The sequence below is a fragment of the Chanodichthys erythropterus genome, chromosome 3 (assembly GCF_024489055.1).
Source record: "Chanodichthys erythropterus isolate Z2021 chromosome 3, ASM2448905v1, whole genome shotgun sequence".
NCBI classification, from domain to species: domain Eukaryota; kingdom Metazoa; phylum Chordata; class Actinopteri; order Cypriniformes; family Xenocyprididae; genus Chanodichthys; species Chanodichthys erythropterus.
In genome coordinates this window covers 58,167,325-58,239,413 of record NC_090223.1, presented here as the reverse complement: position 1 = coordinate 58,239,413, position 72,089 = coordinate 58,167,325, and the positions used below count along the sequence as shown (strand labels likewise).

Sequence of the window (72,089 nt, the reverse complement as noted above, 5' to 3'; positions counted from 1 at the left end):
CCAGATGAAATCTCTAAATTATCCAATCTGACAGAGTGTGTTAAAGAAGTAAAACATTGGATGACTAGTAATTTTCTTCTATTAAATTCAGATAAGACTTAAGTATTACTTATTGGGCCAAAAACCTGTACACAGAATCTCTCAGACTACAATCTCTATTTAGAAGGATAAACTGTTACTCCATCCTCGACAGTTAAAGACCTAGGTGTTATATTAGACAGCAACTTGTCCTTTGAAAATCATATTTCATATGTTACAAAAACAGCCTTTTTCCACCTTAGAAACATTGCTAAGCTACGTAATATGCTATCAGTTTCTGATGCAGAAAAGTTAGTTCATGCATTCATGACCTCGAGACTGGATTACTGTAATGCTTTATTAGCTGGTTGTCCTGCATCCTCAATAAACAAGCTACAATTAGTACAAAATGCAGCTGCTAGAGTTCTTACCAGGTCAAGAAAATATGATCATATAACACCAATTTTATCATCTCTACACGGGTTACCCATTAAGTTTCGTATAGATTATAAAGTATTGCTAATGACCTATAAGGCTCTAAATGGTTTAGCTCCTGTGTACTTAACCGATCTTCTATCGCCCTACAATCCTTCACGCTCCTTAAGATCACAAAACTCTGGACTTCTGGTTGTACCTAGGATATCTAAGTCCACTAAAGGAGGGAGAGCGTTTTCACATTTGGCTCCGAAACTCTGGAATAACCTTCCTGATAATGTTCAGGGCTCAGACTCGCTCACCCAGTTTAAATCTAGATTAAAGACGCATCTCTTTAGCCAAGCGTTCACATAATGCATTTCATGTCAGATCAATTGCACGTATCTCTGCTTAATGCTATGAACAGCAGCTACGCTAATTATTCTATATTTGCTTCTCTGTTTTACCTCGGGACACCCGTGACTAGAGAGGACATCAGCTTCAGTTTGGATCCAGCCTCTTAAGAAGACCTCAGATGACCAACACCTATGAAGAGACGGCGCCAACTCCTGCGAAGACCTCAGAAGATGCACCATGCAAATTCCCAAATTTCTATATATCCTAATTATTGTTGATGTATTTCATTTTTCCAGGAGCTCATTGCTTCTACCTTAAAATTAAATGCTAACAGTATTTGTAAATTAATTGCCTAAATTATTACATTATTTGCTAACTGCATTCTTCTAATATTGTAATGTTGACATGCATTCTCTGTAAAGCTGCTTTGAAACGATATGTATTGTGAAAAGCGCTATACAAATAAATGTGAATTGAATTGAATTGAATACTTGGAGTAAACAGTTGGCAGCTTTGGAACTATTCATGAAATATCAACATTTCATTAACTGATCTTTGCTCTGCGATAGGGCAGTAATGCAGTGTTATTAATGTGTAAAAGTTAAAATAACTTAACCCAAGGCCACACAGTTTGGACACCTGAGTAATTTTATTTTCACACAATAGCTGTTTGTCTTTATTGCATTGTATTTAATTATTCTATATTTAATTAACATACAACAGTTCACAATTATTTGAACTCAACATGCAATTAGTATTAATGTTTCTCTATATTACATCTGTCATAAACTGTGTTCAAAATCACCCCTTTTACCCTCATTCACTATTCCCTACATTACTCCACTAATATAGTCCACTTGAAGGAGTGAATGAAACGACACTTGAGGGTGTAGGAACTGGGCTGCTGATTTTGCATAGCTTGTGCTTGCTGTTTAAAATGAAATGTATCAAACTGGCAGCTCCAGTAGTGATGAAAATATATGTTGAACTCTGTCATAGAAACTAGCATGTACAAACCTTAACAATTTAATGATCAATCAAAAAGGAATTTATACCAGTATTGATATTATGTGATTTCCACCACAGCCCAAATCTCTCTCTGTCACAGATCAGCCAGGCTCCCTCACCAACCAATCACAGCGCACACCCTCACCAGAGTACTGATCACACGCACCTGCCACTCATCAACACTCATCACACTGGCTTTATAAACACTAGTGATGGGAAGTCCAGCTCTTTTCAAAGATTTCACTCTTTTGACTCAGGCCTGGGGTCTGGTACAAATATGACATATAAAAATACATAGGCTACAGATAGTGATGGGTAGATCGAGGCTTCATGAAACACTGAAGCAGCTGAATCAAATGTGCCGTAATGATTCGAGGCTTCGAAACAATCTGACACCCGTCTCCACTGTGACCCCTAGTGGTCAGAGCAGTGCAAATGCAACAAAACTCAGGCCAAACATGCATTAAAAATACAAATTTTAACAAATGTTAACAAATGTATTGCAAAAGTTTTATTTAAAGTAAAATCAATTAAATGGAATTAACTAATCATCTAATAAGATTAAATATAGAGTGTCTGTATAATTTGTGTTGTTTTATCAATTTTAAAGGCTTGTTTCTCTGTTCCATGGCTCAAGCTAAACAGGCCAACTACCATTATTCATTTTAATTATTCTAATGTATAATTAAAACATGTACAACTGTATAAAACTGATCGGAGATCAGGTAAAACCATAGGGTAAAGCCCTAGACACTTGTTCAATAGTTCTCAGTGAATCTGCATGATTCATGGGCTCACTTTATCATCGCTCTCTGTTGGTGAACCATTGAAATTTCGAACTGTTTCGAAAAAATGATGACGTGATGAAGCCTCGTTTACTAAATCACGTGACTTTGGCAGTTTGATACACGCTCCGAATCACGGATTCGAAACAAAAAGATTCATGAAGCTTCGGAGCTTCATGAAGCAGTGTTTCGAAATCGGCCATCACTAGCTACAGATCCAAATGTATGCACATGGCTCAAAATGGCTTTGATGAATGCCAGATCTGTGGTAAACAAGATTTATATCATTAAGGATTTTTTCTCTTCTCGTGACTTGGATTTTTTATTTATAACTGAAACGTGGCTTTCTGCTGGGGATTTAAGTCCATTTTCTGAACTGCTACCATCAAACTGTTTGTTTTTCAATAGCCCTCATTTGACTGGTCGAGGTGGAGGATTGGCTTCCATTTACAAAGACGTGTTTTCTTGCCGGTCTGTTGAGTCAAATGAGTATAGCAGTTTTTAATTACAGCTGTTTACTTTGGAACTACATGAGCCTATTTTGATTTCAGTGATATATCGTCCTCCTAAACACAACAAGGATTTTTTAACGGAGTTTGGAGACTTCCTGGGAGAATACATACCGAATTATGACAAACTTTTGATATTAGGAGATTTTAGTGTTCATTTGTTGCGCTGCTGACCTGTTAGCTAAGCTACTAAATGCCTTTTGATTTGGTTCTTCACGTCAATGTTCCCACTCATCAACATGGACATACTCTAGATCTAGTACTATCTAGAACTATTATGGTTTTTCCCTCTGTAATCTTGAGGTGTGTGAAAACGGTTTTTAAGTCATAAGTCCATTATGTTTTCTGTTCCTTCTGCATTTAATGCTTCTAAAAGGTGCCCTAGAATTTATCTTTGCATAGTTAAATAACAGTTCAAGTACATGGAAATGGCATACAGTGAGTCTCAAACAGCATTGTTTCCTCCTTTATGTAAATCTCATTTGTTTAAAAGACCTTTGAAGAACAGGCGAATCTCAACATAACACTGACTATTACGTAACAGTCGGGATCATTAATATGTACGCCCCCAATATTTGCATATGCCAGCTCATGTTCAAGCATTACACAAGGGCAGCCAATATTAACTTCTGGATGTGCACAGCCGAATCATCAGACTAGGTAAGCAAGCAATAACAACAGCGAAAAATGGCAGATGGAGCAATAATAACTGAAATAATCCATGATATCATGATATTTTTAGAGATATTTGTAAATTGTCTTTCTAGATGTTTCGTTAGCATGTTGCTAATGTACTGTTAAATGTGGTTAAAGTTACCATCGTTTCTTACTGTATTCACGGAGACAAGAACCGTTGTTATTTTCATTTTTTTAAACACTTGCAGTCTGTATAATTCCTAATTCTCCTTTTTTTTTTTACATAAACAGGATGGAATCCAAGGCTCTTTTAAGCCTAAAAGATCCTCTATCAAACAGAAACAGCGGGCTGACATGAATAATCACTATGGGCCCAGCCCATAAGAAGCATCTGAGCATGAATATGTCTATATACATATACACATGCAATAAACACACATACACAGGAGGCGGAAGAAGAGGAGGAGAGGGTAGATATAAATCGCCCTAAGTAGCTGGGAAATCGATTACAAACGCAACGGTGATCACCCACCTCACTCTTGCTTCTTCCTCCTCCCGTCTGTCTGGGTTCAGATACAAATCTGGACGGCTAGGGGTTTTTCCATGCCCTCCCGATCTCAAATGAGGAGATCAGAAGGGAATGGAAAGTCACGGAAGCCGCTGCAGTAATGGACAGAAAGGAACCGCTCGTCGAGCCATCCACGCGCGGCCCCCTTCTTAACGCGCTCTCACGGCACCTGCAGCCCGTCGATAAGTGCGTCCCTATGGCGTTCGGACGAGGTCAAAAATATGACGTTGCAACTTATGGCGCTCCCTTATGAGGTGTCGTTTCTCTATTTACGATGCTAACTAAGCAATCAGTCGTGTCGATCGTCGCGTACCTTGCCGTGAGCAGAAGCCGTGACCAATGACGTGTGATAAGAAGCGTGACACTTTCGTCGCCCCTCTTCTCGCCTGAGAAACCGTGTGAGAAGCTACGTGAGAAGCTACGTGACGTCTGCGCTGTGACGTCTGAAGTAAGTTTTGCCAGTTGTTATTTTGTAAATTGTCTGAAGTTCTGTAAATTAGTGTTTTTGCTTTGTTTTGAGCAAAAAGAAAACACATTTAACGCACCTCAAAATCGCTGAATATTTCTCCATTCCTAATTTTGTTTAAATATGTTGACGAAAACATGACCTAAAGTACACTATTAGCCAATCAACTGACATTAAAAGATGTGCTATTGCTTAACTTGAAAATGCCTGTGCTTAATGTCCTAAAATGACAACCAGAGACAACTAATCAACACATTTTTCCTGTCATAAACACTACTGCTGAGATAATGACAGCATTATCCAAGTAAAACATATTGTTACAGAGTTTTGTCCCCCATAGAAATCCTTTATATATATATATATAATATATATATATATATATATATATATATAAATAAATAAAAATAAATGCATGATGCATTAAAGACAGTTAAATTAAAAGACCAAATTCGAAATTAAAAGATTAATTCAGAGTGCAAGCTATGGCCTATTATCAGACACTTTAATCATGTATTTTAATAGACATTATAATATTGTAAGCTATATACCGGAAAAAAGAAATGCACATGCAGAACAAACTGTCATAGGCTATTAGTTAAGACAGCATATAAAAATAATTTTTCTTGGGATAAGCATTTCTCATATGTCAATGTACAGTAAAACTATATTGTCAGAACATGGTTAAAGAAATGTAATGGTTATAGTTCAAAAGTATAAGTATGGAAACAGATAAGCTTAAAAATAAGGAAAATAAGCTTAAAATATTCCTTATCCTGTGGCTCCCTCTATTGGACAACATTTTCAGGCGAACCTCTTTCAGATGAAATGCTGATCGTTAAGAAATTGCTTAGCTTCCCGAGCATCAATAACTGTATTTGGCTTCGATGAGTCTGAGACTCCCGGCCTGAGATTGTGTCCCAGACGGCAATAAATAGTAGTGAATTTGTAAATATTCATGGCTTAAACAGCTGGAAAATTGACTGTACTGCAGTTGTGGATGTTTTTCCCAGGCAGGGTTATTATAGTTAACTAAGAAAAAATAAAACTAGCTATTAAACATTTATGCTAATCGAAATAAACCTGAATATAAGAAAAAAAAATATTAGTTAAAAAAAACGAAAACTAAATGTTGCGTTTGTCATTTCGTTTCCTCCCCTGACTTTCAACCGACGAGATCATTATCTTTTCATTAACCGACAAGGTAAAATAAAATTAGAATTAAACGAAATTACAATGAATACGTGTCTGTGACCCATTAATAAAAGCCCAGGGGTTTAATTAGTTTTAGCCTACATGAACAAATAGCAGAATAAACAACAGAACATGAGGATTCATCATCATCATCGGGCAGCAGCGCTTCTGAATGGAGAAATCCTATAAAAGGAATAAATAACCTCTGCGCGAAATTTATTTCACCTAAATAATAAACATATTAACAAAATGAAAGGAACAAACTGCGACAAGTAAGTTATTTGAGTTTCGGTTAATTTTTGAGAAGTCCACAGAAAGGAAATTCTTTTTGCTTTCTTTATTTTACAGGCATTTTTTTTTCTTGTGAAATAATAGGCTTATTTAACCCTTCACAGATTCGAAATGTTACATAAATGTGACCATAAATGTCTGAGTATTTTATTTTTTTCCCGCTTTTATAAGAAAATGTAAGTGATCGCGTCGGCGCCTCACACACACACATTATTTATTTTACATTATTTATTTTTTTATGACTGAGCACTGTTCTTAATTCACTTACCCAGCAACATCACCTAAAATATAACTAAAGCTTAAATATAATAATTCAATTTATTGCATTAGACAAATCGAATGCAAGCACATGAGAACAAATAAATAAGTCTAGGCCTACTAATAATAATTAATACAACACATCTTAAACGAGCGTGTATAACCATGCAATATATTTGTTTATTTCGTTGTGCTAACCTTAATGTTTTTTTATGCCATTGCAGCACTTTTACATTATTTTTCTAAGTAAACATGCGCTTAAAAACTTAAAAAACAAAAAACAAAAACCTGTTTGACCGTTGAGTTCGTCTCTGCTGTTTTATTTGTTTAGCTGCTTCAAGCCAAGCGCGCACTTGCAGTGTTACCATGGCCACTTATATGCGTTTTTGGGCTTGTTATTTTATTATTATTATTATTATTAGCCTATTATTATTATTATTATTATTATTATTTCCATATTAAGAGGTGAAAGCTTTAGTTCAGCTGGAATGGCCGGTGTGTCCTTTAAACGGAGAAAAGTCAGCAAATGCGGTGCTTGCGCAACAGAGGTGGCCGGAGGAATGGCCAAGCTTCATTCAGGGAGACAGATTTGTAATGCTTCCTACAGTTATGAACATTTACACCTTAATTAAAGCTTCCTTTGGACAAAATAAGAATAAAGCTAAAATATTATTATCAATGTTATCCACACATTACATTACAGTTATCCAGACGCTAGTCCACACGTACGTTATCCAGGCGTTTATCCACACGTACGTTATCCAGACGTTTATCCACACGTACGTTATCCAGACGCAAAGTAAAAAATATACTTTCTCAACTACGTCGCCGCTATCGCCGCCGCGCACTTTGAGCGCAGCTCCAACACGTGACCGTGACGTTTAACGTCTCATATCTGACGTCTGACGCCTGAATACTATGGGATTTTGGCCAGACGGCTGGCGTGCGTATACACGTTAGTTCTCCTCTCAGTTTGCTTAGCAATCATCACATTTTGTTGAAGTCACCCCTCATACTCCCTTTGTGTCATTTCTTTCCTAACCAAGCTAAAAGACGTGTTAACGCGCGTGTGGAGAACGTCTGCACGTCTGCACGTCTGCCCGTCTGAACGCAATACTTAACGTGCCTTGGCTAATTTAAAAATAGCGCTCCTACTTTTATGCTTGTATGATGGATTAATAAATGACTAACTAACTAACTGTATTTTTATATGTAGGCTACATTTCTGAAATGCATTTTCTGTAAAGCTGCTTTGAAACAATATGTATTGTGAAAAGCGCTACAGCCTACAACTAAATTTGAATTTAACTGAATTGAACGGACTTGTCTTACTTGAGACACTGTTCGAACAGTAATTTAAGCTATTATTAAATTAGATTAAGTAATTTTCAGCAGAGAAAATCACATTAATAGATAGGCTACATAGGCCTAGCTTTTAACATCCTCAAAGGATATTAAGAAAATACTATTTAGGTTTGGATACATTGAAAAAAACTAATCTCAACAGTAAAAAGCTTTGAATGTATTTTGAAATATCAATTATGCACGAGCTTGCATGGGAATAGGAAATAGGCTATATAGGCTCCAATAATAATTTAAAAAAAGCTAGTAGAGTGGATGCATTACTTAATTATATTCTGAATTTATATGTTATAAAAATCGTTCTATGAACTTCTAACCTCATTTAAACCAAGTTGTAAATGCTGAAATGAAAGGAGGCTAAATAAATATTATACTAAATATCAATATAAAATTGCCAGTAGATGGCGCCAAGGCCCTGTTCTATTGAGAATACTGGTTGATGTTCAACCTATTCTTTCAAAAACACAAATATATATTTAACACCCACACAACTACTTCTTTCAGACAATTGCAATTGTTCTGCTGTGGCGCTGTTTGGAACTGTATTTTCATTGACTATTGTGTGAAATGCCAGTCATTAATATATGGTTTATTTACAGGCATTCTGGTTTTCTAAAAACTGTTCATTACAGAAACATTCAAACACATATGTATAAATTTGTGTTTTACTTGGTATTTTTCCTCAACTTGTCTCAGTTGGCAATTAATTTTCATTATATTTAATATATATATATATATATATATATATATATATATATATATATATATATATATATATATATATATATATATACACACATATTTCTGTTACTCAGAAGTGAAACATTATGTAAATTTAAAGTGGCTGCGATACAAATAGAAAATGGGTATAGCCTAAATGTATGTGCTGATGTTGGTTCCTATGACATGCTATTTTAACGTTTTAATTTTTCATTTCACTAATAAAGGAGAATGTAAAGCATTGAATCAACCAGGGGTGCGTTTCCCGAAGCGAACTATGGTCGCAAGTTCCGTCGTTACCATTAGAGTTCAATGGGACTTACGACCATAGTTCACCAACGATGCTTTCGGGAAACACACCCCAGGTCTCTGAAATAGCTCAGAGGTGCATCTCATGAAGCTTCATTTGACAAGCATATATTGACAGAGCACAACTCAGTGTCACACATTTAGATAATAGAAGAACAACACAGAAACCAACAGTGTCAACAGCCGTGAAGAAGAGGAGTAATAATGTGTGGTGGAAGGGTACGGAGGCAAAAGAGTGGAAGAGTTAAGATTATAGCCGGGGAATCGATATTGGTCTTATGAATGTGACCAAAACAGCGAGACATTTTAATTGTTTATTAATAAAGTAATGTTTTCTGAATCAGTGTCGACTGCAAAGATGAAGCTGACATTGACTCTCATCATTTCCTCATAGTGGATGCGCTTAGAGAGAGAATGCACATTTCATTCGGTTTATTCTACATAAACAGAGTAGCCTATTTCTTTTCGTTTTGAATTATTTCGTTTTCGTTAAAGTAGATATTTCATGCTTTCTATAGAGATATTTCTCATGTCTCTGAGGCAAGCAGCCGCTGAGTTTCGGTTTATTCATGTAAGACGCGTTCCAGTTCACGCGCCAGTGATTGCGCCCGCGCCTCCATGTCATGATTATATTGTCTACTATAGTTGCTTCTTATTTATTACATCCAGGCAATTGGTTGATGAAACCAATTGCCTAGAGAGAGCTATATACTATTTTTGGCAGCTGTTACAGAAACATTTTTACAAAAAAAATCTGATTTAACTTTGAGATTTCAAGTATTAGATATAGCTTAGATATTTGCAGCACTACAATGACACTAATAATTCTTAATTTTTGATAGAAATGCAAAATCAATTGCGTTTGGTCCCATTTATTTATACACGTTTACCTCAGATTTCATTAGATAGAATATAAACTGTGCTGTACACAGGGTTTCATAATTACCAGGGTCAGACAATGTAGTTTACTAGGGGGGAACGGGGGCATGCTCCCCCGAGAAAATTTATATTGCCCTGGTGTACTTATGTGCATTTTTAGGACGTTTTACGGCCAACAAATTGGATAACAATAGCTTTAAAACCATGTCAACAAATACATGCATGCACAGTTTTGAGGCAGCTTTAATCGCATGTTTGGTAATTTCATGACTTAACAGAACACCGACGGCTATTGCTCGTAGTTTCTTTTGCGCTTTGTTTAAGCTATAATAAAGTAATCATGCAGCGCACGCCGGCGCATTTGCGCATGCAGTTCTTGAGTGCGCGCCACGAGCACAGTATAACGGCTGATTGGACAGTCATGTTCATTTTTCTGAGTTTTACTAACAACATCTGACCGCAGTTTACTGTTGTTCAACTGAAGCTCACTCGTTGTCACCTGCACCTTTTCCGCGCTTGTTTGACTTGCGCCTGGCGCTGAGGCGAAGTCGGATAATGCGCGTCTAAAAAGTGTCCCGTTTGTTGTGGTCGTAAAGAGACAGTTCTACATAAACGCAGCGTTTTATTTAAAAAAAAAAAAAAAAGATTTTTATTTTTGGTATTTTATATGCTCTGTTGGTGGTTTGTGGAGTAGCATCACCCAGGGGGGATATTTTTTTATATAATTCAGAAAAAATAATTTAGCAGAGGCAGGGATACATAGACCAGAAGGGGGAAATCCCCCCCGTCCCCCCCCCCCCTACAAATCTTACCCTGTAATATATATATATATATATATATATATATATATATATATATATATATATATGTCATTGTGATATAAGGAATATAAATATAAATTGTAGCCATAGTTTAAATCTGAAAATACTGAACACTGTTATATTGACAGCATGACTAATCATTTTGAATCTTGTTTGAATCAACATCCTTTTTGATCATGGAGTATAGGCTATGACTGCATGGGCTACATTTCATAGAGTGCCCGGCTTTATAAAAACTTTAGTGTAGCTCTATTAAATGGAACGTTTATGTTAAACAATTTTAATTATAAGAATAGGAGTAACCGGCAATCAGAAGTATGCTAATTATTTTAGTTTAAAATCTAATAAGCTTTAAAGTGGTTTCTGAATGGTTAATTAATAATAAATGCAGTATCTATAAATGAACTTGAGGCATGCAGACCGGCTGCTGCAGGGCTTTAACAAATCTTAAACAAACAAATAATGATATGACCCTGAGTAAACTGCCAAAATAAGATTATGATAATGTCTATAACAGTAAATGTATGAGAAAATAAGGAAAATTAGGCGGGCAGACGTTAAGACGTGCAGACGTTCACACGTTCACACGTAATCCACACGTTAACTTCTAACGTGACGCCGCCGTCTATGAGGGGTGACTTCAACAAAATGTGATGATTGCTAAGCAAACTGAGAGGAGAACTAACGTGTATACGCACGCCAGCCGTCTGGCCAAAATCCCATAGTATTCAGGCGTCAGACGTCAGATATGAGACGTTAGACGTCACGGTCACGTGTTAGAGCTGCGCTCAAAGTGCGCGGCGGCGATGGCGGCGACGTAGTTGAGAAAGTATATTTTTTACTTTGCGTCTGGATAACGTACGTGTGGATAAACGTCTGGATAACGTACGTGTGGACTAGCGTCTGGATAATGTATGTGTGGATAACATTGATAATAATATTTTAGCTTTTTTCTTATTTTGTCAAAAGGAAGCTTTAATTAAGGTGTAAATGTTCATAAATGTAGGAAGCATTATAAATCTGTCTCTCTGAATGAAGCTTGGTCATTCCTCCGGCCACCTCTGTTGCGCAAGCACCGCATTTGTTGACTTTTCTCCGTTTAAAGGACACACCGCTATTCCAGCTGAACTAAGGCTTTCACCTCTTAATATGGAAAATAATAATAATAATAATAGGCTAATAATAATAATAATAATAACAAGCCCAAAAATGCATATAAGTGGCCATGGTAACACTGCAAGTGCGCGCTTGGCTTGAAGCAGCTAAACAAATAAAACAGCAGAGACGAACTCAACGGTCAAACAGGTTTTTGTTTTTTAAGCGCATGTTTACGTAGAAAAATAATGTAAAAGTGCTGCAATGGCATAAAAAACATTAAGGTTAGCACAACGAAATAAACAAATATATTTCATGGTTATACACGCTCGTTTGAGATGTGTTGCATTAATTATTATTAGTAGGCCTAGACTTATTTATTTGTTCATGTGCTTGCATTCGATTTGTCTAATGCAATAAATTGAATTATTATATTTAAGCTTTAGTTATATTTTAGGTGATGTTGCTGGGTAAGTGAATTAAGAACAGTGCTCAGTCATAAAAAAATAAATAATGTTGTGTGTGTGTGAGGCGCCGACGCGATCACTTACATTTTCTTATAAAAGCGTGAAAAAAATAAAATACTCAGACATTTATGGTCACATTTATGTAACATTTCGAATCTGTGAAGGGTTAAATAGGCCTATTATTTCACAAGAAAAAAAATGCCTGTAAAATAAAGAAAGCAAAAAGAATTTCCTTTCTGTGGACTTCTCAAAAATGAACCGAAACTCAAATAACTTACTTGTCGCAGTTTGTTCCTTTCATTTTGTTAATATGTTTATTATTTAGGTTAAATAAACTTCGCGCAGAGGTTATTTATTCCTTTTATAGGATTTCTCCATTCAGAAGTGCTGCTGCCCGATGATGATGATGAATCCTCATGTTCTGTTGTTTATTCTGCTATTTGTTCATGTAGGCTAAAACTAATTAAACCCCTGGGATTTTATTAATGGGTCACAGACACGTATTCATTGTAATTTCGTTTAATTCTAATTTTACCTTGTCGGTTAATGAAAAGATAATGATCTCGTCGGTTGAAAGTCAGGGGAGGAAACGAAATGACAAAGGCAACATTTAGTTTTCGTTTAGTTTAAGTTTTTTTTTTTTAACTAATATTTTTTTTCTTATATTCAGGTTTATTTCGATTAGCATAAATGTTTAATAGCTAGTTTTATTTTTTCTTAGTTAACTATAATAACCTTGCCTGGGAAAAACATCCACAACTGCAGTACAGTCAATTTTCCAGCTGTTTAAGCCATTTACAAATTCACGAACTATTTATTGCCGTCTGGGACACAATCTCAGGCCGGGAGTCTCAGACTCATCGAAGCCAAATACAGTTATTGATGCTCGGGAAGCTAAGCAATTTCTTAACGATCAGCATTTCATCTGAAAGAGGTTCGCCTGAAAATGTTGTCCAATAGAGGGAGCCACAGGATAAGGAATATTTTAAGCTTATTTTCCTTATTTTTAAGCTTATCTGTTTCCATACTTATACTTTTGAACTATAACCATTAAATTTCTTTAACCATGTTCTGACAATATAGTTTTACTGTACATTGACATATGAGAAATGCTTATCCCAAGAATAATTATTTTTATATGCTGTCTTAACTAATAGCCTATGACAGTTTGTTCTGCATGTGCATTTCTTTTTTCCGGTATATAGCTTACAATATTATAATGTCTATTAAAATACATGATTAAAGTGTCTGATAATAGGCCATAGCTTGCACTCTGAATTAATCTTTTAATTTCGAATTTGGTCTTTTAATTTAACTGTCTTTAATGCATCATGCATTTTTTTTTTTTTTTTTTGTTTGTTTGATTTGTTTTATTTTATAAAGGATTTCTAAAAAACTCTGTAACAATATGTTTTACTTGGATAATGCTGTCATTATCTCAGCAGTAGTGTTTATGACAGGAAAAATGTGTTGATTAGTTGTCTCTGGTTGTCATTTTAGGACATTAAGCCCAGGCATTTTCAAGTTAAGCAATAGCACATCTTTTAATGTCAGTTGATTGGCTAATAGTGTACGTTAGGTCATGTTTTCGTCAACATATTTAATCAAAATTAGGAATGGAGAAATATTCAGCGATTTTGAGGTGCGTTAAATGTGTTTTCTTTTTGCTCAAAACAAAGCAAAAACACTCATTTACAGAACTTCAGACAATTTACAAAATAACAACTGGCAAAACTTACTTCAGACGTCACGGCGCAGACGTCACGTAGCTTCTCACGTAGCTTCTCACACGGTTTCTCAGGCGAGAAGAGGGGCGACGAAAGTGTCACGCTTCTTATCACACGTCATTGGTCACGGCTTCTGCTCACGGCAAGGTACGCGACGATCGACACGACTGATTGCTTAGTTAGCATCGTAAATAGAGAAACGACACCTCATAGCCGTCACGTCTGTAAAGATCAACAGCTACACGTTATTGACGTGTCTACGTGACGTGATGTTTGCGTGTACGTCTCCATATAAAACAAATGGAGACGTACACGCACGTATACACGTGTGTTATCCGTCGTGCTTGTCAGTCTCGTCACCGAATGGAACATTTGGAGCGCCATAGCAACTTGCACTCGTCTCACTGAACGTCTCACTGACGTCTTAATTTTTTGCTATTAAATCCATTCATTTTAAGACGCAGACGAGGCGTAGACGTCACGCAGACGTCACGTAAATCACGTGTGGCAGTAAAGTGTCGAGTCAGACGTTCACGCGTGATTCACGTGTAGCAGTGAAGTTATTTATTTATTTTTTCGCTAACACGTATCAGAACACGGTCCTCACACGGCTCAGTGCAGTGTGTGAGCCAATGCAGTATTTACCTGCACTTCATTCACTGCTCTCAATGGACGTGACATCTCAGTCTGAATTGTAACGTGACGTCTGCGTCTGACTTTTTTTAAAAACTTTTTGTCAGTTTTTAGTGCAACTTTTCCCCGGCAAACTCAATATACATTAATTACGTGCATATTAAATATACATATATTAATATATAACAATTTAGACTTTTTTTTTTTTTTTACTTTTTTAAATTGTAAAAGTATAAAAATAACATAAAAAGTATAAAGCCTAAAAGCGAAGTTTGTGTTGCTCTTAGGTATACTCATGTCGTTTAGTTTAATGAAATCCGTTTTGAAATTTTTTACATTTGGGGGTTATTGTTTTTTTTTATCTTTTTACATTTTTAATATAGCCTACATGCTTGATGGCCAACCTAGGGCTGGACAATAATTCAATATCAATATATATCGCGATATAATTTTTCTCGATAACGGTGATATGATTTTTAAACACATTTCCGGTATTTCGATATATACATTACAACATTTCTCACTTACTTGAGGCGCAGCCGTTAGAAAGAGCAGAACGCGATTGGCCATTGGCGTGATGACGTACACCACAGAGACACGCAGCCATCAGCCAGTGCTCAGCGTTAATATGGTTTGTTTAAAATAGCAACATGGAAAACAGACAGACAGAGTTCAGATAATGTATGTTTCAGTCGATGGATGCGCAAAATGTTACAACAACGATAATCAAAAAGCGTGGACAAAACAGTCACTCTTTGTAAACTGTTAACAGCTAGTGCCGTCTGCTGTAATGTCCAGTCATTTACGCCGTTATCATGCGGGTGTTGATAGCGCGCGAGCGCAGGTGAGACCTGAACAGCACACGATGCTATCTGTTTAAACTAAACTCATTTAAGCTTTGCTGATTTAAACCTTCAAGAACAAGACGCGAAAGAGAACTCGCACGCGCTGTGAGAAGATTTGTGTGCGCTCATGCGACGCGCGCACACGCTTATTCCAGTCAGCGCGCAAATACTGACTTCTCTTTCAAGTCTTGCGCTTCGGCGGACAAATTCATACAAAAAATAAGTCAACATGCCCGTCATGGCGAGTATCCTAGCAAATATAGTCGGTTATGTCTTAAGTGAACGTATAACAGTCGAGAAAGACATCGCATGTGTAACAGTATATGAACTGGATCGTGCATGTCTTAAAGGGACATCAACTATTCCTGCTGCCTGTATTTAATGTTAAATCAAACAACAAAAAACAAAGAAATCACTCACTGCTCTTGACTGAATAGTTTTTGTAACTTCAATAATGATTAATATTATTTATTTTATACAGTAAAGATAATATGCAGTGTTATTTTATATGTGATTACTTTATCCATTCTGTACCTGAAAACTACTGTTAGATACCTGAAAACCTGAAAAGCACTGTTTATTTTATTTGAATATTTGCTTTATTGTACTTATTTGTGATGTACTTATTTGCTTGTAGTTTGATCGTTTGTTCTTATTTTCTTTATTTTTATTTGACAGTAGTCTTAATTTTAAGAGTCACGGTTTCGGTACATGCTAATAGCACATACCGAACTGTACCAAAACCGTGACCCTAAAACCGTGATACGAACCGAACCATGAGCAATTTGAACCATTGCACCCCTAGTGTCATCAACACTCAACAATGTTCCTGCCCCAGCAATGTGTTTTGGTTGTTTCTCACTGTTTTTTTTCTGTTTTTACTGTTCACAATCTTTATCTTGGCTGAAGCACTTTTGTTTTAATCTATATTAAGGATAATAAAATCAGCCTACGTTATTGTTTAATGTTAAAGATATTAATATTACAAAAGTGGGTGAGTCTTATGTTTATTTTTTATGTTTGTATGAAGGCTAAATACAAATAAAAGCTGAACATAAATTTGTACTGTTTTTATTTCTTAAATATTATATAGTTTTATAGGAAGAGATTTCATAGATTTGGCAAATTCATTTTTCAGACGTTGTGGCCGTTCTTGGCAGTTTTTCTGAGGCCATTATATAGTTCATATCGATATCGGAATTATATCGTATCGACCGAAATTAAGAATTATATCGTGATATAAATTTTGGCCATATCGTCCAGCCCTAGGCCAACCCATCGATCGCAATCAGCTGCTAGATCTGAGACTGTTGCTGTAAATAATAATAAAATACATGGAAAAATGCATTATGCCTGATTAATGTTCAGTTTTTCAAGCACCTCTCTTCTTATATTTTACATTTAAAATATAAATTAGGATTCTAATATTATTTTATCATGTTTTCCTTTCTTTTTTAAAAAGAAAATGTTAGCTTTTATTCAGCAATAATGTTAAATTGATAAGATTTCTATATTTTGAATAATAATCTGCCAGTATTCATCAATCAATCCTGTAAAAATATCACAGAAAAATATTAAGCAGCACGATTTTTTCCGACGTTGACATTGAAGGATCATGCGTCAAAGACGACTGGAGTATGATGCTGAGAACTCAGCTTTGCATCTCAGAAATAAATATAAAGTATATTAAAATAGAAAACCATTATTTTAAATTGTAACAATATTATAATAACACTATAAACCAGACCCCGCCTCTTCAATATATAAATAAATAAAACCTTATATAAATGATTCACCAATTTTATTTGTTTGTTTATTTATTTGTCGTGTCCTCGATCCTTATCGTTGCGTGAAATGAAAATAGAGCTAAACAACGACGCTGGCACTCGCTCACCAATAGATGGCGTCGTTGGCCCATGTTTAATTCATTTTATCCGACAACAGAAATAAATGATTGGGTGCTCATACAAGTATGTAAATAAATAAATAGTTTCAGTAGCCACAAGAAGAAAAGAAAACCGATCAGTTAACAAAGAAGTCATGAATAGAAGTAAAAACTACTGGAAAGAATTCTAGCAGCTGCATTATGGACTAACTTTAACTTGTTTATTGAAGATGCAGGACAACCAGATATCGTTGAGAAAAGATACGTTTTTTTAAGCTTTATGATCAGTGGATTGTGTACCAAACAAGAAAAGATTAATTGAATAGGCTATATAAAGGTGTGCGATAGAGACAAAAATGATATCTCGATATTTTCTGGGATTTTTAGCCATAACCATAATCAGACTATATTTTTCTATATTTGTCTTTCTCTCTCTCTTTCCCAAACACAGCTGATGTGCAGCCATTACAATATTTCAGTTTTGTTTTTAATGGCAAGGTGGTCAATTTCTTTTCGTTTCTTTAGTTAATTTAGAAATATTTTGGGAACATTCTATGTTTGTTAAAATCAAGTTTTTTTTTTAAGGAACAACCGAGCGGCCAGCCGCAGGAAGCGCAATGAGCATATGTTTGATCAATTTAGCCTTCTTCACAAATCAACACGACTTGCATAAAATAATATTTATGGATGAGAAAAAAGAAAAAAGAAAAAAAAAACATGTCATGCATTTTACCATACTAATTAAAAAAAAAATTACCCTAGATAAATGTGCACTACTGATTAAAATAAATAAATAAATAAATAAAAACAAAAAATAATAATAAAATGTGCTCGCTTTTGTCTTTTGAGGTGTAAATGTTTTATAGTATTCTAACAGATCGCCTGTCAATCACTTTGGCGAAACTATAAATCTAAATATTACAACTCCAAAATAAAAGATTGCAAATATTGTTTATTTTAGTAAAATTAGCCCATAATATAGCAGTGTTTAAACATTCGTTCTTTTGGTGTTGGTCTAGAGACTCCTAGTGGTGAATACATGCTAGAACAACTTTTTTATGATTTCTTCAAAACATCCGTGGATATACTTCGGTAAAGTTGGTTTTATATTCGCACATTCAGACTTCTGATAAATTCAGACTTTCCAATAAATGTGCAATAAATTAATGTTTGCAAATTTTAAGCAGCGACATGATATTGACAACCAACGATTGTCAACTTACAACATTTTTCACAGTCGATCAAAATAGGCAAGCATTGTTTTAATGGCATATTTACTTGTGAATGTCCACTGAATGTCCAATATAGTGTGATCAACAAGGCTATTGAATACGGATGTGCGAATGTGCGAATATAAAACCAACTTTACCGAAGTCGTGGATATGTGGAAGAAGCAATTGCATACAGAATTTTTTATATCATTTGTATAAATGTTTACTTTTTGGAATAAAAAGCTATACATAAGAAAGGTAAAAAGCACTTAATTGCTAATTAAACATAATTGAGGATAAGTGTAAACAATAATAGAGAATGAATAGGTATAATAAAGCTCTAATTAGTGTATGGAATGTGCTGGAAACCCTTGCAGCAAAGCAGACGTCACGTAGACGTCACGTCCAGGCAGTCGAACTGTAATGTGGCAGACGCAGACGTCACGTTCGGCAGACGCAGACGTGACGTTCAGTGAGACGAGTGCATGTTGCAACGTCATATTAATGAGCTCGTCCGAACGCCATACGTATGGAGGACCAAACCTGCAGAAATTAAAAATGAATAAATAAATGCATAAATAAATAAATAAATGCATTAATAAATAAATATATAAACGAATAAATAGATAAATAGGTAAATAAATGTGATAATAGGAAAATAAATAAATGACTTTATAAAATAAATATGATTATTTTTTAATAAAAATTATTTTTTCCCCCTTAATTCATTTTCTTCTGCTTGTCTTTTAAAATTATTTATAATATTTTGAATTTATTCTTGTATTTATTTTTCCATTAATTTTATATTTATTTATTTATGCATTAATTTATTTTTATATTTATTTATTCCAATATGTATTTATTTCCAGATGTATTTATTTTAACATTTATTTATTTCAACTTTTTTTTATTTATTTTTATATTTATTCTTACATTTCTTTGTCATGTATGATAATTAGGTGGGATGGTCTTCCTAATAGGGCTTGCTTACCATTGGTTCATCGTTGATTGAAGCGCTTGCTCGATTACTCTGGCTTTGTAGTGTAGTGACAGGTTGTTTACTATGGCGGACATTTCACATGTAGTTAGAGAACTGCGCAACTTAGCAAATGAAGTTGACAACAACGTATCAACTGACTACGTGTTGTTTAGATTGGATGTGCTAATTGATGTCATAGAACAGCTATTTGCCGATAATGCTGAAGTACAGCCTGAAGTGTTTGGCTCATTACTTAATATTTCCCAGCACATCCGAAATCAGTGTGAGTCAGACGGTGCTACGGTGGGACGTCCATCATACTTGCTGCCGATAAGCACGATTGAAACGTATCTTTCAATGGGTCAAACTGCTGGCAACATAGCAAATTTGTTTGGTGTCAGTGAAAGAACAATCCGGAGTAGGATGGCACAACATGGTCTAAGGTAAGCAATTAGTAGCCTAGCCTAATAACCTACTTAACTTTCACATTAGTGTTTATATGTGTGTTGTGATAATGGGCTTATTTTATTCTTATAGAGTAAGCGACCTGTTCTCGACTCTGGAAGACGCTGAACTGGATGCTTTAGTCGAAGACGTACTAAAGCGTCACCCAAATGCGGGGTATAAAATGATGATTGGACATCTAGGTTCACAGGGCATTCGAGTACAGAGTAAGACGGGGTTTTTTTGTTTTGTTTTTTTGTTTTTTTACCATGACACAGTGCCGAGTGTGTGTGTGTGTGTGTGTGTGTGTGTGGGGGGGGGGGGGGTATATTGTAATTGTATTATGATGACAATAATAATAATGATGAAAGTATCTTCCTTACATCTGCTATAATACAATATACCATTCATATCGAGAGTATGTATATTAATTAATAACAAAGACTATAGAATAACACTAGACGTGTCACTCGTATTGTTTTGAATGGGAGAAAGTGTAACGTGCAATATGGCGGAATAAGTCCAGCCTTCTAAGTCATCACGTCACTGCAGCAGCCGTTAGAAGCACCGTCAGACGCGCGCCTCAGAGACATGGCAGAAGAGACGCGCATTTAGGTCTGCGCATTCGCATTAGCTTGATCCAGCCTGAAAAATTGTTTTTTTGTTATGATTCGAGCGTTTGGATAAAACATTTATAAGACAGTTGTTGTCAGATTTGATTGGTGATTTCAAATATGAAATTTAATCGTAAGGTTGGCGAACAGTTTTTGAGAATTTGATGTTTCCCCATTCAAAGAGATAGGAGCTGCATGATGCCCGTTTCAAAGATGGCCGCCGAGTAAAATGACTTGTCTTAAAGGGACTTTGTTAATAAATACAAGGATTCGCTCTTGAAGATTGTTCTGATGGACTAGTGGCAGCATTTTCATTTAGTGTGCAAGAGGTTCTGGGTTCTAATCCATCCATTTATGATTTTTTTTTTCTCATTAAAATCAAAGATATTATTTAGTGATTTGTATATCAAGAGCAGGGACATGTTTATGTGTATTTTATTTTTTTGTGATTTCAACGTAGCGAATAGAGAGTCTCTTTAAGCGATAGATTGAAGCCCTCGTCCATGTTAAGACTGCGCAGTGTACAGAGCGCAGAGAGAACACTGTTGCGCCTCTGATAACAGCGACAACGAGCGCTCAACATGATTTCAAAAACAACACATCCCAGTGCCACATCGCCTATTATTAACACAAATTGATAATCAACTAGAGGTGTTTCTTTTGTATTACATATCCGTGCCACGAGATGTTACAAAATGTGGTGGAACATCAACCCTTTCAAAAAGTGGTAGGGACATGTCCCACCCGCAAATTACGCCTATGCCTTGACATATTGGTATCCCTTGGTAAAAAATGTAAAATAGAAATTAAGTCAATTTAGTTTTTTCCCCCCTAAATTTATGTAGCGCTTTATGCAATACATTTTTATTTACCGCTGTATTACTGTGAAGCTGCTTTGAAATGGTGTCAGTGTTGCAAAATTCATTATTAAGTGATTTTAAGCTAGTAAAACATCTCAGAAGTGTCCTTATTCAGCTCAGTTAAACAAAGTTTTTGTATTCACATCTGATGGTGTCCGTACAGTGATATTTTTGAATATAGTCTTTTAGGTCCCCACTGAGCATGCCAAAGGTGAAATTAAAGACTGGAATATTAACTATACATATATTGATGAATTTACTTTTTGTAGGGCGACGTGTTCAAGAATCCATGAAACGTGTGGATCCTCAGGGTGTCTTTATGCGGAGTCTACAACTGAACCCCCGGAGGCGCAGAACATACACAGTCCCTGCGCCCAACAGTTTATGGCACATTGATGGTAACCATAAGTTAATAAGGTATGCTGACAACAGTCGAATATTATTTATTATTTATCATGTTCATCTGGATGTGTTTTCTATGTTAGAATAGGAAATGGCTGTACAGTTGTACAAAAGAAAATTAAATGAATGTGTAATCGGTGGGATGTGTTTATAGCTTAATTTAATGCATTAATTATTATTATTATTATCACATTGATTCTCAGCATTTAAATTTCATAACTTCCATGTAGACCACAAATGTGAATGTGAAAATGAAAGTTTGAAAGAACTTTCTTGTAAGAAGAACACTGTTCTAAAATGTATCGCTGGATGATGTTTTTCACTAGAAGGATCTTTCTAGAGAACCTAAATTTCCAATGACTCTTACCAAATGTTATGAGATATTAATATTCATCAAGCAATATCATATAAGTCATTGTATAATGTCATGTGATGCCATATTCTGTGTGTGTGTTCTAGTATACATGGTTTATGAGGACACAAGTGTATTACAACATAAACATGGTTTATGAGGATGCTTCCGTGTCCTCATAAACCAAATGGCTCAAAAAACATATTTGCCTGTTTTTTTAATTCAATTCAGTACCTGTGATGGGTAGGTTTAGGACTGGGGTAGTGTAGGGGGATAAAATATACAGTTTGTACAGTATAAAACCATTATGTCTATTGAGTGTCCCTGTAAACCACATATACAGGTCCTTCTCAAAAAATTAGCATATTGTGTTAAAGTTCATTATTTTCCATAATGTAATGATAAAAATTTAACTTTCATATATTTTAGATCCATTGCACACCAACTGAAATATTTCAGGTCTTTTGTTTTAATACTGATGATTTTGGCATACAGCTCATGAAAACCCAAAATCTCAAAAAATTAACATATTTCATCCGACCAATAAAAGAAAAGTGTTTTTAATACAAAAAAAGTCAACCTTCAAATAATTATGTTCAGTTATGCACTCAATACTTGGTCATGAATCCTTTTGCAGAAATGACTGCTTCAATGCGGCGTGGCATGGAGGCAATCAGCCTGTGGCACTGCTGAGGTGTTATGGAGGCCCAGGATGCTCCGATAGCGGCCTTAAGCTCATCCAGAGTGTTGGGTCTTGCGTCTCTCAACTTTCTCTTCACAATATCCCACAGATTCTCTATGGGGTTCAGGTCAGGAGAGTTGGCAGGCCAATTGAGCACAGTAATACCATGGTCAGTAAACCATTTACCAGTGGTTTTGGCACTGTGAGCAGGTGCCAGGTCGTGCTGAAAAACTAAATCTTCATCTCCATAAAGCTTTTCAGCAGATGGAAGCATGAAGTGCTCCAAAATCTCCTGATAGCTAGCTGCATTGACCCTGCCCTTGATAAAACACAGTGGACCAACACCAGCAGCTGACATGGCACCCCAGACCATCACTGACTGTGGGTACTTGACACTGGACTTCAGGCATTTTGGCATTTCCTTCTCCCCAGTCTTCCTCCAGACTCTGGCACCTTGATTTCCGAATCACATGCAAAACTGAGCAACAGTCCAGTGCTGCTTCTCTGTAGCCCAGGTCAGGCGCTTCTGCCGCTGTTTCTGGTTCAAAAGTGGCTTGACCTGGGGAATGCGGCACCTGTAGCCCATTTCCTGCACACGCCTGTGCACGGTGGCTCTGGATGTTTCTACTCCAGACTCAGTCCACTGCTTCCGCAGGTCCCCCAAGGTCTGGAATCGGTCCTTCTCCACAATCTTCCTCAGGGTCCGGTCACCTCTTCTCGTTGTGCAGCGTTTTTTGCCACACTTTTTCCTTCCCACAGACTTCCCACTGAGGTGCCTTGATACAGCACTCTGGGAACAGCCTATTCGTCCAGAAATTTCTTTCTGTGTCTTACCCTCTCGCTTGAGGGTGTCAATGATGGCCTTCTGGACAGCAGTCTTTCCCATGATTGCGGTTTTGAGTAATGAAACAGGCTGGGAGTTTTTAAAAGCCTCAGGAATCTTTTGCAGGTGTTTAGAGTTAATTAGTTGATTCAGATGATTAGGTTAATAGCTCGTTTAGAGAACCTTTTCATGATATGCTAATTTTTTGAGATAGGAATTTGGGGTTTTCATGAGCTGTATGCCAAAATCATCAGTATTAAAACAATAAAAGACCTGAAATATTTCAGTAGGTGTGCAATGAATCTAAAATATATGAAAGTTTAATTTTTATCATTACATTATGGAAAATAATGAACTTTATCACAATATGCTAATTTTTTGAGAAGGACCTGTGCACACATTACCGTTCAAAAGTTTGGGGTCAGTAAGATTTTTTTAATGTTTTAAAAGAAGTCTCTTCTGCTCACCAAGCCTGCATTTATTTGATTAAAAATACAAACAAAAACAATAATGTGAAATATTATTCAAATTTAAAACAGCTGTTTTCTATGTCAATATACAGTAAAGTGTAATTTATTCCTGTTATCAAAGCTGAATTTTTACAGCATCATTACTCCAGTCTTCAGTGTCACATGATCCTTCAGAAATCATTCTGATATGATGATTTGATGCTCAAGAAACATTCATTATTATTATCAATGTTGAAAACAGTTATTTACATTTTTATTTCATGATGCTATGATGAATAGAAATTTCAAAAGAACAGCATTTGTCTGAAATCTAAATCTTTTGTAATATTAAACACTACCGTTCAAAAGTTTGGGGTCAGTAAGAATTTTAATTTTATTTTTGGGGGATAGAAATAAAATTAATCAATACTTTTATTCATCAAGGATGAGTTAAACTGATCAAAAGTTACAGTAAAGAAAATTATAATGTTAGAAAATATTCTATTTTAAATAAATGCTGTTCTTTTGAACTTTCTATTCTTTGAAGAATTTTGGAAAAAAAATGTACACAACTGTTTTCAACATTGATAATAATCATAAATGTTTCTTGAGCATCAAATCATCATATCAGAATGATTTCTGAAGGATCATGTGACACTGAAGACTGGAGTAATGATGCTGAAAATTCAGCTTTGATAACAGGAATAAATTACACTTTACTGTATATTGACAGAGAAAACAGCCGTTTTAAATTGGAATAATTTTTCACAATATTACTTTATTAATAATATTACTTACACAATATTACGTTTTTGTTTGTATTTTTAATCAAATAAATGCAGGCTTGGTGAGCAGAAGATACTTCTTTTAAAACATTTTAAAAATCTTACTGACCCCAAACTTTTGAACGGTACTGTACGTGTGTGTGTGTGCGCTGCTAGGGAACTGAGGAACATGCTTGGATGAGTGGTGAAACATATCCATTTGACTAGAACACCTTTTGTAGATTTATTCCAACTTGATCTGCACAACTGATAATTTTTTTACAGATGTTAATGGTGGAATTATACAAGCAGATCTTTCTGATGATGTTAAAGGTCCAGATTTCCGAGAAAGACTGTTAAGATTTAAAATCATCAAAAAAAAAATATTGTCTATTTCACAAGTGTTCATATTATTTTGTCCAACCCCTGTATGTAAAAGATATCATCTTAAGTATGTGATATACTGTTTTGGCTGTTTTGATTTACTATAGAATAAAGAATGTGTTTTATATCATTACTCAAAAGCCTAGTTGTTCATATTATTGAAATTAATTTCTCTATATCTGTTCCAGGTGGCGAATTGTGGTTCATGGTGGAATCGATGGCTTTAGCCGTCTAATTGTATACTTGAAAGCTGCCACCGATAATAAAGCTGCAACAGTCCTGACAAGCTTTTTAGAAGGTGTCAACCTGTATGGTGTGCCATCACGTGTGAGGTCAGATAAAGGTGGGGAGAATATTGATGTTGCTCGTTTCATGGTTTCCACCAGAGGAGAGAACAGAAACTCACACATCACAGGAAAGAGTGTCCACAATCAGAGGTATAATCAAACATATACAATGCCTTGCTACGTTTTCAGGCCTGAAATGTTTTTTTGTTTTGTTTTTTACAAAGAAACGCAAACAATTACCAAGATATGCACTGTTTCTAGAATAAATTACATTATTAATTAATTACATTTACATTTTAAAGTTTTTTTTTTTTTTTATTCCCCTTTTAGACTATGGAATGGAAGGCTTTATGTACAACATTGTGAATGTTGGTCCTTGTTTTAAATGTTTTGAATTTGGGTTTCTTTTACTGTGCTAGGATTGAAAGGTTGTGGAGAGATGTTTATGCTGGAGTGCTTGATCTCTTCTACACAATCTTCATGAACCTTGAGAATGACGGGCTTCTTAATCCAGATGACGAAGTGCATCTCTATGCCCTCCAACGGTGTTTCTTGCCACATGTACAGAAACACCTCCAGTACTTTCAGGATGGCTGGAACCACCACAAGTTGCGGACAGAAGGAAACCAGTCACCAATACAGCTCTGGTTAAGTCATGAACTGCAAGACCCCATTCAGGTAAGTGAATTAGGATGGGTTGGTGGATGGATAGCTTAGAAATTACATGATAGATATATATTAAACATATTAGCAACAGACAGGTAGCTGTAGAAATATTACATTATTAACAATATTAGTTTTTACAGTCTTGCCTCAGAAGATTCTGTTCATAGAATGGTGCGTTCAAGTCATGTCGGAAAGATCATATTTACGAGCAGAACCGACATGAACGCCACCACAATGTCGTAAATACCAGTGGGAAGCTCGTAATTTTCTTTAAGCTTCGATCTGTACGAGTTGGGGGCGTGTCAGTCAGAAACATAGTGAAATACCACAATACTTACATGTATTTAGCAGTGAAATTGTCAGGCTTTTCTATTTACAATGAAGTAAGCGGATTACCAGCAAAAATATGATAGCATCACAATGTAAAAATGTAATATGTAACAAAAAAGTTGACAATGGCTTGATAAATTAATTTAAAAACATAAAAAAGCAACATACAACTAATGCACATTATTTGCTCTACATTATCTAGAAGCAGAAGTGTTGTTATTTTGTGTAATTAATTTAGAGAAGGCACACCGCCATCATACTCCGACGAAAGTGACTTGAACGCACCTACCGTCGTACACACGACTTCCCACCTCGTAAATACGAACTTCCCAGGAGGACTTGAACGCACCATAATTCTATCAGATTTAAAGAAGTTTAAATACCATTTCAGTAAGTTTGCTTTCTCAGACCAACCTAACTACTTAATGGGTTGTACTATTTTGTTCTTAATAAGGTCTGGAAGTAGGACATGTTTGTTTGGAAATGTTTAATTATCAATTGTCCATTACAGGTAGATGCCATGCAATATGGCATTGACTGGGCAGGGCCATGTGGTCATCATGAACCTGGTGTGGTGATCCCTGAAGTACAAATACAACATCAACTTACACAGGAGGATGTTGAAAGATTCCCAGACCCAGATGTCCCCCTGTCTAATGTGTTGGAGGTGTACAGAGAGACTGTAAGGTTAATATATGAGATGCTTGAGTAGCAAGACTACACAACTTCAAAGAGTGAGCATCAAGTTTTGCGTATGTTGAAAAAAATATATAAGCATGCCTGTTTTGAGCTATTATTAACATTGTTAAACCACTAGATCTTATCTCAGTCATTCATTAATGTTATTGCTTTTAAATCCCCTAGAAATAGAATCAGTAAGGAACCATATGCATGCTGAACTGAATTTTATTGAACTTGATGGTTGATGAACAGTCACACAATTTTTTTTTATGTACCAAGGTTAATAAATTGTTCCAAAAACTTTGACTAAAGCTTTGTTTAGTGTAACTTTGAAAAAGAGAGGGAAAAAAAAGGTTCTGAATACATGTCAAAATTGCTTACAGGTTTCACAGACTGGATTTCCAGGAAGAAAAAATTGAGATATTGACAATTAGTGCCAGTTAATAATATGAATGAACTCTTGCATCCAGTGAATCTTTGTTGCTCGAACTACTTCCAAACCATTTAATCTAGAACAGTATCTTTTTAGTATATCCAAGCAAATAAACTCTAAAATGTTGTATCAAATTTTTTTTTGGCATTGGCATAGCCTTGTCAAATACAAAGCTCTGAACATTGCAACATGCCAAACATGTGTGAGATCTTCTGACAGAATATCCAATTTGCCCATTATAAATTTAGAAAATTTGCACACTAACTCTAGTAAAAATATGGCCTCTGATATTTTTAACACAAACTTAGACCATTCCAAATCCATAATCTGTGCTCCAGATAGCAGCTAAAAGATCTCTCTCAAAGGCAGCATAGTCCTTGTAATGACTAGGAAGCTTAAGAGTTTGATAGCATGTGGAGGACTTGGGTAGGTTTCCATCCACCACCTCAACATCTAGGCTCCTGGGCAGCACATCCCATCCAGTCCAGAATTTCATTAGAAACCGCAAGATATTATAGGAAGCTGTGTTTAAAAAAAAAGAAAAGAAAGTAAAATAAAATTTTAAAATTCCAGTTCATGACCCCTTTTATTTTTTACTGAAGAATCTAAAGTAAAAAGTCAGTTAATTTCTCATATACTTACAATTTCCAATGAAGGTGCGAAGGAATCCAGTGAGCCTACATGTGTCTTCAAGAGAGGCCTCACTGTCTTCATCATGTGTTGGCCAAATTATCCTCTCTAAAATCATCTGGCACATTGACAACATTATCATTACTAAAGAATTGTAGAGAATAACATACATAAATGGCCCATATCTTACCAGTGGGGTGTACACTGTATCACAAGTCCTAGGAAAGAGAAGATGAATAGTGTCTTTCCTCTCGGTCAGCAAAGGCCAGATCAATGTTTCCTTCAAACCCCGCCGTAGCTGCTTTACTTGCTTGGAGGTTCTTTCAAGGACCTTCATAATTTAATTTGGAATGGAAACATGCATTACATTTACAAACTTTAAACTTTACATGGTTAGTTCACCAAAAATGTAAAAATTGTCATTAATTACTCACCCTCATGTTGTTCCACACCTGTAAGACCTTCGTTCATCACACAAATTAAGATATTTTTGATGAAATCCGATGGTTCAGTGTGGCCTCTATTGAGAGCAAGATAATTAACACTTTCAGATGCACATAAAGCTACTAAAAACATTTTAAAATAGTATTTGTCGCTTCATAACATTAAGGTTGAACCAATCACAAGATCTGTTTTAATTATGTTTTGTAGTAGCTTTCTGGGCATCTGAAAGTGTTAATTATCTTGCTGGAGATGCAGGCCTCACTGAGTAATCAGATTTGTGTTTAAGATGAATGAAGGTCTTAAGGGTGCTGGTGAGTAATAAATTACATTTTTTGGGGGGGGGGGGGGGGGGGGGTTGGGGGGTGGTGAACAAACCCATTAAGAGTATTACTACCAATAGTGCATACTCACTGCATGAATGAGCAGTTTGTCAAGCAGCCATCTTCTGTTCTCTGATGTCACACCAGGCAAATCCCAGGACACTGCAAGGTCTGTAATAACCCTCTTTTCCTCCTCTGATAATTCACCTGTGCCTTTCAACTGGTCATAAAATTATATTGACTATATACACTGCCTAGCCCAAAAAAAAAATCTCACTGTTTGGATAGTAATATGCAAATACTTGAGAGTAACTAACCATCTCTATTGCTTGACGAACATCTGTGTCCACACAGTCCAGCACATCAATTGTGGCAGTTTCAGGGGATCCACCAAAAAGCACGTGGATTATTGCTGGGCTTAAACCAGTTAAGCATGGACCACCATGCAGGAATGAGTGCCCGATTATACGGCCTGCCACCACAAAGAAGTCACTATCTAGAAAACTCTGTGATGTTGAGGGAATCAAGTGATCCTTTTCACCCTCAAAAAGAAGAGTTCCTCCTGGCACTTAAGGAAATAAAGCCGTGCAACATGTTACAATCTGGCATGCATTACAATAAGACAAAAGAAGAAACCTTTTAAAGTATCAACCCTATGGCCAATGGCAAGTAATTAACTGTTAATGCCAACAAATTACTGTGAACTTCTTTCAAAGTTATCCTAAAACTGGTAAAAACAAACAAGTACAGGTCACTAACCAAGTTGTAGTTCAAAACCATGCTGGAGTTTTGACATGACTGTATCAAAAACATGACGAGTTACACCGTCTCCAATTGCAGGATCACCTTGAAGGCAAAGGTATAATGGGACATTAGCGCAAACAAAAACCATAACCACATTATAGGGTATGCATCAACGTCACTTTCCCGCTGGAACGCGCTCCCTCAGCTGGACTGAGTGGTAAAAGAACCTGCTGCATGACTGGATTTAACAGGGGAAACTGCAAAAATGTGAGTAAAACAAACAAATTGCACTAAAGGTTGGGCTCAAAAGTGTTTCTTACAACTTATCAAATAAACCTAATCCATGGATATTGACATGCAGCCAGGAGTCGTGTTTCCTGACATTTATATGTGCCTGATTTGACGCCGGGGAAATAGATAAAGCAAATCTGCCTGTGAATATTTTATATAGCTACATAGGTTTAAATCAGAGTAATCACTTATATCCATGTTATATATTTTGTCATATTGTCCAGCACTAAAACTTGTATAGTTTTTGTCAGTGTTTATTTAAAAACACCCAATAATGCAGAATATAAGATGGTAAATATCAGTATGATTTTGCCTCAAAATCCAACAATTTGACATAAATGATAACTGGAAATCCATGTTCCTCTGCTGGAGTCCAGCTGTTTCTGTGAATAGCAGTGATCCATTTGCTTATTTTTTCTGTAGCTTTCGGCAGTTTTTAAATATATACCTCAGATTTTGAGTCAAAGTTATTTGTACAGTCAATCACAAAGCTCTTCCCGTTTTGGATGTGTTTTGTGGCATTCACGCTGAAAACCAATGCTGCCGCTCAGTCATTTGCCACTCAGTGGGCGTAACCACAGCCATAACAGTGACATCACGTGCATACCCTCTATAGCAGGGGTGTTCAATCCTGCAGGGGTGTTCAAGCCACTGTCCTGCAGTGTTTAGCTCCAACCTTGATTAAACACACCTGAACCAGCTAATTAAGGCCTTCAGAATCACTATAAACTTCAAGGCAAGTCTGTTGGAGCTAGTTAGATCTTAACTCTGCAGGACAGTGGCTCTCCATGAGCAGGATTGGACACCCCTGCATTATTATTTACTTTACCTACCATGTAGTGTACATTTTAATGGACAAGCCCATTCTACATTTGCCATCTTGTAGAAAGACAGGATTGCTCTCTCCCTGTCTTCAGGACTTTCTCTCATGTCCATCTGGAAACTGAGCTCCTTTCCGCTTTCATGCGTCTTGAAGAGGTTTTGTCTGTACTTCTTTGAGGCCTCTGTTGCATCTGGCTCAAATTTCCAATCTAAAACCAGAGACATTATCCAGAGCAACAAACATTAACAGGCATATGATCAGGTAAAGACAAAAAAAGAAAAACATGACCCATAATCTTCAAAGACCGTAGGCGCATGTGTATTCAAATGCACATTGAGATTTGCCGTTTAATCAAATTTTTTGAGGCAATTTTGGTATTACAGTCAGATTAACGCAGTACATATGAGTCCCAGGATGAAAAATACAGAAATCTGTATTTCTCAGATTAATGCGCTGAATTCCTAATTAGAGATAAGTTATGAGATAATTGGGTAACACTTTAGAATACTGATCCTTCATTAATGAATAACTACACAGGAACAAATGAGTAATGCAGTATTAACACTCTAGTAACTACTATTAACTAACAAGTAACTCTGATGAATGAATTAGTAAGTAATAGTGCTCAGTTGAAGGTGGTAGTTCACTATTAACTAATCAGTAACTACTGTTTTTTCATTCCTCCCAGATAACTACTAAGAACTACTGTATACAGGCTCATAATTAACATGAATGATGCATAATGTATAATTAATTCTAAAGTGAAGGTCATGGTAACCCACTAGTAATGACTGAAGTATTACCAAATACTTAAGAAGGAATTACTGTACAAAAACATACAAAAACCTCAAAAGTTTACAATGACTTCAGTAGTTACTACAGAGTTATCATGTTTCTCACTTTAGAATACTGATCCAAATAATTAGTAATTCCTTCTTAAGTATTTAGTAATACTTCACTCATTACTAGTGGGTTACCATGACCTTCACTTTAGAATTAATTATACATTATGCATCATTCATGTTAATTATGAGCCTGTATATAGTAGTTCTTAGTAGTTCTCTGGGAGGAATGAAAAAACAGTAGTAACTGATTAATTAATAGTGAACTACCACCTACAACTGAGCACTACTACTTACTAATACATTAATCGGAGTTTATTGTTAGTTAATAGTAGTTACTAGAGTGTTAATAGTGCATTATTCATTTGTTCCTGTGTAGTTATTCATTAATGAAGGATCAGTATTCTAAAGTGTTACCGATAATTGTTATAGACTATGCATGTCAACTACACAAACCATCAAGTTCAGTGCTCTCTTGATCTACTGTGATGAGCGGTGAAACCATCATGTTTTCTTGATCTTGCATTGCGCAGTCTCTGATGCTGGGATTTGCAACATTTCTCTCCTGCCTCAAAACTGTACTTTCAGTGCTGCTTGAAGTGGCCCTTTCTGTAGCTCTCTCACTCACTACCTCACCACTGACCTCCACTGACCTTAGGAAAGGAGTAAACACAGACTGTTTAAAGGGATAGTTCATGCAAAAATCAAAATTCTGTCAACAACTTATCACAGTCATGTTGGGCCAGAAGTTCCAAATGAAGATCTTTTTAATACAATGAGTTTTTCCATCCATTGATGGCCTATACAATACTTTAAAGTTCCAGAAAGGTAGGAAAGAGATCATTAAAGTAACAAATGTATGAAGACAAGAGACACGTGTGCTTTGTGTGCGACAAAGAAGAAGAAAAAAAGTTTAAAAGAATATAGATCTTAGATGCAAGCTCACAAGACAACCACAGCACATGCATGTTGAGTTTACGTGAGAGCATCGATCACTTTAATGATGTCTTCATTACCATGTTGGACCTTTAAAGTAGGTTGCATAAGCTGTCAATGGAGGGACAGAAAGCACTCACATTTATCTCCATTCGTGTTTGTGAAGATGAATGAAAACCTTATGGGTTTAAAAAAGACACTAGGATGAGTATATAATAATCTCATTTTTAGGTGAATTGACCCCTTTAAAGGGTTTAAAAACAACAATAATAATAATGATGACATTTTAGTAACTCAAACAGTTAAATAAACAGTATTCAAACAGTTCAAACTGACTACTAAGTCTACTGTAACTCAGATATGGTTCTATCCTAAGAGTCCAAACCAAGGATAAATAAACATTTCCATAAGAGACTCCAAAATACCTCACACACTCATCACTGTGAGACTTGATAGCTGCAAAGGGGAATTCATCTCCACATACAACACATTTTTGAGGTGGTCCAATCAACTCATCTCTGCTAGGAAGACTTGCCTGCAAGAAAACATTACAACATAATAGCATATCATACATGTTTTATGTTAATGTTTAAAAATTCCCTGTTTGAAAGTATGTAACTCACTGATTCAACTTCTAAGTTTCGTTGAAGAGGACGAATGAAAATGGTTGCATGACCAATTTGATTTTGAGGATCTTTCAAATACTTTACATGGTACCCCTCATTTGGACAGGGTATCAAGCTGAGATAACGGCTCCTTGTGTTCCCAGATATTTTTAGCAACTCAAACCCACCACCTTGTCTGAGTTTCGGAAAAGCCTCCATGATAACATCCTTAAATTTTTGGGGATCTGCATGGCATCCTATAAAAATAACAATAATAAAATATAAAATGTAAGATACTAGATCAAATCTGACAGTTATCACTTATCTTTAACTTTCAGTTCAGTTAAGTTTTGAAAACTCCAGACAAATCTTAGTTAAAATAACTACTGACAGACCTTATTATTTTTAAAGCGCTAATGTTTTTAAAAGAATGTATGCAACCAAACAGTTTTGGGACACTACTGAGTTCCGTAGTATTTTGTTGTACTATGGGAGTCAATGGTGCACCAATCCCCTTTGCTGACAACCATTCTTTTATTGTGTTATTTCTTTGTGTTAAGCAGAACCAGTGTTGGGTAAGTTACTAAAAAAAAAGAAAAAGTAATCCACTATAAATTACTACAGTAAAATTGTAATTTGATTACATTACTGATTACTGCATGTAAAAAGTAATCAGATTACTAATTACTTTACATTCAAGTTACTTTGAAAACCTATAAAACCTACAAAAATACACCACATACTGAAAATCAGTTCTTTCCGTAATTTAATATTGACTGAAAAATATTACAGAAGTATGAAAACAGTGACCTGACTTAAAAATAATCTTTATTCATCTGTAGGTAGCTTATTCATTTTAATGTAATCATAACGGTCGCCTGAGGGCGCTCAACGACCACGTCATCTGTGAGCATGAGATTCTACAAAATAAAAATAACTTTATTAAAACTAATAAATATATGAAATATTGTACACTTGTTAATGTTTATTTTTGTTTGTAGTTTTGTATAGTATTTAATGATTATGAACATATACTAAGCATGACAGACAAATTATGCAATGGATGAAACTACAAAGCTGGCATGTATGGTATGTATGATTACAAAATAAAGTCATTAAGATTGTTAAATATAATTTTATAAAATAACATGTATAATAAAAATAGTTTTATCATGTGTTGAGCCGTTTCTGTGATAGCTCTCCGACACACCGAATTCACTTACTTTATTTTGTTCACTCTATGCAGATACAGTGCACTCAAATGACATATAGGGATTAGTGAATCAGTGAACGAGTGAGCGGTTTCGGACACAGCTTAAACATTCCTTGCTGTGTGTAGCATGTATGTGTGTGGTTGCTTAACTGTGTTTATGTTTGTATGTAACTGCATTAAAGACAGGAAAAAAATGCTTTAAACATTTATAATAACATTTTAAAACAGTATTGTTCAGAAGTTACCGTCCCTCCTGATCCTGAACAAAAATCCAATCTAGCTAGATGAGGTTGGACCGCTCTCGTCTTGGCTGCGGAGGGTATCCTCCTCCTCCACACATTCTCCGGTGATTCATAATGACGCATCCGCGCCAAACGTGATATCTTTTAGAAATGCACTTTACCTATTTTTTTTCTTGTAACGCAAGTAACGTAATTTTATTGACATCAGTAACTGTAATCAAATTACATACATTTAAAATGTAATGTTACATTACTGCATTATCAGAAAAAGTAATTAGAATACAGTAACGCGTTACACCCAACTCTGAGCAGAACAAACAAGTTTATAAAGGTTTACAAAAAGTTGAGGGCAAATAAATGATAACAGTATTTAGGAGATTAAGAATTAATAATCCAAATGTGTTTAAGAAATCCTCACTTTTAAACGAAACGCTAACATTCCGATAAGCAGCTTTTTGCATACCTTGAAAGGTGACACGATTCTCCCCTAACCCAGCAGAGAACAATCTGTCTTTAGCACAGCGACTGGGCACTAAATCAGCATTTTTGTCATCAAGACAGCAGAAGTTATGTGTAAAGCTGCAGGATGCTGCACGGCTCATCACAGGCAAGCTTGTTCGTCTTGCAAGTCCTCTTCCTCTGTTGTAAGGCGTAAATAGTCTTGCAACTTCAGCTAGAAAATGTAGGAAAGTAAACATCAGTCATCATTTTAGAAGTGATGGGGACAACAGTAATTTAAAAGGTGCCCTAGAACCCCTTTTTAAAAGATGTAATATAAGTCTAAGGTGCCCCCTGAATGTGTCTCTGAAGTTTCAGCTCTAAATTCCCGATAGATTTATTTTAATTAACTTTTTTAACTGCCTATTTCGGGGCATCATTAACTATGCACCAATTTAGTGTGCGGCCCCTTTAAATCCTCACGCTCCCCGCCCCCCTGAGCTCTCGACACTATAATACATTGCATAAACAAAGTTCACACAGCTAATATAACCCTCAAATGGATCTTTACCAAATGTTCGTCATGTATGCTGCATGTATACATCGGATGATGTGAGTATATTATTTATTTGGATGTTTACATTTGTTTCTGAATGAGTTTGATAGTGCTCCGTGGCTAAAGCTAACATTACACACTGTTGGAGAGATTTATAAAGAATGAAGTTGTTTATGAATTATACAGACTGCAAGTGTTAAAAAAAATGAAAATAATGACAGTCTTGTCTCCATGAATACAGTAAGAAACGATGGTAACTTTAACCACATTTAACAGTACATTAGCAACATGCTAACGAAACATTTAGAAAGACAATTTACAAATATCACTAAAAATATCATGATATCTTGGATCATGTCAGTTATTATTGCTCCATCTGCCATTTTTCGCTATTGTTCTTGCTTGCTTACCTAGTCTGATGATTCTGCTGTGCAGATCCAGACGTTAATACTGGCTGCCCTTGTGTAATGCCTTGAACATGGGCTGGCATATGCAAATATTGGGGGCGTACATATTAATGATCCCGACTGTTACGTAACAGTCAGTGTTATGTTGAGATTCGCCTGTTTTCCGGAGGTCTTTTAAACAAATGAGATTTATATAAGAAGGAGGAAACAATGGAGTTTGAGACTCACTGTATGTCATTTCCATGTACTGAACTCTTGTTATTCAACTATGCCGAGGTAAATTAAATTTTTAATTCTAGGGCACCTTTAAGTGCAATACCATTTTTTTCCTTACCACTGTCAAATTGACACATCTAATACAAGGATTGACACATCTAATGCAAGGACCTCACAATAAGATACATATCACGATGCGATATAATGATACAACATATCATGATAAATATATATGTATACATTCTAATAATTTATTTGCAAAAGTACTTGTATTGCAGTATCACTGAACAGTGAACACACTGAAATGTATGAAGTACATATTGTGCACAAAAAATCATATAAAAATAAATATGCGCCGTTATATTTTCTACTATGCTCCATAGTGTTTATTTCTGAGACACTGGCCTTATGAATATGACGGGCAACTGTTAGTTTTATAGACAGCGAGTCAGCGACATCTGCGGGAGCAGAGGAGGTCGTTTGGCACACAGAAGAATTTTATTACGTTATTTTAAATCATTTTAAAACATGATTTTTAAAAAAAGTATCGATAGTAGAGGTTGGAATATCGATACACTATCGCGAAAACTAACTATCGCGACAGTTAGCTGTATCGATATTTCTAAACAGCCCTAAAAGTTTAATTTGCAGGTATGCAAAATAACTCATTTACTCTTTTTTTCCGTGATTACAGAAAAGTTATTAAACTATAAACCAACCGTCCACTGGGTGTCTTAATCTAGGTGTCATCACCCTAGCGTCTGAAGTATGGTCTGAAGTCGACGGTTGTTCCAGACTCGATGAAGATGATGCTGTGTGGGATTGCATAAATAGCTTCAGCTTCATGTTTTTATTTCTGGAAAATACTTTACATATTTCGGCATAATGCGAATAGCGTTAGGTGAAAGTAACTTACAACTCTCCAGCTGATCTGCCACATCCCTTAGCAAGCTAGACAGCGATTTGCTACTTGCCGCCATTTTCTTTGAAAACTCCGTTACTTCGATTAGCTGGCCTGGCGATTCTATGCGTGAGCTCTTAACCAATGATGCACACTGAAGCTACAGAAGGACCGCCTTCCTCATTTCCATGTTACACACGGAAAAGTAAAAATAAATGAATCAATAAATAAATAAATCTAAAAATAAATACATGTGGGAATAAAAAAATAAATGAATGCATATATATATATAAATAAATCTAAAAATAAATGTAAAATGTAATGAAAAATAATTAAATAAAAATTAAAAGTAAAAAAAACGTTTACAAAAGTAGAAAAGTATAAACGCAGAAAATAATAAATAAATGGGAAAAATAATAGAAGAAATTAAGTTTATTAAAAATGAATCACATTTATTGTATCAAGTCATTTATTAATTTATTTATTTTCCTATTATCACATTTATTTACCTATTTATCTATTTATTCATTTATATATTTATTTATTAATGCATTTATTTATTTATTTATGCATTTATTTATTCATTTTTAATTTCTGCAGGTTTGGTCCTCCATACATACGTCCCAAACACACAGCAGCTCCACACACACACAACAGCCAGAGGAGCGCTCGCGCCGGACGCGATGACGTCAAACAAACGTCATCGTCATCCAGTCAGCCGCAGGGAAGCAGAGAAAGAGAGAGACAACTTTATCAAACTTCCCAACGAACTCATCTGCGAGCCCTATAATCGCAGCCACCGTACTGCCTCAGCAAACGGGGCCAGTACCATAAGGCACAGATGCAGACACTTCTTCCCTCGGGAAGAGTGTCAAACGAGAACGGAGCGTCTCGAAAAGGGGGACGTTTCTCACAGTAAACAACAGACAAACACAGACAGCGCCCTCAAGAACTGTGTATGCTTGCTCCTCTCCAGACAGAAAAACGCCCAGAAAACGTGAATATAAGTGTCAAACCCGGGGACACGAATAAACACATCCTCTTGAACGTTAGTAAGGCATATAAAAAAAAAAACCCTACTGGAGTTGGTATAGTCATAATCAGACAGAACAGATGTCTTCTGTCTCTCCAGGCGCTCTCTTTATACTTCCGGGTCGCGCCGTATGACGTCATAGGCTGTCGCCGGCCAATAGGGATTTGCTGCGTCCGAAATCGCATACTTGCCTACTATATAGTATGCGAAAAACAGTATGCGAGGCGAGTAGTATGTCCGAATTCATAGTATTCGAAAAACAGTAGGCGAGAAGTACCCGGATGACCTACTGCTTCCGCCCGAATTCTGTAGTAGGCATACGATGGACGCTGCGCTATCCCGTGATGCCACAGGAGAGGATTCTTCAAATTCGAAAATGGCGGAAAGCGGCGATGCGGCGCTTTTTAAGTGTAAGTACCTCAGGGGAAAAGGGTGTTCATTGTAGTTAAATTGCACTTGTTTAACATAATGTAAGTAAACGGCTGTATTATTGAAAGTTTAAACAAAGTAAATCGATGAGAAGATTTTGAGAATCGGTTGTAAAAAAATATTTAATCACTATTACTAAGATTTTGTTAACACTGTTTTATTTAACGGAGAAATTCGTTGTTTATCAGTTTAATGAGATTAGAAAACTTTAAAATATTTTTTCCAGTGTTGCATTAATAGATCGATCATCGTGACTAATGTTTAAATACTGTTTTGACATTAACTTACAGGGACTGATGAACACACCCGCGCCCTCATCCAGTGGAGAGTGGCTAATGAAGCCCTCTTCACTGGAAAACGCAATGCTGCCATCAAAGGATTTGAGTAAGTATACAAATGAGGTAAAATGTTTTCAGGTGCTGTTGACAGTGAAAGTAGTACATACTAACGTTTACAGCAGCTTATTATGTTGAGACAAGGGAGAGAGAGGAGAGGTTTCTTCAGCTTTTAGAGCTTTTTGCAAAAAAAAATTGAATAAAAAATATTAATAGTAACTACACACTTTCTTTCCATTTATTTATGTTGGGATTTTCTTTGTTTTATGCTGTTTTATCAGCATTTTATTGCAATGTTAATGTCCAGAGTTTTACAGTAGCTACATTTTGTCAGCTGTAAAGTGCTTAATATTTGGCATTGAGTAACAACTATTTTAAAGCACTTGTGCGCAATTTGTAGTAGTTTCCAGTGTTTTTATAAAATGTGGGAATATCTAAAAAAAAAAAAGAAAAAGAAAGAAAAAAAAGTTGACTGACAATGAGTACAGTAAAAAAGAGAGAAAAGACCAGCTTTAAAATGTATTCATTTTCTTTATTTTCTAATTTAACATCTACATGAATAAGAGTACAAAGATTAAGACAAAATCACTTTTGCATCAGGTTGTATAATAGTTTTAATTAACACCTAATAGAAATTTCTTAATATTTTATAATGGTATCAGGAAAATGAACTTCAGCATATTCAGACAGGTAACTTTAACAGAGAGTTTTCAAAAAGCTCTTCAGGTTAACATGTAATTGCTTCTAGCAATCCCATTTATAGGATTTCACTTTTTATGGGGGGATGGTTGGAAATCCAAAATGTCCCAGACAATTACCCCAGAAATAAGTAATTTGTAAAAATTAAGCTCAAATATAATTAAATAATATAAATATACCCACAAGTGACATTTGTGATATGTAGCTCAAATTTCATTTTTTATACAAAATTACCTTTTTATAAAGAGAATTTATACAGAATTGTTATACAAATTTACACACACAGCCTTAGGCAGTGTGACAGTGGTTGGTGGGTGTCACCTCTGGGGACCACTGCAGCTCCGAGATCCCCTGTTGATTAGCCTGGGTCTGCAAAATCCCCAGTTACCATGAGCAGCCGCGAGGAGGCCCAACAGGAGTCTTGGTGATGGAGAGGCTGTGCACTGGCAGAGGAAATCTATAAACGGGTTTTTGCAGGTCTTAAATAGTCTTAATTTACCCCTTCACAATTTTAAGCCTTAAAAAGGTCTTAAAACAGCAGAAAAGTTTTAATTCATTAGGACGATAAATGCCAAAAATTAATGACTTAAAAGTTCCTGAGTTTTTGTCCCAATACAAATAAACAGTATAGTAAAAGTTATTTTCATGTTCTAGTGTTTGGGAGTTATTCACAGCATAAACTATTTGTAATATTAAAGTAATGGAGATCAGTACAATTCTAGTTGTTGTTTAGTAAACTTTTAAGTGTTGCTATGCACATATAAATATATATATATTTATATGCGCTCCCTATAAATTTACATTAAGAAAACATATTGATGAGTTGTATTCCCTTCAAATTATTCAGTACACTTTCTTTAAAATCTTTAATTTACCTTTATAAAACCCGCAGAAACCCTGAAAAAAACTTTTTTTTTTCCCCCCATCACAAGGGCTGCCAGTGGCAGTAAGTAAGAAGGATGCACACAGTTGCAATGCACCTCTTTCTTTCTACTGCTACTGCACTTTTCGCATCACAACACCCTGTGGGCTGTGCCCACACACACACACCTAACTATTTACATATTAACCAGCTAACATAGAGAAGCTTAAACAAACAATGTCAATCTGAGAACAAGAACTGATTTGCTGAGTCTTAACCTGTTAAATTGTCTTACAGGTAATCATGCTCATGAAGAGCACACACACAGTTGTCTGGTGCGGACACAGCTGCAGCCAGATTGTCCCGCACATCCTCTCCTGCGCTGGCTTCTGTGTTTTGAGGTTCAGGTGGGTCATTGTCAGGATCCTCTACAACCTCTGGATCAATAATGTCCCCATTCTGAAGACAGAGGTTGTGGAGCACCGCGCAGCACGCAACAACATCTGGCACAAAGGCAGGACTGACTTCCAGGGCCTTGAAGAAGATTGAGCGCCAGCGTGTCTTCAACATCCCGAAGGCTCTCTCCACAATGTTGCGTGCACGAGCATGCTTGGTGTTGAAGCGAGCCTGTACAGGATTCTGTACAGGCTCTCTATACGGAGTGATGAGGCAGATGGGCGCACTCAAACAAGGATACCCACCATCTCCAAGGATGCATTTTCCTGCAGGTGGATACAGGCGGCCAGTGTAAACGGTGCTGTTCTTCAGCACCCTGGCATCGTGCACAGACCCGGGGTACCCAACAAAGATGTCTAGGAACTTTCCCTTGTGGTCAGTGATGGCCTGCAGCTGTACCGAGTGGAACAGCTTCCTATTAAAATAGCATGCGGCGTCACTTGCAGGTGGCTTGATGCGGATATGACAGCCATCTATAGCACCAGCTACCATGCTGAAAGCTGGAGACCCAGCCAGCTGGGCAAAACCTGCTCCTACTGCCTCCAGGTCATCCGGGGTGGGGAAAGTGATCAGCCTCCTCAAAATATTGATGACTGCCCGGCTCATTTTGAGCACAATGTCATGCACTGAGGACTTTGGAATATCAAAGGCCATTGAGACCACTCTATATGATGCTGCATGGGCTAGCCAATAGAGGAACACCAGCACCTCAACATCCATTTCCCAGCCATGGTCAGAATCTGACTTCAAAACAGCAATGAGGGATGTGATGGTCTGTCGTGAAAGCCGGAGACTGGGACGAAGGTCAGATCCATCTTCGAAATACAGGCGAAGAATTGGCACAGCAACATTCAGGCGGCAGTAGGTTGTAGGGCTCACAGTCTGTAAATGTTATGTAAATAGTTTTTTTTTAGAATATGTATATACTATTTATTTATTATGTACTTTGTATTTATGTATATATTGTATCTATAATATTTAGGCTATGTATATATTGCATGTATTCATTTTCTCTCTCTCTAATAAAAAAAAATATATATATGTATATGTGTGTGTGTGTGTGTGTGTGTATATATATATATATATATATATATATATAATATGTACACTATTATATATATATATATAATAGTGTATATATTGTGTATATGTATTCAAGTTTATTGATTTGTCCTTTTTCTCATGTATTTTTATATGCATTCATTTATAACAATAAATTAATTAATTTCCTTACTCCAAATCAGCCTCTGTCATGATGTTCACAGACATGTCTTTTTATTCTGAGGTAAAGTTTTCTAGCTAAATGGGTGATTATTATACTTACGTTATTTGAGAAATATTTAACCAGCTGTTGACGAACGCGTGATCTGCGAGCAGCTGACCGACGCCTCCTTTGAGCTGTTGACTGAATCGACGTTAAAACGGCGATGAAAGCGGTAATCATTAATATAAACATTGCAGATGTTCGCGGAGTACAGCGGGCTCTTTAAATTTTCGCGCTGTTGTGACGACGCATGACACGTGACAACATTAACATGGCGGGTGTAGTATGTCCGAATTCCATTCATACTACCCATATTCATACTATATAGAACGTACTGTTTTAACGGTCAGGAAGTACGTTCAAATTCAAATGTAGTACCTACTTATGTAGTATGCGATTTCGGACGCAGCGATTGGAATTTTTGGATGGTTGCTTTCAGACACCTGGGTCACGTGACGTTCCCCAAAGCGCAATCAGCGCAGAGTTGAAGTTCCCTTTCGAAAGGGAACTTCCTGGTTTATTTGTTAGGACATCTGCTTTAAACTGCTTCCTGCTTCGCTACTGTTCGGACGCTCTTGCCTACAGCTCCGCGCTTTGCTCTATTGCTTTTATATTTTATCTCCTAATTTTAACTACAGCAAGTAGGCACAGTGCTCAAACGACAAATCTTGGCACCAACAATCTTTTCAACTGGAAGAATTGCTACAAAAAAGGGGAATTTTTATCCAACCAGCCTCCCACTGACGGCAACCATCAGCTTACATTCCGTAGAAGGGAAAACACAGCTGCCTACAGAAAACAGAGTATGAATGAAACGTACATTACACGAGAGTGAGCACTCCATGATGTTTAGATCTCATCATTAAAAGTCCAGGTCTTGCAAAAAGTGCGGGGGAAAAATTTACATTTCATTAAAAGAGCATGATTTTACATATTTTAAGCCTATGATCATATTTGTTTGCCACTATATCCTCCTTACAACTTTATAGAAGATGGAGAGTGTCTTCTTTCACCAGAGCATGACTCCTTTTGGGTGCTTCATTCCCCTCTGCAGAACATCGTTGTCTGTGCCACGCTGTTGGTCAATAATGTTTTTCAGACTTGTGAGCTCATCAGAATGTCTGGGTTTTTCTCTCTCACTCCACGCAATGGTTTTTAGGACTTCCTTAGATCATCATCCATCATCCCTGCAACCCGAGTCAATTTCCATTGGTGGAATTTTTCCCAAAGACTCCAAATAAAAGCTCTGGGGTAATTTGGTTTTAAGGACTTCTGCGGTTGGCGGCCGTACACCTGCACACACTGGTCTTCTATGCAGTTCCTTGGTGTCATGATAGACAGCACCTCCAGAGCTAACCACTGCTGCTTTCAGGGTGTTTTCATCAGCAACTTCAACATGTGCCGTGACTGGGCAAATCTTCAAAACCACAGTCACACCCTCCACAAAACTGGAAACGGTGTCTCTGACCGCAGGGTTTTTACACCGTGTCTCTTAAAATTAAATCTGCAGTAAGGACGATGATGCCCTTGGCATCTTGATCTTCCTCACTGCTGTGTGTGGATTCCTTGTCACAAATCTGTAATACAGGAAAATGTATTTAAAAAGGTTACCAAATGGTAGATATAATTATAATATATTAAGCTTACTTCCCTGTTCATTAGTTTACAACATGGCATGTATTAGGTATACAATATAATGCAAATTTTGCCTGCATGAGATCCAACGTGCAATGTCAAAATAAAAGTGAATGCAAACTGTCTCTTTAGGCAAATAAAACTTTATCTAACTGTTAAATTTATGGGGAGAAGGTATACACTTAAGGAATGTTGTTGTTGTTATTATTATTTTATTAAGCTACTATAATATTATTTAGTAAACATATACAGAGCCCTCTGTCCTGAAAAATCATATAACACCTGCTTGTAAGATTTAAGAAAACCAAAAGACTTACAGTAGCTAGATTTTTCAAGTGTGTCTTATTGTTTGTTTTTGTTTTTTTTGTGCATAGAAACTACACCTGGGAGATGAAACATTATTGATATTTATCGATGGTATGGCTTCATTGATAACGATAGAAAACCTATTAGATTTAACAGTCATTATACTTTAACTTTCAACGTGAATTTCAGTTTCATTAACAACCATCAAGCGTCACCATCTCTCCATCACAAACATCATTTCCTTGCTAAAAGCAGCGTGCTACAAGTGACAAGCAAACAAGTTGCAAATGCAATTGTAATTACAAAATTAAGGAAAAGGTTCATTATCACTTACTCTAATTGTGCTTTTTTATTGACCTTTTCTGCAACTCAGGTCGTGGAGCAGGTCCAGTGGTGGAGGAGACAGAAGTTGTTGGGCTCTCTGAACCCAATAGGGAGCTGGCAATCCTGACAGAGGACTTCGCTGAATTCACCGCACCCCTCGATCTCCTCAACAAGAGCGTTGAGGAGTTAGTCAGTGAACTCCCTTTCATTTAGTGGTCATGCATCAACAGAGGTCAATTGAAGAAATCACTATAACAATCACTAAAACAATGAAATGTTGGAATAAAGGTAAAATATTAAAGGTATTGTTCTTGGTTATGTTTCAAATTAATATTCACGTGTTACTAATGTATTTATAGTTTAGTTAATACAGTTAGATATAGTTTGTTAGATTATGGTTACATTTGTTTATTGTTATTACTTAATTGTATTATCAATTAATATTATTGGAACACAGTTCGTAAATATGGGAAGAAGGAGGCGGGAACCGGCGAACATTTAACAAACTTTAATACCAAAACAAACAAAGAACAAAATGAAAGCCACACAAACATAATAAAACATAAAATAATATCCAGGCCTGGTCCTCTCGCGTCCTTCACTGTTGTCGCTCCTCCGGAGTTCCTCTGTGAGAGACTCAAGGCATCTCGCCCACCCTGGTCGCCACAATTATTTATTAGGTTAATTTGCTTACAGCTACCTTTAAAATAAATAATTTCGGTTCATGTTTCTTTGTGATTTTGTTCATTTTCTATAAAGTTCAATATTTGTGTAATAAAGTACATCAGCATAAAACATTTTACATGTGTGTGAGCCTACTATAATAATAAGTAAATGAAAAATTAAGTTATTAAAGGTGATAGAGAGAATTTTTTCGTAGACTGAGAATCCGAAGACTGATACTGAGCGCAGGGACACTGAAATGAGCGCATGCGTAAGAACAGCCCCCCTCCTTCACAGCTCATTTCAAAGGAACACCTCCCAAAACTCGTGCACGAGTATTGGAACACAAGTGTTTACCACCGGCATTCGCTTTGTTGTGTGGATTCATTATGTCGGACTCACTGCAGGTAACTCATAATCTGCAGTTGTTACTCCTGTCTACTGACAAAAACATTGCATGCGGCGCCTGTGGAGTGTGGAAAGTTACTGGAGAGCGCAGTTGCGCCGTCTTTCACATGGGTCGTCATGGCAGCGATTGACAAGCCAGAGGGCCAATCGTTTATGCGATCATTGGCTGATGTTTTTAAGGCCCTACCTCGTGCACAGATGATGGATATTAATATTATTCCTTTCAGTGCACCTAATAAATAGTCTTTTATCAGTTAGTAAAGACAGTTTCAAGTAATATTGCAAAAATGTATAAAACAAAACATCCTATTTAGCACCTTTAATAATTGTACTATTCCTATAAATGACCACGCCCCCCTGACACCCCTACTCAAGTGTTTAAGTGACGTCAAGGCTTGGTTGGCTCAGAATTTTATAAATCTAAATGAGGGGAAGACATAAATAATGCTGTTTGGTCCCATTAGAACTCTGGTCGACTTGGGCCCCCTCAAAAACCATGTGCATCCCACACCCACCAGTCTTGGCTTCACTATAGACAGTGATTTTAAACTGGATAAACAATCACTGTTTTTTTCATTTTCATCTTCATCTTTTATCTAAAATCTAACCTTTTTTATCTTTTAAACTTTTTGAGCAAGTCATGCATGCTTTTATTTCGTCACGTCTGGACTACTACTGTAATGCACTTTACACTGGAATATCCCAAAATGCACTTTCTCGCTTACAGTTAGTCCAGAACTCTGCGGCACGGCTTTTAACAGGAACCAAAAAGCGCGAACACATCACCCCCATCCTCTCCTCACTGCACTGGCTTCCTGTTCGATTTAGAAGTGATTTTAAGATTTTATTGTTTGTTTTTAAAGCTCTGAATGGACTGGCCCCACAGTACATCACAGACCTCATCCAAATTTATGTTCACTGAGGTCTGAGGGCCAGCTCCAGCTAGTGGTTCCTAAGACCAGACTTAAAACCAGGGGGGACCGGGCCTTCTCTGTGGTCGGCCCCAGACTGTGGAATGCTCTGCCTCCCCAGGTCAGAACGGCTCCCACAGTTGAATGTTTTAAGTCTCATCTTAAGACCCACTTTTATTCCTTGGCTTTTAACTCTGCGTGAATTGTGTGGTCCTGTCTTTTATTGGTTTATTTAATTTATTGATTTTACTTATTTATTTATGTGCCTTTTTATTGTATTGCTCTTATTTGATTTTACTAGTTTTAATTGTTTGACTGGAGGCTAGTGAAGTTAAATAGAGCATTTATTTATTGTTTTTGTGCAGCACTTTGGAGACTGTTTGTTTATGGTAAAATGTGTTATAGAAATAAAGTGGATTGGATTGGATAATTACCTTTTTTCCTGTTATTTTCCTATGACGCTTTACTGTTAAATTTTGTCATTAAAGGTGCTCTAAGCGATCCTGGGTGGAGTAACTTCCTGTTGACATTCGAAGTGTTGTCAAAGAAAACAGAGGCTAGCTAGACCCTCCCTCCTCCCCCTCCCCTCCATGCTTCCTGAACTTCAGCTCCTATAAAAGGAAACGCAATAATAATAGCAAGATAACGTTAGCTTCGCGTTTCACAGTAAGCATAAACAACGGGTCCGTCGTAAACAAATTGTCAATAGGCTATAAACTAATTCATAAACAGTGGGTGAAAACAATCCTTGTTTGTGTTTATATCCTTGTGTTGGTTAGCCGAACATAAACGTCCATTTAGAATAACAAAAAAATGGTTTAACTCACATGTCCAACAAAAAAAGAGCCACCTGAATGTCCGATTGGAAGCCCTTCTGCCGCCGGAGTTCTCACCACCTTTCAAAGGCTTTTCCTATGTAAATTCGGGACTTTCTGCATTCCTTCTCCTTTTCCCTTTTCTTTTCCAGGTGTTCATTACAATGTCGTCTCTTTGGTCGTGTGTCGGCCATATCAAGATCACATAATTCGAACTTCCCTCTTTATGCTTCTCTCTTCTACACCCCCCCTTCATGTGCACGCGCACTAACCCCAAAACTCACATGTTTATTATGTTTCATGGTCCAGACTGCACCAGTTTGTTTTTATTGCAGTTTTTGGAGCTTGTGGCGACTATAGAGACTGCTGGGTTTTTTTTGTGTTTTCATGGGACAGGCAGCTAGCAGATAGTGAGATGTTTGCTGTATGTGACAAAAAATGTTTTGGCCTAAAAACGCGTGACATCACTTAGCACCTTTAATGGCTCTACAGCGCGACCATTAAAAACAACAGTGTGCGAGTGTGAAAAAAATATTAGGCCCACTGGTGTGAGTGACCTGATCGATTCTAACTCCCAACATGCTTCAGAACAAGTTATGTTTCAATGTTACTGCAATCGGCTGCTTTTCATGCCTTCATTCAAAGACTTTGCTCTGCACTTGCTCTGCTGTGTTGACTGAAGCAAAGCTTAAATTATTAAATATTCAAGTGATATAACCGATGTTCCACCGGTAATTGATTGCAAAACATGATTGCAAATGTGATACTTACAGATCTTACTGAAATCCAATAAACAATTTGATATTAAGTGACTTTTTAGCCACTGTTTTTGCTCTATTTCATGAAATAGTTTCAAATCAGAATTTGAATTTGATTTCAAATCAGAAACGTTGTGCATCTCCAAGCAACGGTGATTCCTGAATGACATTGAGATTTATGGATTTTTTTTTCTTTTTTCTTTTGATTTGTAACAGTCTGATTGGGTCTTATTTTTTCTAACTGAATTTATTGTTTAAAATAGAACATTTGTTTTTAAATGTCAATTTAAGAAATTGATGAAATATGATGCATACATTTAATAAAATTAGCCCTGTAATGGGAAATTTAATGTCTGTTATTGATCAGAAAGTGCTCCTAAATTTTTGTATTTATATTTTAAGAAAAATGTCAGTATAGAGCCATGAGTTTTGTTTAGGGGTGTGAACATGTGAAGTCGATGTCCCTACAATAACAGACCAGCATGCATCTAATAAATGATTCCTTTATAATGCATTATTCATGAAGGCTCACTGTGTTATTCACATTATCCACAAAGTTCACTGTGAGTACAGTTTTATAGGAGTTCTGTGCACAATATGCATGTGTGAAATGCGTGGGTTTTTCCACATTTTAACTAAAAGTAAATGTAGTGTTCATACAGCAATAATTCGGTTTTTAATGTCTTGGCATATGCTTGACTAAACTTGTTTTGTTTAAGAGTCACATACAGACTGTTGGACTCAGAGTAAAGAAGACTGTGACATTAATAATGAGCAACCCAGAGGGAAAGTCACCAGGGCTCCATTAGCTTTAGCCCCTGCACCAGCTATTGCTCCTCCCATCTGTCATTCCTCCTCCAGCTGCTACCAGACCAGCAGTTTCTCCTAGTGTCCAACCAAACTCTAGCATGGCAACCCCTAACCAGCCCAGGATAAACAATCAGCCAATGTGTGATCGTAAGTCATAAGTAATTCATTAGTTTACTTATTACATTTTTTAGCAACATTGGCTTTTATTTCTGGTCCAGCAAGCAACTTGAAATGCATTTAGTTTGATATGATTGTGGAAGTTCTTGGACTTAGTATGGTGCCAGTTATGGTTGCTGACATTGTTAACTTTTAGTGAAATATCTCAACTGCAATTGGATGGATTTTTAATAAAGTATTGTTCAGATTGTAGCCAGATGTTTTTTTAAAACATTTATTCTCTCATAAGTTAAACTAAAAATTCTTTGTAAAATTCTGTTGTCCCAGGCAGGAAGATGTGATGACCACTCATTTGCTGGTGAGACAAATAGATGGCATTGTATCACAGAGGAGGATGTGGATCCAGATTTGCCAAATTTTACACCAAAACGGCCTTATGAGCAGCACCTACTCACCCATCCAGTTGTTTCAGCTATATTTCACCCCCTCTGTAATTGACACAATTGTCAGAAACACCAACAGGTATGCATCAAAGGGCTGGGAATAAGTTCCAGTGGGTTCCTTTGACTGCACAGGAGTTTTGTTCCTATTTAGCTTTGGTCATTTACATGGGATTGGTTAGGGCATATTTTATAGGGCTAGGCATTGACACAAATTTATTGATGCCTTTCTGTATTTGGTAAGTTGTACTGTATCTTTCAACATACCTTTGGATGTTCAATCATGTTTATTTTGGGTAACTAGTACACACTCACCCCGAAAAAAAAGTCTTCAGATCTACACGATTCACATAAATTACGTATTTTGATTCAAAACAGAAAATTTCACCATAAAGTGACTAGTTTGCAGGTATGATAAATTAGAAGATGTCTCAGGTTATGAATGTAACCATGGTTCCCTGAGAACAGGGAACGAGACTCTGCGCTTGGCACTATGGGACAGCCTATGACATCGAATGGCGCGAACCATGACATATAAAGGGAGCGGCCGAGGAAGCAGTCAACACCTTCTCATCTTTGAGGGACTGTTCAGCAGACATCCCGAAGCATGGCAGAGAAGCGCATAGTCTCGTTCCCTGTTCTCAGGGAACCATGGTTACATTCATAACCTGAGATGTTCCCTTTCGAAAGGGAACTTCAACTCTGCTCTTGGCGCTATAGGGAATGATATACTAACGCCGCCATGCTAGAGGAGAGTGCATACCCAAGAAATCTGGACAAACGTCCGGCAGTTCCAGGGAAAAAACCGAGAGCAATCTCTTAGAGGCTGTCAGTGACAGCATTCCCAATGGCCAACAGCCCAAGCTGAGCCTAAAAGAGGCCTTCTGTGAAATGCCTGCCAAGGCTGCTCAAGGCATCTGGGACCAACAACCCCTATTAAGTGGTCCATTAAAGGGAATGTGGCCAGGAGACCAAAAGGAATCCCGGCCAGTCACTAGAGGGGACAAATCACCCTTGATACCACCAAGGAGGCCGTACTAATCTAGCGAAAGCCAAACACAGTCTGGGCCAACCTTGTCTGAAATACAGAATCTCAAAGGCGCAAACTCAAAGAGAGTAGAGCAGGTAAGAGCGACTGTGAAAAGACAGTAAGCAACTCAATCCCACATGCGGAGATGGGCATCCTGGAGAGCGGAACTCAGCTGAGCGCTATAAACCCTTGTATTGAGGGGAGTAATCCACTCATCCTAGGATCTAGTCAGCTTCTGATAAAAGCACTGAGGAGGCTGTGCGCTAGAAAAACCCTGGTACAGGGGAGCTCAAACCAGCCTGGGGCCAGTCTGAAAGGGAGACTTCACAAAAGTCTACAACCAATGACCAGCTTAGGGAGCTAAGCACAATTACACAGTCAACCCAGCAGGAAGTACGAAGCTCAACCTAACGGACAGAACATACTGCAGGCACATAGCCATTGATGCTGACCAGAGGGGCCTACAACATAACCAAGGCTGCGTCCGAAATCGCCTACTCACTGAGTAGGTACTTAATTTCAGTAAGTACTTACTTTACGAGTAAGAGTAGGTACTAATCTCGTTGAGTATGAATGTGATCCAGATATAATCCGCCATGTTGACGTTATCATGTGACCTACGACGTTATCACAAGCACAACAACTTTACAACAGGTTTAATTCATATCTGTAAATATCTTGAAATTTATTTTTATTTTTTAACCCTACTAATGTCACCCACAGTTTTATCCTTTATATATATATATATATATATATATATCTTTTATATATATATATATATATATATATATATATATATATATATATATATATATATATATATATATATATATATATATATATAGCCTATTAATGAAAACCCAAAATTGTGATCTCTTGAATCTGTTTTTCATTTCTTTATTTTATATGCATACAATTTTATCCACAAGCAAAAGTGGCTTAAATCTCCTGTTTTCCTTAACTTTGTCATTGTGCTTTTTTCTGTGTATATAATCTATTTTTTTTTTGTTTGTCATTATGATTGCTCATTGTTAGTTCTGCAATAATAATATAATAAAAAAGATATGAGTGACAGGTGCACTAACACCTCACAGCACCAGTAACTTGACAACGCTACCTTGTACGGTTTTCATCAGCATTTGCAATATCTGCACAAAGGACATGTCGGACAGCTGCTTGAAGATCTCACCTTTGGAGAAGACTAATTTATTACTACTAAAGATAAGATTACCCCAAAATGAACAGCATTGCTAGACCACCCTAACACTTATAATAAATGCTGACCAATACTTAATACATTTTCTGTAAAAAATTAATATGATTATTAAAACAAGCAAATCGTAATGTTTTGTCATATGACATAGCTATGCATGAATAAACACTAGACAAATACAACCAAGGTGAATACATCTCAATATACAGGCAAGCAATAAATTAATGCATGAATAAAATAAATATATTTTATTTTATTCAATAGGAAACATAAATGAGTTATAGAATGAATAAAAGTTATCATCACAATAAATAAATATATATACACAAGTCAACAACACATGAAACAAAGCTTTATTCAAACTTATTGTTCATACAAACGCATATTTCAGCCCTGCTGCTATCTCACACAGCTGTGCCAATTCTGCAGCTTTATTCTGATGAAGCAGCTGATGAACACCTTCACCTGTCTTTGCCATCTATAATGTCCCTCATTGCTGCTCCTCTCAATGGGGTCATCTTTGATCCAGAGGATGAGGATGATGATGATAGACCCCTGAACCCCACAACCTTGAAGCAGGAGTGGGAGAAGATGTGCAGGTCAATCTGGCTGCTGCTGTGTCTGCTCCAAACATTCAAGTGCTCTCCATGAACAAGACTACATGTAAAACATTTAAACTGATTGAGTCGTTTAATAATTCATGCCAGAATTCTGTTTCCTGCCATATTTCATTCAATATTTTTACAATTACGTGCTATTTTTTTGTTTCAGGTTTATTATTTTAGTGGTGTAGTGGGCTAAAGGTATGCAGAATGTTGCTGGTTCGATCTCCGCAGCTGTCGCCGTCCTTAATCAAGACCCTTTACTCCAGGTTACTCCATGGGGATCATCCCTGTAATATGAGCACTGTATGTCACTTTTGATAAAGGCATCTGCCAAAAGCAAACCTGTAAATAAATGTAAATATGATTTTTGTAAATCCTTTTTTGTTAGTGTCTTGGGCACAAAGACTCAATAAAGCTTATTTCTTAAAGTTAACTTTTTCAAGGTACTACCATAATATAAATGCATACATACAGTTTCTATTTGGGGGCTTAAAGGGTTAGTTCACCCAAACATATAAATTCAGTCATTATTCAGGTTTCTTTCCCCCACAAATGCCGCCATCACCTTGCCTTGCAGGTCCTGCTCCACCACAAAAGCTCTGCAGCAAACATACTGACATCAAGAATCAAAAGTGCTATAATAACTTATTTTAATTACTGTAATTTCAAACAATGTAAATAAACTAAGTAAATATTTAAATAGATTTGTATTAATTTCTGTAGTGTACTCACTCAAAGCCATTGACGCCATTATTCCTTCATCAGCCTCTCTCCACTGGATAAACACACGTGTGATCATCTGTCCCTGTAACATCAGACAAGATTCATATTTCCTCTGAGATTTATGTGCTACATTCACATGTTTATGATGTGTTAACTCACTTCTTATCCAACTGTATGTAATTTACCAACAGTACTAACGGACAAATAAAATAGATAACTTAGATCTAGTTACTAGTACATTTGTTTATTTATTTTTCATACTGCTCCTTTCATGTACTGTTTTTCCCCTACTATATAGTAGATAAGTAGGCATATTCGGACGCACTTTAAGTAGACGCACGTCCGAATCTCGCGAGAATTAGACATCACCCAGGTAATTCTCGCCTACTCTTTTATGAATACTTCGGATTCGGACATACTTTTTCGCTCGCCTATTGCTTTTCCCCTACTATATAGTAGAGAAGTATGTGGTTTCGGATGCAGCCCAAGAGCTCATTCAATGAACTAACATCACAACATGAACCCAACACACGGTGGTATTCAGGCTGGCCCATAAAGCCATTCAAATTTAACAATATTCCATTAGTTATTCCACTGAACATCTGTTTCTTTTACCAAATCTTCACTCACGCAGCGGATTATAAACGTTTCTTTCGTTTGCATTTAGGCCTAATTAGGCTATTCACATTCTAGAAAAAACACTGTAGGACAGAAACCTTTTTGCTTGCACGTCAATTTCTATTTAACACAATTTCTATTTCTATTTAATCACAGTGCTCATTATTAGACTTTATAAGGCGCGTCAAGTTTATTTGTATAGCGCATTTCACACACCAGTGATTTTTACTTTCGCTTTCTCTGGCAGCGCTAAACCAAACATAGCTTGAATGTCTTGCTCCTGCGGAGGATAAAACTCGCTCTTCACACCTTTTACAACAAGTGTCCATTGTTTGTAACATAAGGAGATAACGTGAAGATATTATTAAAGAGAAATGGTCTCTTTCCTGCTCGTGTCCCACATCCCTCTCAAAGCGCAGAGCGGTAGGTTATATCAAAGACTATAATAACGGGACTTTGGCTATATGACGCGTCTTTGTGTGGAAATAAAAAACGAATGCAAAATATGATTTTTAATTTTCTTATTTAGGTTACCGTTATTTACAGATATTTATTTCATAGTTTTACAGGCTGTAGTGTGTTGTTTCACTGAAGGAATAGCTAAAATAAACACGCACGTCTGTTACCCCGTTGAAAAAAATGAGCATATGCTGGTAAAGTAGGTTTTGAAGCTGGTATGCTGGTTTGAGCTGGTCCATGCTGGTCCAAGTCCAGTTTAGGCCCAACACTATTCTAGATGGCCCAGGACTTCCCGGCTGTCTGGGCCCAGATCTGGATCTGAGCGGGATACGGGATCTGAATGCTGCGGAGCGCGCCCTCGCCTCCCTGAACCTCCCGACGACCGTCTGAACGGACGTGCCAAGGAGTTCAGAAAGGCAAGACCGGGGCATCGAGGAGAAAGTGTTTTTCTTTCTCCCTGATGTCCACACAGTTGAGCCACAGATGTCGCTCTGTGGCCACCATCGAGGTACCAATCGAGGCGGCCGTCTGCTTGGTGGCCCTCAGAGTGAGATCCGTGGTCCGGCGCAGCTCAGCCACCACCTCAGCAGACAGACCCTGACCCTGATCAAGATCCTTGAGCAGATCAGCCTGGTGCACTTGCAACACAGTCATCGTGTGCAACGCAGCACCAGCCTGACCTGCAGCGGCATAAGCCCTGCCATTCAAGCATGACGTCACTTTCAACGCTTTGGATGGCAGGGCAGGAGCTTTCAATGTCAGTGCGCTCCCTGTAGCGAGATAGTTAGCAAACGTCTCATCTATAGGTGGCATCAACGTGTACCCATGCTGGCCCAATCCCTCAACATCAGCAAAACTGGCTCGCTGATGTCGATGAATTCGAGCCGAGTATGGGTTCTTCCATGCCCTCTCGATCTCAACGTGCAGATCGGGAAGGAATGGAAGGCTCCCCGGAGTTACAGGGTTATGGTCCGAAAGGAACCGCTCTTCCAACCTGCAGCGAGCCGGCTCCTTTTTTAACGCGCTCCCAAGGCAACTGCAGCCTGTCCGAAGTGCGCCCCATAACCTCCAGTAACTCCACATACGCCGGGCGGGGCTGGCCTAGGACAGGCCGCGGACTCACTCGCCTCCTCCTTCTTGGCCATCTCTTTCTCTCTGGGGCTTGCAGCCAGCAGAGCACTCGCTCCTCGGGAAGAGGGCCAAACAAGAACGGAGCGTCTTCATGGGCAGATGCTCACAATTGACACAGACAGCCTAGGACAAGGATACGCACACTTCCTGAAACGTTTTTCAGACATTCTTTTACCAGAGTAGTGAAACAGGCACGAACAAAACAGTCCTAAAAAGACAAGAAGATGTTTACTGCTTCCTCGGGCGCTCCCTTTATACATCACGGTTTGCGCCATTCGACGTCATTGGCTGTCGCCAGCCAATAGGATTGGAGTGTTGTGATTGCTGGCATTTCGAACACCTGTCACAAGTGACGGTTCCCCATAGTGCCAAGCGCTGAGTTGAAGTTCCCTTTCGAAAGGGAACTGAACAGAGCCAATAGTCTGGAAACACATATTTGTCCATACTCTGATTTCTTTTTTCCATACTTTTCCAGACCTGGAAATTACTCAAATCAAATTCCTACTTTTCCAAACTGAAGGAACCCTGTGTGTGAGTGTGAGATAAATAAATAAATTTATATATATATATATATATATATATATATATATATATATATATATATATATAAAATATACAGTAGGTGGACAACCAAAATGGGTATTACCGCCGCAGGGCCGCGGCGTTAACTGAAATTCAGTCACGTGTAAAAAACTACCGCCAGGAGGCGCAAAGGGACGGATTGGAAAGTGACTGTAATGATAAAATGTCGGTTTGTAAACGGAGATGAAAGGACGAAGTAAAACAACAACATTACAGTATAACCTTTTAACATCCTTAAAAACCATTAGAAAATTTAAAGTGAGAGTTAATTTCAAAACGTGGTCTTGTCTTAGGCTACTCTATGCATCAAAAAAAAAAAAAATGATATATATATATATATATATATAATATATATATATAATATATATATATATATATATATATATATATATATCATTTATTAGGAGCACACACACAGATTATAAATTTAATATTTTCATTCTGTAATATTTTCATTCAGAACGGTCCAGCATTAAGACCGCATTAATAGCAATAATTCTTATTTACTGCTATTGTTCTTGATTTTTTTAATTGTTCTTGATTATTATATATATATATATATATATATATTATATATGCTATGTAATGTTTAGTGATTTTGATGTCGCAGACTGAAATACCGGCAGGAATAAATATTTAGGCAAATTTACTAATTAAAACCAAAGGTGTTCATCTGTGATTGTACATCAAGAGCAAGGACACGTTGTGTGCATTTTGTTTTGTGTGAAAACTGGGCGTGTGCACGAGCGCCAAGAGAACTGATAACAGCAGCAATGAGCACTGGTCATGATTTCAGAAACAACACGTTCCAGCGGATAGATCGCCTCGTATTTAACACAGACCTAACAGTTATATCTTATCGAATTGAGATATTTCTTTCTTTTTAGGTACAATTATTGCTGAGTTTAAGTTCACTTTTGAGACGTTTCAGATTCTCGCAGAGAGACAGCTGAAAGCGCACCCTGTTTGTTTTATTTTATTTTATTATTCAAAAGTACAAGGTTTTGTTGTTATTGTGAGCGTACACAAATAAAAGTAGACCATTTGTAGTCTTGCATCAATCTGTAAGCTATCGCCAAAAATGACGAAAGGCCTGTTTTAAGTTGTTTCAGCTGTCATGAGGAAAAAATCCACCAGAACGCGCCGGCGCTTTCGTTGGCCAGAGGGATAAAAATGTAGCCAATTTAGTTTCATATTTATATTTAAATATTGGGCTATTGCCTGTTTTTTTTTAAATGAATAAATTCCACCTATTCATTATGAAAAGGGAATAGCATGACGGATGCGCACTGTCGGAAGACAAATGCAGCGGGTCAGACATAGTTTGACCACTTCATTAAGTTTTGTTTTATAGTAGGCCTAGCTAAGTCTTTCTTTAAAGTGAATTTCGTTTTGTAGAAATTGTATCTTAATTTCAATCAATGTTTCATCAACCAGTTGCCTATATTTAATAAATAGGAAGAAAACCAAACGTCGGGTGTGGAATGGAAACGAAACCATGTTTCCGCGGCCTTGAATAAGGCTGAAGCAATATAGGCCTACGTCTTTCTGTTTTAATTAAATTTATTTATTACTTTATTACATGTCTTTATTACTTAAATAATTGATAAGATGTTTTTGGTCGAACAATATATTTTAGCTGGTCTACTTAGACACACATTTGCGTATGGCTTATTGTGCAAACCTTTTTTTCCTACCACACGCCAAACATTTCTTGCAGATTTAAAAAACAAAAAAACAAACAAAAAACACGACGCTCCGACTTTTACAAAATCCCTCCTCGCTCCAGTCAAAACTTCACACATACTCTGCTCGGCAGCAGCAGACGCCGGCAAACGCGCGGGGGGAGGGTTGATCCCATTCAAACTTCTGGAGTGGAGCGTGAAAAACTGCAAAACACTGCAAATCTCCATAATACAAACAAATAAAGAAACTTACTGCAAATACTCATAACAGAGTCTAACAATTGTGTATTTCGTCAGCTTATTTCATATGATCAGATCAGGATGTTAAAATTAACAAAAAGAACCAAGATTGCAAAAAGGTCTGTCACGCGCATAGCTTAGGCTAATATTTTGAGTCTCCCGCCCTCTGGATTAATGGCTTTGGTGACAACATTTTAAACAAAGCGCCCTTCCCCCATCTCAAACTTGTCAAGCACTGTTAGGTTGGGTGAGTGCTTTTTATACACACAAGATAATGTAAAAAATTATACATTGATATATAAATGGAACACAATCGGTTTGTTGTTTTTGTTTGTTTTTCTTTAACATTTTTATTTTATTTCTTTGTCTTTTAGGAACATTGGATGGCAGATTATGTACAGTTATTGTTCTAATAATATACGGAACCATAATGTTACATATCTTGGTCAATTCTTTCGAGCTGCTTTACAGCTTAAACACAGTTTGCAACATCAGCAGTTATTGAAATGAACTGAATCAACACAGATCTGCTGATATAAATCAATAGGTCTAAATAAATAGCAAAAAACAAGATTGGGTTTGTACGGTTCATCTGAACTATAATTTAATGATTTATGTTATGATGTTATAGAAGTACAATGTACAGATGCCTATATGTTTTGCATAAAGTAATATTTAATAAAGAATCTTAAACTTCCAATGTTAAACATGTTCTCGTCATTTTGCTCTTAACTGCAGTCAAAATACAAATAGGCCTATAAAATATTCATATGCATTGTGTAGTCCATTGTGTAGAGTCAGATTAGGCGCAAACTCTACAGCAGAAACTTTTTATCTTAATAGCCTAGCACTTGTTGAATAACAAAATGTTGATTAACGTTTTTTTTTTTTTCGTAATTGTGTAGCTTATGGCATGACATTTCTTTTTGTAATGTTTATGAGCGTGTTAATGGATACAAACGGCACAATTGCAGTTTATCAGATTGTTACATAGCTATAGTTGAAACATTAACACATTAAAATCGTCTGATAATCATACAGTAGTTAACATGAACCCTTTGTAAGCGATGTATTACCATTACATCATGGGCGTACGGGACACCCCCCACCCTATGATGGGCCCCGGCGCAGATTATTTACTATTTAGCCTTTGCTTTTTTTAGAAAAGATAAAAATAAAGCATCCAACTGAAGCCCAAAAATGCAAGCAGAATACCACAGAAACTAGTGCTAAATTACCACAAAAGTGGGAAAAATTCACTGTTGTTTCCATCGCCGTTTGTAAGGTAGCCAAGACAACAGCAAGCTTTGATGCGCTGTGCTACTGTGTTACTGTTAGCGGTCCTGTGCCGAGACAAATAAATATGTTCGGTCTTTGCTGAGATATTATTATTATTATTATTATTATATTGCCCAAACGTAAATAGCATATAAGTCTAGAGTTAGACTATTTCTTTATTCTTTTACTGTAAATACATGAATTTAGTTTTTAAATTTGTGTCTAACTTAGAATTTAGAGCAGCTAAAATATATTGTTAGACCAAAACATCTTATCAATTAATTAAGTAACAAAGACATTTATTTAAGAAATGTAATAAAAACAAAAAGACTTCGATTGCTTCAGCCTTTTTCAAAGGCCGCGGAAACATGGTTTCGTTTCCATTCCACTCCTGACGTTCATGGTTTTCTTCCTAATTAAATATAGGCAATTGGTTGATGAAGCATTTGTTGAAATTAAGATACAATTTCTACAAAACGAAATTCATTTTAAAGAAAGACTTACATAAAACAAAACCTAATGAAGTGGTCGAACTTATGTCTAACCCGCTGCATTTGTCTCCCAACATTGCGCATCCGTCATGCTATTCACTTTTCAACATTGGTGACATCTTTAAAAAAAAAAAAAAAAAAAAAAATAGGCTATAGCCCAATATTTAAATATAAATATGAAACTAAATTGGTTACATTTTTATCCCTCTGGTCGACGAAAGCGCCGGCGCGTTCTGATGGATTTTCTCCTCATGACAGAAACAACTTAAAACAGGCCTTCCGTCATTTTTGGCGATAGCCTACAGATTAGTACAAGAATACAAATGGTCTACTTTTATTTGTGCACTCACGATAACAACAAAACCTTGTGCTTTAGTACAATAAAATAAATAAAAACAGGGTGAGCTTTTAGCTGTCTCTCTGCGAGAAACTGAAACGTGTCAAAAGTGAACTTAAACTCAGCGAATAATTACCTAAAAAGAAAGAAATATCTCAATCCGATAATAAATTCGTAGGTCTGTGTTAAATAAGAGGTGATCTACACGCTGGAATGTGTTGTTTCTGAATTTGATATTTGATATTTTAAGGAATAGAATAGGCTACACTCCTGCATTTAAATGCGGCTGCAGGAGTTGCAGTTTTTTTATGTTGTTTTATTAATCAGTCTATTCTTTTTAGTTTCAATGATTTAGCTAAATCATGCCTTAATAATGGGAGCGAAATTATTCAGTGACTCACGTTTTACTAAAATAAAGGGATATAATTCATGAAACACGCAACAATTTATTAATCAGTGTCCAAACAGGTAGGCTATATTTTTCCTAAGTAGTTATCTGTCAAATAAAGGACAGGTAATGAATAACAAAGTATGTGCGTGTCAAAAATCCATGCTGTTTTATTTAAAATATAAATAAAACATGTATTTGTGATAAATATAGGCCTAATATGTGAGAAAACTTACATTTTGCATAAAGATAAATGTGCTTTGATGCATTTGTTGGATAACATGTGGTTAAAGCGCCACTCAGCGGTCAAAAGCTGCAAATGCACTTTGCGACGCGGCGGCAGGCGCGGCGGTAGAAACACCGTTTTGGATGGCCACCTACTGTGTATATATATATATATATATATATATATATATATATATATATATATATATAAAAATACAACCTGTGTACGGATGACTTCAGATTCTACATCAAGTAGTTTTGACTGTGGAGAAATCTCCCTTTTCTGTAAAAATAAATAAATAAGGGGGGCGCTAGAGAGCCCGAACAAGATGGCAGCATAGTTTGACGGCTCCGTACAACATCGCACATTAAACAGCTCCAGACCTTTGCAAACCTGGTCAACTTCATAATACAAATAATGCCTAAACCCCCTGTACCAAAGGAGTGTGAAATCTTCTCGAATGCTCACAAAACAACCGCACAAAGCGTGAAGATATCTTCTCCGGTCGAGAGTGTCGAAGACAACAGCATGGCTAGTGTAACCGACGTGCTAACTGAGCTTAAATCACTCCGCTCTGAGTTCAGCTTGAAGCTGGACGGAATAAACAACCAACTGGGGGAGCTGACGAACTCTATCTCGGTGATGGAGAATAATTTAGGTGAAATTAAACGAGACGTGACAGCTAATGAAAAACGAATCGAGGAAGCTGAAGCCCGCATAGCCGCTACAGAGGACACGCTGGATAGGAGCGAGAGGGATCTGGCTAAAGCAACAAGGCGGCTCGCATACCTGGAAGAAAAGACAGAAGACCTAGAAAACCGCGGTAGGAGGAAAAATATTCGGCTGTTTGGTCTTAAGGAGGGAGCTGAGGGTAAGCGTCCTCTTTTGGACTTTGTAACCTATATGTTACCCCAGTGGCTGGGCATCGAATCCGACAGAGTATTCATATTAGAAAGAGCCCACCGTACCCTGGCCTCAGTTATCCCCTACCAGAATCGAGCCGTCCTGCTTCGCTTTCTCAACTATCAAGATAAAGAATTCGTCTTTACGCTCCACAAGACAACGGGACACTACACACGACGGATCCAAACTCACATTTGTCCAGGATTTCTCCGCGGAGACGATCCGACGAAGACGGGAGTTCAACACTGTTAAAAAGTTGTTTGTTGACATGGGGACCTTCTGAGGATTTCACCTCCAACCATGTAAACTGAGAGTGCTACACAACGGGAAGATCCAGATGTTCTCCTCCCCACAAGAGGCTGAGGAATTTCACCGCAAAATTACTGCAAAATAGCCTAAATGTACCAGGTTTGATCTGAATCGTTTTCTATACCCGAAGAGGGATGAGTACACACATTTCTGTGCAGAAATCAGGCTCACTATTGGGCCTGTTGGTGGACAGTTAAGCCAGGTAACATTGGGCTCTACATCGGTGGGATATATGGACAATCCGCAGCAGGCACACACAGGCTACTATAAAACAGTCTCTTGCTTTATCTTTATTTTATTTATTTATTTTCCATGAATATTAGCAGCCTTTTTATATAACTGTCACTTTATTTTGGATATATTTGATACTTTTCTAACATGGTATGTAGAAGAGAGCAAGGCTGTGCAATTTTTTTTTTGATTTTTTTTGTTTTGTTTTGTTTTTATATATATAATAATATATATATTATATATATATATATATATATATATAGTGTATATGTATGCACTTGAGAACAATTATTATACATATATCTTTTTTTATGCTATTATATTGTTTATTTGGACAAATTTAAAAGGTGTTTTTTATTTATTTATTTATCTATTATTATTTTTTTTTTTTTTTTACATTACCTGCATGCTTGTTGTTATGTGGAGTGAAGTACCACCCAAGAAATTTAAGGTTTAACTCTTATCTTGCCATCCTCCTGCACAGAGACGCTGCCTTTTTCTAAATAGTTGTGCGCTGTTGACAGTTAGTTGTTACTTGCTAGTCAACTTGAGGGTGTTACGTGTTTCAAGGGTGTTGCCTTGTCGTTTTGGGACTAGGCTAGGGTTTTGGGGAGGCGGGGAGGGAATGGGTAGAGGGGGCCACTCTTGCTCTACCCATGTTACATTATTTGCTTTCATTAGTTCTTTGGTCTTATATTGTTTTTTCTTTTACTTAATTTCTATCATGGTCACGCAAAAGCAGTGTAACAGGCAAAACTCTGTATGTCTAGTCCACTTAATGTAATAACGTTTAATGTCAGAGGCCTTGGCCACCCAATCAAGAGGAAGAGAGTTCTTACATTCTTAAAAAAAGAAAAAGTAGACATAGCTTTCCTTCAGGAAACCCATTTGTCCAATGAAGAGCACAAAAAACTCAAGAGAGACTGGGTCGGGAAAGTTTATTTTTCTAGCTTTACTAGCAATAAAAGGGGAACCGCAATATTTATTCATAAAAGAATACCTTTTATAATTAACGAGCAATATAGGGATTTAGGTGGCAGACAAATACTAATCAAGGGGATGCTTTATGGACAAGAACTGACATTGTTGAATGTATATGCACCAAACAAAGATAACCCTAAATACATGATGGATATAATCAGCCTATTTAATCAATATAATACAGACTTTGGAATAGTTGCTGGAGATTTTAATTGTCATATGGATAGTAACTTAGACAAATCTTCATCCATACTGTCTAACCCCAACACTAAGACTCTGAGATTAGCCTCGGCTGATATAGGCCTGGTCGATGTTTGGAGAGAACTTAATCCCACAAGGAAAGATTACACTTTCTATTCGGCTAGACACAAATCATACTCCCGATTAGATTTATTTTTTTTACCCCAAGATCATCTCTCATCTATAGTTTTGTGTGATATAGGGCCCATTCTTATATCAGACCACTCACCAGTCTACCTGCGGTTATCCCTGCCCCAACAGACAAATCAAAACAAACAATGGAGATTTAATGCCTCACTTCTCACAGACAGTGAAGCCTGTAAAAATGTTAGAAAATGGTTAGAGCAGTACAGACAGGATAATGTGTCCTCCCCTGTTACTCCGGCAGTGATGTGGGACGCGGCTAAAGCAGTAATTAGGGGCCAGTTGATCTCATACGCATCTGCAAAAAAAAAAAAAATCAATTACTAAACAAGCAGAACTTAAGAAAGAGTTAATCGATTTGGAACAATGCCATAAACAATCTCCTACAGAGGAAAACTTAAGAAAACTTAATGCAGCCAGAACTAATCTTAATCTCATTCAAACAGAACATATTAAAAAACTTTTATTCTTTACTAAACAGAAATATCATGAATATGGTAACAAGCCGAGTAAATTTCTAGCCTATCAACTCAAAAAAGAACGTGCAGAAAGCACAATAAAATGCACACGTGGCAGGCCAGTTGAAATATGATACACAAACTATTAAGTCATCATTTCTTGATTTTTATAAACAGCTTTACGCGTCAGAAAATCCCTTCGCAACAGATATCCACAGATTTTTGGAAAAAATATCCTTACCCTCTATCTCAGAGGATGAGAAGGAGCAGTTAAGTGCCCCATTCACCCCAGAGGAAGTGTTACAAGCAATTAAGTCAATGCCCTCTGGAAAAACCCCAGGTTTGAACAGATATTCTGTAGAATTTTATAAGGCTTTCTGGGTACAAATCGAGCCACTTTTCATGCCCATGGTTACTGATTTTTTTGAAAACGGCGTCCTTCCTGACACTATGAAGACAGCAATAATATCTTTAATACACAAGAAGGACAAGGATGCTGCTGAATGCGCATCATATCGCCCAATATCATTACTTCCAGTTGACTTTAAGATATTATCCAAATTAATTGCACACAGGCTGGAAGACCTTTTGCCCCAGATTATTAATCCCGATCAGTCCGGCTTTATGAAGGCACGCTATGCATCTGACAATATCCGGAGGCTACTAAATATAATTGACCACTCATCCCTACACAACAGAACAGCCTTATTACTTTCGCTTGACGCAGAAAAAGCGTTTGATAGGGTCGAGTGGTCATATATGTTTGCCGTTCTGGAGAAATTTAATCTTGGTGAAAAATGTATTAGATGGGTCAGAACTATGTATAGCAATCCACAAGCCCAAATATGTATAATTGGTACCCTCACTGAAAAATTTGATGTGTTTAGAGGCTGTCGACAGGGGTGCCCTTTGTCTCCATTTTTATTTAACTTGGCAATTGAACCACTCGCAGAAGCCATACGGGCTAGTGAAGAGATTGCTGGTATAAATATCGGGAAAACACAGAACAAAATTTCACTTTATGCCGATGATATAATTTTATACTTAACTAGTCCCGAGCAATCAATCCCAGCAATATTAGACCTTATCACTAAATTTGGAACAATTTCAGGCTATAAAATCAATTTGACAAAATCCAATGCATTATTAATTAACTCGTCAGTTTCGAATAGACTCAAGGCTGTTTAATTTAAGTTTAGACTTTAGACTGTCAATCTGTTTAAACAAATCCTTAATGAAACTTTAAGGCTGGAACAACGCACATATGTCCTAAAAAATAAGTGGGATGCCTTCAGGAAGATATGGGAACTGCTTATGGACCTCTGACACTACAATGTTTGGCATGTTTACATAACATTTACAAAGGTTGAACTGTGATCTGTGACCATGGACTGACTTGATTTAACTTGCTGTTTTTTTCTTTTTTTTTTTTTCTATTTTATTATAATACATATTTTTTTCTATTCTGTGCGTTATGTTATTAAAATGTTAAAAACCAATAAAAAGATAATTGGAAAAAATAAAATAAATAAATAAATGAATAAATCCAAGAATGTTTAACAAAGAATGGCTGCAAAATAGACGTCTTCAATTATAATTCTTGGCCAGACAAAAGTCAAGTGAATTAAAGATAATAATAAAAAAAGTCGGTTTGAGGGATGCACATTCAGCCTCTTCATTTTGGGATGATGACAAATGACTTTCATCCTGGTCACCCTATCAGAAGATTTTCTGGGGGAACATATAGTAAAAAACAAAAAAAACAAAATCTAATAATAATAAAAAAATAATAAAAAATAAATATTATATATATATACATATATATACATATATATACATATATATATACATATATATATATATATATACACATTTATTGTAAAGTGCCAGGTTAAACAATGCTATGAAAACCAAAACCCAGAAATGGAGAAATGAAAATTGCAATGACTTTTGAATCAAAACCTATGAGTGTCAGCAAATGTTAGTGGACACAAATCTTCTTTCATGAATTTAAACCTGGACACTTCTGCCTAACATTTTTAATATTGACCATTATTTTCAAAAGGAAAATGACTTTGTTGTACAATACAAGTAATTCAGCAGGTTGACACTTTTAAGTCAGCCTAATGACAAATTACCTTTAAAAGAAGCAGGGATGCCTGAAGAATTTTTTAATTTTTTGGGGGGGATTTGTAAGTGTATTTGGCACTTGCAAATTTTTGGACACATTAATCCAAAAGCCAGGGTTCAAAAATCAGGGTTTCTACAGGTTTCATCAAATCTAATCTAATATTCCAAATTCCCCCCAAAAATTGTTCCATCTATATATTTTTCTTTTTTTCCTCAACTGAATGTGCTTAGTGCTGCTCCTCTCAACCAATCACTGAACAGAACAGACGCAGAGAGGTGCGCCTGTGGCAGGAAAGCAAGATCTTGCGCTCGTGCGGTAGTACCGGTCGGTCTCGGAAGCAAGATCAGGTTAACAAGTATTTATGTGCGTTTTCTTGGAAAAAAGTTGCAAAAGGGGTCTGAAAAGTCGCTAAGTTGACAACACTGATACAGCCTTCCATTTCCATGTTACAGCCCACCGCTGTCCAAAACTGCGTTATGGCAATTTTGCACCGGCCGGAGGCAATTGTACATATTTTATGACAGCAAATCTTAAATATTGATTATGAAGGATATATTTAATATAAAGTGGTAGTATTAATTTATTTAAAAAAAAAAAAATAATGCCTGTAGGAATAAAATTTAATGCTTTTTAATGCCATTTAAGGCCTTAATTTTCGCAAAATCCATTTAATGACTTGATGACTAATGGCTTTAATGCCATTAATGCCAATGCCACTTTAATGACTTAATGACTTTTTAATGCCCCGCAGATACCGTTTCAAATTCAACATGAATTTCAGTTTCATTAACAACCATCAAGCATCACCATCACTCGATCACAAACATAATTTCCTTGCTAAAAGCAGCGTGCTACAAGTGACAAACAAACAAGTTGCAAATGCAATAATTACAAAATAAAGGAAAAAGTTCATTACTTACTCTAAATGTGCTTTTTTATTTATCTTTTTTGCAACTCAGGTCATGGAGCAGGACCAGTGGTGGAGGAGATAAAGACCATTGGCCTCCCCGAAGCCAATGGGGAACTGGCAATCCTGACAGAGGACTTCACTGAATTCACAGCACCCCTCGAGCTCCTCAACAAGAGTGTTGAGTTAATCAGCGAACTCACCTTCATTTGGTGGTCATGCAATGGAGGGCAATTGAAGAAATCACTAAAAACAATGAAATGTTGGAATGAAGTTAAAAACATTGTTCTTGTTAGTCTATGGTTTAAATTAATATTCACATGTGTTACTTATGTTTTTATAGTTATATAGATAGTTTATTAGATTATAGTTACATTTGTTTATTTATTGTTATTACTTAATTTTATTATTAATTAGTATTTACCTAATTAGTAACTTACCTGCCAGACCCGGCAAAGACACATCAACATAACTGAACTAATATACACTGACGAATTAACTAAAATGACAAACAGCTGTGATGAATGTGATTAGTGTCCATGGTAACAGATTGTGGCAGGAAACTATAACAAAGGAGCATGTGAAAGATTAATACAAACTGAAAGTTCATGTGGAGTGTGGATGTGACAATAATAACCTTGTTGTACTTTTTTTTAAGTGTAGATAAAATAATTTATAAGTATGAAATCTAATTTATATTATATGATTTAGAGATTGCTATAGTACGTCATTGTCTTGACAACGGCTTTTGATTGGACGATTGTCTGGAACAACCAATAGAATCTGAGTGCAGACAGAACCGCCTGCAATAAAAAGAGAAAAGAGAGCAAATTAAGTTTTAAAGTTGAAACTTAAAACATGATAATAATAAATGTACTAGTGAAATGTGTAATTTAGTTAAAGGTGCCCTAGAATGCTTTTTCACAAGATGTGATAGAAGTCTAAGGTGTCCTGAATGTGTCTGTGAAGTTTCAGCTCAAAATACCCCATAGATTTTTTTTAATATACATTTTTTAAACTGCCTATTTTGGGGCATCATTAAATATGTGCCGATCCAGCGTGCTTCCCCTTTAGATGCTCGCGCTCCCTGCCCCCAAGTTTGTGACTCTATAATGCATTGCATTTACAAAGTTCACACAGCTAATATAACCCTCAAAATGAATCTTTACAAAGTGTTCATCCTGCAGCATTTCATCATGTAAGTATAGTATTTATTTGGATGTTTACATCTGATTCGGGGCGGGGCAGTATTAAGATACACATCCAAGGTGACATCCACTAGTGCACTCAGTGACAATAGCAGAGTGTATTTAGCTCCCAAAAATGGCACAGAGACTGACTTTGAGGAAGGTGTGACAGATGTGCTAAAAAAATTACACCCTCTCCTTTAAGTATGGGCAAGAATGTATTTTTATTGGGCCCACATCAGGGAAATTTAAATGTGCTCCTCTCTCTCTAACTGAGGGGGTGCGTGCAAAGGCACTGGAGGATCTTTGCCCATCATCGCATTTGATGAGTGGTAAGGAGAGTGATTTATTCACCAAGGGTGGATACATAACCCTCAGTGGATATGTTGAGAGAGTGAGTAAAAATGTCATACTTTAGAATAAAATAAGAATTTTGTTCTTTTATTTTTTTTAAATCTAAGGCTAAAGATTTGACACATACAGTTCTATACTTGTAATTTATTGGTAAATTACCAATCAGATGTGAATAGGATGTGATTGTGCTGTGTTATCTGGCTGTCTATCTATCTAATAAATACAAATGCTCTAAAGCATATTCATTTTTTATTTAAGGTGTACTGCAAAATGATAATTATGCCTGGCCTAATAAACTAAATCAAAATCTCTCTCTGTCTCCCTCTCACACCATTTGTAGTTACAAGTGGTGCAAATGATATCTGTGCAGGAAGGACAAGTCCCCATCCTTGATTTTCAACTGAGACATGGCCCAAAATTGATCGATGTGACATTGTGGCAGGATGAAGCTCTTGCGGACTTGAAGATGGATGACGAGATTGAAATTACACACCTCAAATCCAATGTCTGGCCCAAAAGGAGGAGCAAGATGAACTCAACCTCTCACACCAGAGTGAAGGTCCACAACAATAATGTAGAACAAATTAGCTCATTGTTATTAAAGGGTTAGTTCACCCAAAGACTTTCGTTCATCATCAGAACACAAATTAAGATATTTTTGATAAAATCCAATGGCTCAGTGAGACCTCCATTGACAGCAAGATAATTTAAACTTTCAGATGACCAGAAAGGTACTAAAGACATATTTAAAATAGTTCATGTGACTACAGTGGTTCAACCTTAATATTATAAAGTGACGAGAATACTTTTTGTGAGGAACTTGCGGGTGTGGAATGACATGAGGGTGATTAATAAAAGGACAGAATTTTCATTTTTGTGTAAACTATCCCTTTAAGATACCTAAAAGGGATAGTTCATCCAAAAATTATAATTCTGTCATCATTTATGCACATAAACATTGATCATAAACCTTTTTGGTTCTCTCACAATATCAGACTCGTAGCTGTAAGATATCTTGCAGCCTTGTGCCGATATACAGCCATATTGCATGGCTACGAGTGTGATATTGAGTTTATACAACAGTTCGACGACACGTGTGCAAATAAGTTTATTGATCCAAAATGTTTTTATTAATCGTTTCCTGTATCTTTGTGTGGTGTTCTGTACATCATGGCTGTGAATGTTTATCCACATTGCCTTTCATTTCAGTTTAAAGTCATTTTCAGTTTCGTCTATCACTTGACAGGCAGTTTGGTCGCTTTATTAGAAAGTTGTTTCTCTGTGCTGTGTGTGAAAGAAAATAGTTGTCTTCATTTTCCGTGTCCTGCTCCATCTCGTGCACAGTTCAGCGTGCAAACCTTTCAAAGTCGTGCACACTATCTAGTGGATCTAGTGATATATGATTCGAATCTGATTCAACTATGTAAATCCATAGTCAGGGACACCCCTACTATTGACACACTACAGGTTGCTTTTGGTGCAAGAGTGATGCTTACCAGAAATATTGATGTGGAAGATGGACTGGTCAATGGTACTTTTGGTAAGGTGGCAAAAATAACAGCTCAGAATTGAGACGGCACTCTTTTTGTGCAATTAATTGGTCTTCACTTGGATAATATGACTGCAGGACAGAAACATTGCAACAAAGCACCTGATGGAGACGACAACATTGTCTATGAATCATTCCTTTTCTTTTTAAAGATTCCTCTGACCTCTCAATATAGACAATTTCCCATGAAGCTTGCTTTTGCATGCACTATTCATAAAGTGCAAGAAATGACAACTGATTGTGCCGTTGTATGTCTAAAACATGTATTTGAACCAGGTATGGCATACATTGCACTCAGCAAAACCACATCACTTAGTGGACTACATATCATTGACTTCGATGAAAAGAAAATTTTCTTGTGATCCAGAAGAAAGTGCCTTCTTGAGCTGATTTTCACAATGTCCAGCCCATCCTAAACATTGTACAGGATTCAAACCTGAATACAGTTCTTAAAATTATTCATCATAACACAGAGGGACTCCAGTGTCATATGCATGATTTAAAATGCCATGATGAGCTTCTCTTGGGTGATGTTTTATGTCTAACTGAAACACACCTTTTTGGCTCAGCTGTTCCTGAGGATCTCCAGCTGGATGGATACACCATGTACAACCGAAATAGACATGCGTCCTACACAAACTTTGCACATTTGGCTAACAGGAATGGTGGTGGAGTGGCCATGTACATAAAGAACAGCTTACAAGCTCGTCCTCTGATGTATATGCAAAATGTTACAGACCTGGAATATTTGGTTTTGAAAGTAGAAGCCCCCAAACAAGCATTTCTTGCAGTCATCTACAGACCACCCAACTACAACCTAACAGAGTTTTTGACAAATCTGAATGCCTTGTTGACATCTCTAGAGATCATAGACATTACACATAAAGTCATTTGTGGGGAACTAAATGATAGTCATATGTCTCATGGAAACAAACCCCTTCTGAATTTGTTTAAAGGTGCCCTTAATTCAAAAATTGAATTTACCTTGGCATAGTTAAATAACAAGAGTTCAGTACATGGAAAAGACATACAGTGAGTTTCAAACTCCATTTTTTCCTCCTCCTTATATAAATCTCATTTCTTTAAACAACCTCCGAAGAACAGGCGAATCTCAACATAACACCGACTGTTACGTAACAGTCGGGGTGTACGCCCCCAATATTTGCATATGCCAGCCCATGATGTTCCCAACATTATAAAAGGCATTAGACAAGGGCAGCCAGTTAATGTCTGGAGCTGCACACAGCCAAATCATCAGACTAGATAAGCAAGAACAACAGCGAAAAATGGCAGATGGAGCAATAATAACTGACATAATCCAAATTGTCTTTCTAAATGTTTCGTTAGCATGTTGCTAATGTACTGTTAAATTAGGTTAAAGTTACCATCGTTTCTTACTGTATTCACGGACACAAGAGCCGTTGCAATTTTCATTTTTTTAAACACTTGCAGTCTATATAATGCATAAACACAACTTCATTCTTTATAAATCTCTCCAACAGTGTAGCATTAGCCGTTAGCCACGGAAGACAGCCTCAAATTCACTCAGAATAAAACTTTAACATCAAAATAAATACTTTACTCACATAATTCGAAGCATGCATGCAGCATGCATGACGAACATCTTGTAAAGATCCATTTGAGGGTTATATTAGCTGTGTGAACTTTGTAAATGCGCTGTAATATAGTTGACAGCTGGTGTGGCAGGGAGAACGCGATTTAAGGGGGCAGCGCCGAGTGTAAATCAGTGCATTGTTAATGATGCCCCAGAATAGGCAGTTAAAAAAAATTAATTTAAAAAAATATATGGGGTATTTTGAGCTGAAACTTCACAGACACATTCAGGGGACACCTTAGACTTATATTACATCTTGTGAAAGAACGTTCTTGGGCACCTTTAAAAAGAAAGGATACACACAACTGATCTACTCTGGGAGAACAGAAAACAACACACTTTTGGATCTCGTCTTCATCAGCAGCTCACACTCACAGGTCAGAAATGGTGTTCTAATGTGTTAGAATAGATACATTAATGCTAGCCTGGGGAAAAACATCTACATTTTGATATGATTTCATTTGATATTGATATGATTAATAGGTTGCTTGAAAATATATATTTGGCAGAAAACAATTTAGTATGGCAGTAGAAGGGCAAACTTCTAGCCATACTCATTTGTGTAGTACTTTATATAATCCAGGTTTTTAAAAGCA

The 72,089-nt window shown here is 36.7% G+C and overlaps 3 protein-coding genes across 6 annotated transcripts; 1 reads left to right on the top strand and 2 right to left on the bottom strand.

Annotated features, from left to right (window-relative positions):
* Positions 1 to 19,518: 19,518 nt before the first annotated feature.
* On the top strand, positions 19,519 to 27,203 carry LOC137005072 (uncharacterized). The gene is made up of 6 exons (XM_067365847.1): positions 19,519 to 19,877; positions 19,972 to 20,105; positions 21,622 to 21,769; positions 25,397 to 25,645; positions 25,915 to 26,173; positions 27,003 to 27,203. Exons 1-6 carry the CDS (start codon positions 19,519 to 19,521, stop codon positions 27,201 to 27,203), a joined length of 1,350 nt encoding a protein of 449 aa, XP_067221948.1.
* Positions 27,204 to 27,282: 79 nt separating this feature from the next.
* Positions 27,283 to 38,628, bottom strand: LOC137006359 (uncharacterized). Of its 4 annotated transcripts, XM_067367052.1 has the most exons (13): positions 37,229 to 38,628; positions 37,032 to 37,124; positions 35,159 to 35,368; positions 33,259 to 33,497; positions 33,061 to 33,170; positions 32,156 to 32,352; positions 30,868 to 31,065; positions 29,759 to 29,845; positions 29,317 to 29,567; positions 29,091 to 29,219; positions 28,426 to 28,566; positions 28,248 to 28,353; positions 27,283 to 28,127 (listed from the first exon to the last, which is right to left on the bottom strand). In XM_067367052.1, exons 1-13 carry the CDS (start codon positions 37,290 to 37,292, stop codon positions 27,910 to 27,912), a joined length of 2,043 nt encoding a protein of 680 aa, XP_067223153.1. In that variant the 5' UTR covers positions 37,293 to 38,628; the 3' UTR covers positions 27,283 to 27,909. The 4 variants fall into 4 exon arrangements, with proteins under 4 accessions (XP_067223153.1, XP_067223162.1, XP_067223170.1 ...); XM_067367061.1 differs by lacking the exons at positions 37,032 to 37,124; positions 37,229 to 38,628 and adding an exon at positions 36,100 to 36,267 and having other exon boundaries at positions 27,284 to 28,127; XM_067367069.1 differs by lacking the exons at positions 37,032 to 37,124; positions 37,229 to 38,628 and having other exon boundaries at positions 27,285 to 28,127; positions 34,056 to 35,274.
* Positions 38,629 to 40,862: 2,234 nt separating this feature from the next.
* On the bottom strand, positions 40,863 to 41,876 carry LOC137005068 (putative nuclease HARBI1). Its single transcript, XM_067365834.1, has one exon. It carries the CDS (start codon positions 41,745 to 41,747, stop codon positions 40,863 to 40,865), a length of 885 nt encoding a protein of 294 aa, XP_067221935.1. The 5' UTR covers positions 41,748 to 41,876.
* Between the last annotated feature and the right edge of the window lie 30,213 nt (positions 41,877 to 72,089).

Bases quoted from the DNA above. Each gene is read 5' to 3' on its own strand.
- LOC137005068 (XM_067365834.1), bottom strand. From the start codon at position 41,747: ATGGATGTTGAGGTGCTGGTGTTCCTCTATTGGCTAGCCCATGCAGCA.
- LOC137006359 (XM_067367052.1), bottom strand. From the start codon at position 37,292: ATGGCGGCAAGTAGCAAATCGCTGTCTAGCTTGCTAAGGGATGTGGCA. The intron at 37,125-37,228 runs GTAAGTTACTTT...AATCCCACACAG, and splicing joins GGCAGATCAGCTGGAGAGTT to CATCATCTTCATCGAGTCTG. The intron at 28,128-28,247 runs GTAAGTATATGA...TTTTAAACACAG, and splicing joins TCGCACCTTCATTGGAAATT to CTTCCTATAATATCTTGCGG.
- LOC137005072 (XM_067365847.1), top strand. From the start codon at position 19,519: ATGGCGGACATTTCACATGTAGTTAGAGAACTGCGCAACTTAGCAAAT. The intron at 25,646-25,914 runs GTATAATCAAAC...TTACTGTGCTAG, and splicing joins AAGAGTGTCCACAATCAGAG to GATTGAAAGGTTGTGGAGAG. The intron at 26,174-27,002 runs GTAAGTGAATTA...TGTCCATTACAG, and splicing joins AACTGCAAGACCCCATTCAG to GTAGATGCCATGCAATATGG.